Source organism: Littorina saxatilis, linkage group LG2 (assembly GCF_037325665.1).
Source record: "Littorina saxatilis isolate snail1 linkage group LG2, US_GU_Lsax_2.0, whole genome shotgun sequence".
Classification (NCBI taxonomy): Eukaryota; Metazoa; Mollusca; class Gastropoda; order Littorinimorpha; family Littorinidae; genus Littorina; species Littorina saxatilis.
Window position 1 is genome coordinate 72048178 of NC_090246.1, and position 72089 is coordinate 72120266.

Here is a 72089-nt window from a genome sequence, read left to right on the forward strand (position 1 = left end):
GCAGTCCATATTCACAACACCATGCTGAGGGCCCCAAAGGGTTTAAAATCGTGATCGTGATTGGCGTTTTTTGACTTTTCTGTGACCGTGATTGCCAAAATTTCCATTTCTGTGATCGTGATGGGACTTTGCCCGTGATCCGTGATGACACAAAAATCAAGTCTCGTGATCGTGATCGTCATTTGTTTTCGTGATCGTGATGGGCATTATTGCAAAGCATTTTATTTTCAACGTACATTTTTCACAGCTGTATCACTCTATGATCCTCTATTCGTCAAGGTGTTTGTGATCGTGAAATCAAAAATCAAGGTAACTGTGATCGTGAAAGCTAAAATTTCACTTCCCGTGATCGTGATGATACCCCCCCTTTGGGGCCCTCCATGCTAATCCTACTGGTAATCCCCACCAACCAGCATGCGGATCGCAAGTGCATGTCAGAGACTTGAAATCTCATCTACATACGCAAAGAAGCACCTGAAGAGGGTGTTAAATAACTGTCTCTTATACTGTTGAAGGGTTTAATTTGGCAATCTGTACGCGCGGTAAGTGTCTTCAGACTGTCTTCCAAGCACGGTTGAACAAATTTACAACAGTGTGTGTTTAAAAACAAAATAAAATTTTATTTTTTATTTTTAGTACATGTTTGCCAAACGTTGTTCCTCTCACTTACCTCACGTATCGATACTAAACAATAGAAAAAAGTTAGCACCCCACAAAACAGACAACAACAATAAAAATGTAAGAAATTAACATATTTATCTGTAGGAATCTGCCAATGATAAGCATAGCATTGTGATTGTCTGAAAGCCTTTTGGTTGTAAGTTCATCTCACATATATATATATATATATATGAACGGAAAAGCGAACTCTACGCATGTGAAACTTTCTCACAATATGTACAGCATACAATATTTCACAGTCTTTCTAATGTGCACGTCTTCACATATTCCACACTGAGAATCAAACACAGCTAACTTAATCGTCTTATTTCAGTGCAATTAAAATCGATCTAAGGCTTTGTTCTTCCAACAAGAAAAAATAGGTGTGTGTTTTTTCTCGACATTTCTCAGCAAAAACTTCAAAGAAGTTTGATTTTTCTTAGACGTCAAGAAATCAGGGACATGAGAAATGGAAGTTCATTTCCACACTGCGCCATCTAAGGTCCACCCGAATATCCATTAACGCTGAAACTCTTCAAAATGTATCTTTCGAAATAAAAACACGAATCTGTCACTTTGTCTCACACAGAGCGTGAAACACACACCGCCTGTCCAAGTAGTACCAACGCCACAGCGCTGAATTTGGTTTCAATAAGATTGTTTTCAAATTAAATACACGTATCATGAAACAATTCTAAACAAACAAACAAGATCCTATGATACGCGGCCCAAACAAATGCACTATTTTTCTAGCGCTAATTTGATAACTAGTGGGTCCGAATGTTGGAATGTTGGGTGACTTTGTATTGACGAGAACAACTTGAGACACTTTGCGATTATCTGCTCTCATTTCCGGCACACCATCAAAAGAAAGACGAGATAAACCGAACACTTCTCATTCTCTCTGTTGCATTACCTTGTATCTTGTGGCCAGTACCGTGTACGCACGTCATATTCGTCAGTTACCATGCACTATGCAGTATAAAGTGCACATTTTGAGCCAATGTCTCAGAAGGGGTATTCACTGAAGCCAGGGATAACAACAAGTAACTTTTTGATTAAGGACAACTAAAATTTACACTGAAGAACGTTCGAGAAGCACCTAAAACGTCCCAAAGAACAATGTCTGAATCCGAGTTCTGTTGTGCGTGTCCGTCGAGCTACAGACCCAAAGCAGCTAAGCTCGCTTCACCGTCCCAGCTAAGAATCGATTTCTTCTTCGAGGTTAGAGTCCCACAGAGTACTCATGTGTGCACGTGTGTGTGTGTGTGTGTGTGTGTGTGTGTGTGTGTGTCTGTCTGTCTGTCACAGTGTGTCTGTGTGTGTCTGTGTGTGTGTTTGTGTCTGTGTCAGACGGTCCTTTGATTCTGTCCTTCCGTCTATTCATATTATTCATGACACGGATAGTTAGTTACAATTCAGAGTTTCCATTGAACATTTTCACAATGCTAAAATTTACAATCGCGCTTGTAATAATTGCCCTTGCTTCCCCGACCCCAACTCGTTTAAAAAGTATCAACAGTAACCGGCATGTAAATTATACAATCTAATCCGGTAACAACAAAGCCGGATACATCTATCGGTACAACAGGTGAATCCGGGTATAACAATTTCGGATACGTCAAACTACCGTTCAGTGGAGCCAACTTTTCGTCGAAATTCTTCTATGCACATATTCACTTATTATTTGGATAACTATATAAAGTATATATCACTAGTTCAAACTACACAACCACACACACAACCACCCACATACATACACACACACACACACACACACGCACGCACGCACACACACACACACACACACACACACATAACACACAATTCAATCATAAGCCAAATGGAATGGAGATTAACCTAGGAAGGAAGTTATGTTAATAACAATGTCTAACTGATTCAACGCCGCACAATGATGTGCTTGGCAACCATAAAAAAACAAATCATTAAAAAAAAAAATCTTTTACGTTTACTTTTCTTTTTACATTTAGTCAAGTTTTGACTAAATGTTTTAACATAGAGGGGGAATCGAAACGAAGGTCGTGGTGTATGTGTGTACAGACTCTGTGTGTGTGTGTGTGTGTGTGTGTGTGTGTGTGTGTGTGTGTGTGTGTGTGTGTGTGTGTGTGTGTGTGTGTGTGTGTAGAGTGATTTAGAGTAAACTACTGGACCGATCTTTATGAAATTTTACATGAGAGTTCCTGGGCATGATATCCCCAGAAGTTTTCTTCATTTTTTCGATAAATGTCTTTGATGACGTCATATCCGGCTTTTTGTAAAAGTTGAGGCGGCACTGCATGTCACACCCTCATTTTTTAATAAAATTGATTGAAATTTTGGCCAAGCAATCTTTGACGAAGGCCGGACTTTGGTATTGCATTTCAGCTTAGAGGCTTAAAAATTAATTGATAATTTTGGTCATTAAAAATCTGAAAATTGTAAATAAAATTATTTTTTTATAAAACGATCCAAAAACAATTTCATCTTATTTGTCATTATTTGCTGATTCCAAAAACATATAAATATGTTTTATTTGGATTAAAAACAAGCTTTGAAAATTAAAAATATAAAAATTATGATTAAAATTAAATTTCCGAAATCGATTTAAAAACAACTTCATCTTATTCCTTGTCGGTTCCTAATTCCAAAAACATGTAGATATGATATGTTTGGATTAAAAACACGCTCAGAACAAGCGTCGGACATAACTACGAGTATAGGGTCTCGCGGAAAAAATGCAGTGCGTTCAGTTTCATTCTGTGAGTTCGACTGAGCTTGACTAAATATTGTATTTTCGCCTTACGCGACTTGTTTATTGCTGTTGAAAGTTTATTGAATTCATGACACAAATAACAATTTCCAATAAACCTTTCCTCAATTAAGCATACACACGCTGTCAAAATTATAAGAATGCAGTGAAGTTATGGTATTGTTAATAATTAAAAACTGGGCCGAAGGGGGGGGGGGGGATGGGGGGGATGGAGGGGGATGGAGGGGGGGGGGATTGATCAATTTTGGGATGAAGTTGAGATTCAAAACCGGTTAACAAGTTAAAAGCTCCGTCGCGATATAACCTTGAACGGTTGAAAACGACGTTAAACACCAAATAAAGAAAGAAAGTTAAAAGCTATTAAGCTGAAAATACAGTGCAGCGTGAGCTTTTTCAAGCATTTAAACATTAAACTTTAAAACAAATCCAATGACAAAACATTCTTGGGCAACATAAACAAAATCTCATCAAAATCCGCAGATCAGTTTTCTAATAATCACTATGACTATAATTACACAACCAACGCACACTCACATTAGAGAGATTGAGACAGAGAATTGTTACAATTCCGTGGCAGATCAAACTAGAGTCAGAACAGAATGATAGAACCGCAGTGCACATTACATGCCCTATTTCTAGCCTGATTCTTTGTACGTACTGAAAAGTTTGATTTTGGTGAGACATATGTTTTCAGATTACAGGGCTGTACCTAGTGTATGGAGTGGGGGAGGGGGCTGCAGCAGGAATTTATCATTTCTGTAGGGGGTATTTTGGGTCACACCTTGCGAGAAAAAAGTACATTTTCAGAGTGTGGGGAGGAAGGGTGGCTGGGGGTGGGTGGGTGGGGGGTGGGGGGGCAGGAACCTCCCCCATCAGGTTCAGCCCTACAGGTTGCTTTGACAATCTGACAACCTGCGTCTTAAATAGAGTGACACAGGTTGCTTAAAGGCACAGTAAGCCTCCCGTAAACCATCACAGATACACCCTTCCATTTGAACGCTCACCAAACGGGCACATCCTAGGTGCCCTCCGTAAAGAGCGAGCAATATTAAAAGAATTTATTTTTGCGTGGTTTATCTTACCCCTGAGCCATCGTGAACCCGTGTGATCCAGTTTCCCTTTTTCACAATGCAGTCGTCAGTTTGTAATTTGAATGCGGATCGCTGTGAGCTTATCTGCAATAGCACGTTATTATGTACCTCTGACTATGCACGAAACAAACGGATGAGGTTCACAAGAACTCTAGCGATGGCTTTTGACTGTGCAAAGAAACTGGCGATAGACATAAACCGTCGTCTGCTACGAGAACCACGACCTTGCGTGACCCTGCTTCCGGGCTTTTCTTTTTTCAAACTTTCAAAACTTCTAATTGTACTGATCTTGTCTTGATGAAAAAAGATTTCTTTTATGATTTAAGAATGTTTGCGTAACAAGCTGTCAATTTATTATTTAGATTTTAAATGTTAGGTCTTGCGCCAAAACGCACCACGGTCCGATTGTGATGGAGACAATCCGAAAAATTAATTCTTTGAAAATCGCTCGCTCTTTACGTAGGGCACCTAGGATGTTCCCGTTTGGTGAGCGTTTAAATGGAAGGGTGTTTGTACTGTGTGTAAAAGCCTGACAGTATATGTGATGGTTTACAGGAGGCTTACTGTGCCTTTAAGTCCTCTGCTTGCATTGAGGTCATGCATTCTTTATTTTTCATGAACAGCGTGGTATTGGTTGGACAAATGTTGTGTTGGTTACTTTAAAACATTTGTGGCTGGCTTCTTGGTCAGCTAATGTGCTAATGTCCTCTGCTTCCAGTGAGTTTACGTATTGTTTATTTCTAAATAGTGACTTGCAGGCAAAGTTTAGTAACAATACAGAATTTCTTTGGTATGTGCCAACCAGCCTGTCACTTATACTCTTCTGATTGGAAATACGCCCAAGCAGATCTATGAATGTATAGAACAGAAGATATGACCGTCAAAGCACTGCAGGCATACACCAACGTCTAACACTGCTAGTTCATATCGGTGGACAACTCATTTCTGACTGACCTAATGCTATTTACATATCTGAGACTGTGCAAATGCCACCAAGAACCTTGGGAATGGTGCCATTCAGATGTCATGGACAACATGTCTCCCTCAGTGGAGTACAGGAGGTGGTATTAAGGCCGTTTGATAAACAGCTATGGCGATTGTGTCTTCTGTGTTACATCGACCACGATCTCATCTGGGCACCAGGAAGGGTAGCCAGCACACGTGAAAGTAATTCAAATCTTGTTTGGATAAATTAAAATGACAGTACATCACTGTCTGATGGCCTGAGCCAGTCTGGTCCAGAAGTCACGGACGAGTGACGGTTCCGCCCGAGTGCCGGGGAAGGTGATGTACGTGGAGGACTGCAGGTTGTACATCACGTCACGCGGCAGTTGCTGTGACGGCACGTCCTCGTACAGCAGAAAGAGCAAGACATCACGTCCTGTGTGCGCCGCTTCCATCGTGGCCATCTGCATCTCGTAGTGACACCACTCGGACTGCACCAGCTCCCGGGACAGCACCACCAGCGTGCGGCGACTGCTCTGAACGGCGCTGACGATGTTGGACGGGATGGGACGACCGGGGATGAAGTCACGGTTGTGCACGTTCAGACGAAGACCCGCCCGCGTCTCCAGCTCCTCCAGCAGCTCACCGTGCACAAAGTCGTTGTCTTCCGACGAGTACGACACGAAGGCGTCGAACTCAAAGTCGTCGTTGTCGTTGTCGCAGGTCTGCAGGCGTCTGTAGGCCAGGCGGGAGGCGTAGTAGAGGTAGCGCAGCTTCCATCGATAGCGGTAGACGAGGGCTGAGAACACAGCCACCAGCAAGCAGAAGGCACAGGACACGGCTCCTACAAGGATGCCAAGTGTGTCGATGCATGACGACTCGAGCTGATCAATTACTTGGAAGATGTCTGTCATCGGGTGGTAGTTCCCGTCTGACATAAAACAGGTGTAGTGCTCGCTGCTAGGCAACACCACCTTACTCTGTTCAACCCATGTCAAGAAATCCATGTGTTCGCACGTGCAAGCCAGTGGGTTGAACGTCAGGTCCAGATGCACCTCGATGCGCTCGACTATGTTGTTTAAGTGGTTCATGATTTCAAGTGACAGGTACTTGATGTTGTTGAATGAGAGGTCCAGTGTTGACAAATTCGCCATATGCGTTATGTTGACGTTGAAGTTTACAATGTCGTTGTGAGAGAGATTCAGAAACCTCAGGTTGACAAGACCTCTGAAGATTTGCCTTGGCAAAACGTTAAGGTAGTTGCTGGATATGTCCAAATACTGAAGCTTGTCCAAAGGTTCAAAGAACAACCCTTTTTCGTCGTCGCCCACGACTCCTCGCATGTAATTTATAGCAAGGTTTAAGTTCTTTACAGACTTAAAATCATGAAAAAATCTTATACCAAATGCATATGCTAAATTGTTCTGAAGATTCAGGGTCTCTAACTGATTGAGTCCGCGCATGGGTCCGGTCCATGTAGTCAGAAGGTTGTCACGAAGTTCAAGGTCGACCAGAGAGTTGTTGGGGTCAAAAGTTATCTCCTCCAGTCGGTAGTACAGTTGATTCCAGCGAGACTTGAACGTTTTGAGGTTAGGTGGCAGTTTGAACGTCAGACCTTCACTTCTCGTGAGCTCCTGTTGCTCCCATGACTCTGTTTGTTCATATTCATCCTTATCGCCTTGAGTCGTACGAATGTGCGTATTGGGACTGGAATGGCGTCTCCAGCCCAACTGGCATTGAGTGTTTGCTCCTTCTGGGGTGTTGCATCCTTCAACATGGTCAACGGGATAACGTGCAGGTATGTGGAAAGCAAAGGCGTGACCGTCAACCTCCAATTCGGTCAGTCCCACAAGATTCTCCAAGTCCTTGAAATAAGATCCAAAGCCGAGACGGTTGCCGTAAAGAGAAACCCTGCTTAAGGTGTGGGGCATGTTGTTCAGGGCCCCCTGACAGAAGACCTCAAGGTGATTGTTTTTGGCAGAGATGAACTCTAGACTGGTGTTGGGAAAATAGCGAGTGTTCAACTTTGACACTTTAACGCATGTGCTGTACGGTTCTACGATAGAGTCGATGTACAGTTCCTTGAGAACAGAGCCCTGCAACCCGTAGACAGCCTCTCCTAGTTTGTCAAAGCCCATGCCAACATTGTAGGACAAGTCCAGAACACGAAGAGAGTCACCAAGAGGAGAGAAAGTACCAGCGTCTATTTTGCCAATGCTGCAGAGGGACAAATCGAGAGTCCGAAGAGAATTACCCAGATTTTGGAAGGTGTTGTTTGACAACATTATTATATAGCAAAATCCACCCCACTTTCCAGAGAGGTCTAGCTTCATCAAGCTTGTCAGATTTTGAAAGCCGGATCCGAAACTTTGATAAGGAAGCCCGTCCATGCATAGGACCTGAAGGTTGCGAAGTAAAGACAACGCTTTGTCGGGGTAGTGCAAAAGAGCTGTAAAGTTGGACGCATCTGATCCGTTGCAGTTGGCTTTGATCTGCAGTTCAGTCAGAGAATCTTTCAGGTCTTCAAACGTATCCTCGGGATAAGCTTCATCGCTCAGTGGAATGCTGTTGTAGCTGAGGTTCAACGTCCGCAGACCTTGCTTGAACAGTCCCCGACTTATGTTTTTCAGGTTGTTGTGTGATAGATCAAGATATGTAAGGTTGTCGAGGTACTGTATGGGCCACTTGCTTTCTCCCTCATAGGTTATATTGTTCCGGCTAAAATCAAGCCAGTGCAAGGTGCTATTCAGCGCTCGGAAGAGCAACGGCTCGACCTTCTCAAGTGAGTTGTTGGACAGGTCTAGACGTTGCAAAGACGTGAGGCTGTCAAACGGTCCCTTGGCAGAGTAGTCGCCATTAAGGGTCAGCTTGTTAGAACTTAGGTTCAGTTCACGCAGGCGACCCAGACCATCGAAGGCATCAACAGGGATGACATTGACAAATAGGATACTGTCGGACAGATCGAGCCATTCAAGCGAGGTAAAGCGTGCAAAAACATTAGGAGGACCCAAGTCAGAGATGGAGTTGTTGTGAAGAGACAGTCTGGTGAGGTTGTCAGGCAGTCCATCGGGAGCTGGGTATTTCAAGTCTCGATTAGAGCAGTCTGCCACTGTGGCGTTGCACACGCACGGTCCGCATGGCGTAAAGGGTCGTAGGGTGGAGATGGATGCAGTTTGCTTACTTTCTCGCAAAGCTACGGTCAGCACCAGGATTAGTAGAAGCTTCCATCGTCCCAGTCTGAAACAAACACCAATTATGTTTAAGTGGCTGTGAGCTATGAACCACAGCATCATCGATTTCTTTTGCATTATTATTTTTACCTGAACACAACTTTCATGCTACATGTTGAGCCAATGTTTGTGACAAAATAAAAGTAAGGTAAAGGGGGAGTAATCTGAACACCCTAAGTACCAGTCGCTGTAGCTGGCTCACGGAAGTCGGTAAGCAAAGACGGCTAGGTTATATCTCAAGATTGGTTTTAGACCTACACGTATGCAAGTGAAATAAAGGATCTTATGTGTTTTGTCAACACACGGACTTGCTTCCTGACATTTTAGAAAAGTTCAAATATGCCGAGTAGTCGGGTATATTGAACACGGCAAAGTTCAAATTAGCCGACTAGTCGGGTATATTGAACACGGCAAAGTTCAAATTTGCCGACTAGTCGGGTATATTTAACACGGCAAAGTTCAAATTAGCCCACTAGGCGGATATATTGAACACGGCAAACTTCAAATTAGCCGACTAGTCGGGTATATTGAACACGGCAAAAAGTTCAAATTAGCCGACTAGTCGGGTATATTGAACACGGCAAAGTTCAAATGAGCCGAACTCATTGGCAGAGGTATTCACCCAAGCCGACTCTCCTTTATTGCTGCCAGAGCTTTCTTTATGTCTTCTTCAGACCATTTTCCATGACTGAAAGACCAAAGCAATTTTCTATCATCAAGACTGTTTTACGTTTATATTGGATATACGCGAGGGGGTAATAGAGTATTGTTTCTGGCATATTTTGTTGTTTACAAGAGCAACATGTTAAGGTTTTCAATAAAGAAGGTATTTGGAGTATAAATTGAACAGTACCGGCTATATTAAATAAGGAGTCCAAATTACACCCAGTTGTTAAGTTCAAATTACCTGACTTCATAGTGATGTAAACTTTAATCCATAGTCCACAATATGCACGTTGAATTGTCACAAAAAAAAGTAAGGAGATGGTTTATGAATCTAAACAGATTATTACTATTTCATCAAATGTTTCATGTTTATTGTTGTACATCTATAAATGAAACAAGTCGCGTAAGGCGAAAATACAACATTTAGTCAAGTAGCTGTCGAACTCACAGAATGAAACTGAACGCAACGCAACGCAGCAAGACCGTATACTCGTAGCATCGTCACTCCACCGCCCGTGGCAAAGGCAGTGCCAGTGGAATTGACAAGAAGAGCGGGGTATTCGTTGCGCTGAGAAGGATAGCACGCTTTTCTGTACCTCTCTTCGTTTTAACTTTCTGAGCGTGTTTTTAATCCAAACATATCATATCTATATGTTTTTGGAATCAGGAACCGACAAGGAATAAGATGAAAGTGTTTTTAAATTGATTTCGACAAAAAAAATTGATAATAATTTTTATATATTTAATTTTCAGAGCTTGTTGTTAATCCAAATATAACATATTTATATGTTTTTGGAATCAGCAAATGATGGAGAATAAGATGAACGTAAATTTGGATCGTTTTATAAAAAAAATATTTTTTTTACAATTTTCAGATTTTTAATGACCAAAGTCATTAATTAATTTTTAAGCCACCAAGCTGAAATGCAATACCAAAGTCCGGGCTTCGTCGAAGATTACTTGACCAAAATTTCAACCAATTTGGTTGAACAATGAGGGCGTGACAGTGCCGCCTCAACTTTTACAAAAAGCCGGATATGACGTCATCAAAGGTATTTATCGAAAAAATGAAAAAAACATCTGAGGATATCATACCCAGGAACTCTCATGTCAAATTTCATAAAGATCGGTCCAGTAGTTTAGTCTGAATCGCTCTACACACACACACAGACAGACAGACACACACACACACACACACACACACACACACACACACACACACACACACACACACACACACACACACACATACACCACGACCCTCGTCTCGATTCCCCCCTCTATGTTAAAACATTTAGTCAAAACTTGACTAAATGTAATAAAAAGTTAGACATTCAGCTGAAATATTCTAAAAGTGCTCAACTGCCACGGGTTGTTTGTCGTTGCGCCAGATATAACATATATGTTTTGGGAATCAGAAAATGACAAAGAATAAGATGAAATTGTTTTTGGATCGTTTAAAAAAAAGGTTTTTAATGATAAGTTTTCGATTTTTAATGACCAAATTCATAAATTAATTTTTAAGCCACCAAGCTGAAATGCAATACCAAAGTCCGGCCTTCGTCGAAAATTGCTTTGCCAAAATTTCAATCAGATTTAAAAATGAGGGTGTGACAGTGCTGCCTCAAGTTTTAAAAAAAGCTGGATATGACGTCATCAAAGGTATTTATCGAAAAAAATAAAACAAACGTCCTGGGATATCATTCCCAGGAACTCTCATGTCAAATTTCATAAAGATCGGTCCAGTAGTTTACTTCTGAATCGCTCTACACACACACACACACACACAGAGACACACAGACACACAGACAGACACACACACGCACACACACACACACACACACACACACACACACACACACACACATACACCACGACCCTCGTCTCGATTCACCCTCTATGTTAAAACATTTAGTCAAAACTTGACTAAATGTAAAAACCTGACACACTGACTTAGAATTCGCAACTTTTCTTGATTTTCCTTTTTGTGATTTAAACAAAATAATGTTTTTGTAACTGATGGAATTGAAGGCCTTAAGGCCTGTCCAGACACTCCAGGCTGACCCTGTCCACATTTGACTTATGCTCAAAACGGTCCCGCTGGGCACGCCGCGGCGGGCTATGATCGCGTAGCGTTATTTGCAAAAGAATAGAACGTGTTCTAATTTCTCTGACACAGACATAGAACGACGGAAATTTGACCAATCAGAGCAAACCAGAGCGATGACGTCAGCCGCTCGCGGCGTGGCAGTCGGCAACTGAACCTTCCTGTCAGGTGACCTTGACGCTTGACCTTGACGCTTCCGCTCCACTGATACCGCGTTGTGAAAAAAGTCGTCGATGTGTGGCCACTCGGCAAAATTCCGCGCGACGCACAAAACGGCCTGCGGCGCATATACCGTAAAACGGCGTCCAAGTCTGGTCGGCCCTTTAATAACTGTGGTATAAGTAAAACCGTCAGTTTGATGACTACAACACTTCTGCAGGTATACGTTCATTTCGAAATTGCGATTAACAGTGGTATATAGTTTAGGTAGGCCAGCTCGTCCTGTTTATTTTTGTTGCATTTCAGGTGTTGGTCCACTGGTTATTCAACAGGACCGTAATGTCCCCCTGAACCGGGAGCCTTCACAATGGTTCTCTTTTTTTTTTTAAACAGTATTTTATTCGTAAACAGACACATGATAATATAACAACATCATTAAGAAGGAGCACAACAAGTTTAAAACTTATGATAAGTGCTCACATAAACATGCCTGAAATGTCATGGCGGATTATGATCAATGCGACACATTTTTTGAAAAAAGAGATGAGAAAAAAAGAAGAAAAAAAAAGAGAAAAAAAGGGGGGGAAAAAAAGGAGAAAAACAATAAGGAAAGGTTAGTTTGAATTATCGAACACAATCTGTGTCAATACCGAAAACGAAAACAAATACAAAACGAGAACGAAAGACACAACAAAATATCAAAAAATAGATGGGCCCCAAGTAATATATTTAAAAAAAAAAGCACCAAAAACATCGAACTAAGGTGTCCCAAAGCGGTTTGATTTCTCAATATAGCTTTGGACAACAACAAAAATAGCACTATTTTCAAATATGGAAATGTTTGAATCACCTGTCAGGATTGTGTCAATATTAACAAATTCTGGAGCTAATGTACCGATTGTTGCGGTTCTTGCATCATTAAACAGGGGACATGATAACAAATAGTGAAGAACAGTTTCAGCAAAATAACCACAAGAACATTCCGGGTTGTTTACCAGGTGGCGATTAAACATATCACTCATTCCAAGTCTTAACCTGCAATGCAAAACTTCAGTTTTGCGATTTGGGGAATAGTAATATGGTGGAATTGAAATATCAAAAGCTGTGAAATGTCGCTTGAACAGACCAACAGAATCACATTGTTGTATATTTTCAGGCAACTTATTCCAGAGACTAGTTGCAGAAGGAATAAAAGATAACTTGTACAAATCTGATTTACACTGGGGAGTCTTACGCTCTAGTGGGTGTCTGTGGTGGTAGGGATTTAGGTCAGAAACAAGAGGTGGCAATAAAACGTTGAGGTAATTTGGTACATTGCCGTGGACAATTTTATAATATAACATTAATTTGTGACGACGTCTTCGCTCTGTAAGTGGTATAAAGCCAGATTCTGTATACCATTTTTCGTGTGAAGTGCCTTTAACAGCACCAACACTAATTCGAATGGATTCGAGTTGCAGCTTCTCCAGCTCATCTGAAAGCTTCATTGTACAATTATCCCACACAACATCGCAATAATCAAAACAAGTCGCGTAAGGCGAAAATACAACATTTAGTCAAGTAGCTGTCGAACTCACAGAATGAAACTGAACGCAATGCAACGCAGAAAGACCGTATACTCGTAGCATCGTCAGTCCACCGCTCACGGCAAAGGCAGTGAAATTGACAAGAAGAGCGGGGTAGTACTTGCGCTGAGAAGGATAGCACGCTTTTCTGTACCTCTCTTCGTTTTAACTTTCTGAGCGTGTTTTTAATCCAAACATATCATATCTATATGTGCACATCCTAGATACTGGGTCACAACTATGGGACATGGACACCAGGAAAAAAAGTAGGACTGAATTGAGTGAAATACTCTTTTTTAAGTGCAAAAGACATGCCTGTATCTTTTTCTGTCAAAGAGAGGACCTTTCATATCGGGGTTTCTTTAGAAATGACAATTAGACACATGCAGTACGCTCTATGTCGTGGGTTACATGGTTTCCACTTTAGGCTTCAATATCCCACAGGAAAGAACTTTAGCTCAGTTATTGCATGTGGCATGTGGACAACATTGATAAATAAATATGCAAACATGAAAGTTTGAAATTACAAGTTTCCATAAGTTAACTAGATCGAAGTAGAAAGTGGAAACCGTAACCCACGCAATTTCCAGGTGCAAAAGTTTTTCTTGTAGGTCAAATGTAGCAACTAGCCTTTTGGGCACCCTTTTGGGTTTTAATACATGATAGAAAGATTTAAGTGAGCAAAAAGTTTTCGATCTGTGCTCACTGGGTTTATGTGTATAGAGATAATACTGTCGTGAGTTACATGGAAACCATAGTTTGTAATGTCTTTTATTTCCAAAGAAAAGAACTAAAACTTGATTATTGCAATTTGCATGTGGACAACATTGATAAATAAATATGCAAACATGAAAGTTTGAAATTACAAGTTTCCATAAGTTAACTAGATCGAAGTAGAAAGTGGAAACCGTAACCCACGCAATTTCCAGGCGCAAAAGTTTTTTTTGTAGGTCAAATGTAGCAACTAGCCTTTTGGGCACCCTTTTGGGTTTTAATACATGATAGAAAGATTTAAGTGAGCAAAAAGTTTTCGATCTGTGCTCACTGGGTTTATGTGTATAGAGATAATACTGTCGTGAGTTTCATGGAAACCATAGTTCGTAATGTCTTTTATTTCCAAAGAAAAGAACTAAAACTTGATTATTGCATGTGGACTACATAGATATATAACTATGCATGCATGAAAGTTTGAAATTTTCAAGTTTCCATAAGCGACAATCCTAAATGAGAGAATTAATCGATTGTCGATCGTGCGTTGCAGAAGAATCGAAAATTTCATAATGGCGCCGATCATGAGAACACATGTGCTGCTCAAACTTTGCACCAGATCAAGCTTTAATCAGCAAAATATCGCAAAATTCGTCGATGAATATATGCTACAATTGTCAAAAAAGATTTTACAGGTCTCAAACAGTGAAGATACAGCGTGGTCTGTCGTGAGTTACGTCTCAAAAACCGGAAACGAATACGATTGGGTGGATAAATTCTCATTGTCTATTCACATGACCGGGTCAAACGTCATGAATGGAACTTTCGACGGTGTTCCCGCGATCTCACAACGCGTGTGTGATAGGCAATGCGGGATTTGTCGTCTGCTGTGGCCATGCTTTCGTGGGTTACAGATGGAAACGAAACAAGGGTGGGGTACATTCAAGCGCGATTATAAGCTGAAATAAATTTGTTTCCTACCGTAGTGCTGTGTTTTGAAAACCTAAATGTTGTTGAAATAAATAAATAATGACTTTGAATAACTTTGAGGTTTCCTTTGTTCAGCAGATCGCATTTTTTGATGAAGTTGAAACCGGAAACGACGGTAACCCACGATTACGTGTTTTCTTTGCCGATCAAACTCCCAGAAGAAGAAAAATAGATGTAATTCTTGAGTGTGTATGTCGAGAATAATCCTTCAGCTGACCCATAAACATCACAATAAAATTCACAGAGCTTTATTCTCCATTGTGTACAGCTGCAACACAGACTGGTGTATTTTTGTCCCAGTTTTAGGTGCTGTTTTGGGGGCATTTTGGCTAAAAATTAAATCGTTTAAAACCCACAGCAATGTTTGGAAACCCAAACTTGGTTGTTACAGTAAGTCAAATCCATCCCCTTTGACATCAAAGCATCCCCTTTGTCATCCATTGCTCAGAGATATTGTGACAGTCATTCAAAGTTGACAACCCATAGTATTTCCCAGTATCTAGGACGTGCACATATGTTTTTGGAATCAGGAACCGACAAGGAATAAGATAAAACTGTTTTTAAATTGATTTCGAAAATTTAATTTTCATATTAAGTTTTATATATTTAATTTTCAGAGCTTGTTTTTAATCCAAATATAACATATTTTAATGTTTTTGGAATCAGCAAATGATGGAAAATAAGATGAATGTAAATTTGGATCGTTTTATAAAACAAATATTTTTTTTTACAATTTTCTGTTTTTTAATGACCAAAGTCATTAAGTAATTTTTAAGCCACCAAGCTGAAATGCAATACCGAAGTCCGAGCTTTGTCGAACATTACTTGACAAAAATGTCAACCAATTTGGTTGAAAAATGAGGGCGTGACAGTGCCGCCTCAACTTTCACGAAAAGCCGGATATGACGTCATCAAAGGTATTTATCAAAAAAATGAAAAAAATGTATGGGGATTTCATACCCAGGAACTCTCATGTCAAATTTCATAAAGATCGGTCCAGTAGTTTAGTCTGAATCGCTCTACACACACACACACACACACACACAGACAGACAGACACACACACACACACTCGCACATACACCACGACCCTCGTCTCGATTCCCCCTCTACGTTGAAACATTTAGTCAAAACTTGACTAAATGTAATGAGGTAAAATAAAGGATTTATACATTGGTTCTCTTGATATTTGTTTTTATTCCTACAGCTATTAAAAGGAATATTTTCTTTTTGAATGAGGACCAGTGTGTATTCGACTTATCGGCTTATCATGTGCGTGAGAGCAAACAGTAAGTTACCACAGCAAAAGTCAAAAGTTGAATGAAGCTGTCAAGGTCATGCAGGCAGTGTAAGGTTTTGTTTCAGGCCGCCTTTGCTGTACATAATTCTACACATGCTTCTCAGTCCTAACTTTTCAAACAGTGATAGTCATACATTGAGGACAGCTTTTAATCTCAGCCGAAGTATCACGAGAGTGCCCATGCGTCCCTCCGCATCACTGCTCACTCGCGCAATCTATTTTTGCTCCGAGTGGAAAGTCCAGAACGCGAGTTGACTGTTTTATCTGCTTACAAAGGTACTCGGTCCCTGTGGGGTTTGGCGTTTAGGGGGGTGGGGGTGGGGTGGGGGGGTTGGGGTTGGGGAGTCGATCGGAGAGATAACGTGCACAGTTTTTAGCAGAGGACACACATCCTTGTTTGCCAAAACCCCGACTGAAATTGAAGCTCCGCTGTACCCTGTTGGACTAGTGGTAGTTATATTCTGTTGCGAAAACCCTGTGTTGAAATCATCCAATGTATTGCTTTCTCGAAACATGACTGTTTATTTCTTGTATTTTTTAAAGGTTTATTTTCCAACTGAGGGAATCGTGCGCTTAAACTTTCGTTTTCATTTACATTTACACAGCGATCGGGTCACTTCTCTATCTGATAACGTAAATGCCCTTCAGTATGTGTGTGTGTGTGTGTGTGTGTGTGTGTGTGTGTGTGTGTGTGTGTGTGTGTGTGTGTGTGTGTGTGTGTGTGTGTGTGTGTGTCAGTGTCAGTGTGTGTGTGTGTGTGTGTGTGTGTGTGTGTGTGCGTGTGTATCTGTCGGTCTGTCGGTCTGTATGTCTGTGTATACAACTCTCCTGTGTTCACTTTCAAGTGAATAACTATCGTTCTGATATCATTTTAAAGTGAAGCTAAAGAAACCTGGTATCGGCACTGCTGTGCATCTCCTATGATCTCAATGGTATCAAGGCACGGGTCATAGCCCTTTGCCGCGACAAGGTTTGCCGATACCGGCACTTGTCTTGTCTAGACAGTGACGTCATTCATAGATGACGCCAATCATAAATGACGTTTGTCAAGGGAACTTATGCTTTCAAGTGTTGCTGCTTCCAGTGACAGGAAGGTATGTAGAGGTTACATGCCGAGTCTCAGTGATTATCAAAAATAATGGTCGAAGTTAGCGGATCATGAAAAATGCGAGCTTCAGCGAGCTTTTTCATGACCGCGAACTGAGACCATTATTTTTCATAATCACTGAGACGAGGTATGTAACCTCTTTATCCCTCCTTTCTTCAGTTATTCAAAGAAAAGAGGAGTTTTTGTGCGAAAGTTTGATCGAATCATATTCACCCAACCAGTCTACCTGCGCAGGCGATCGATTAATGCGCGGTTGTATAGTTCCGTGCAAATCATTCAATTTTGTTAACACTTCTTGTCAGTTTCCATGTTTTGAACTAAAATCAAGTACACAGTTATGTTGTCATTCTGCTGTGGCGGTAAAGGCAGATAGTGTGTGTTCTGTTCATGTTTTGGTATCGCTCAGGAAATGTTCTTTCTTCGAATGTGACTAGCAGACGAAGTTTTACACCCGTGTTCCAACGTTAAAAACTGTATGAAGTTTAGTTTTCTGGGGCAAAATAGTGTATGAAACCGCTGCATGTTCTTTACGTTGATTAAATGTTTGCAATTGATTGCGTGTGATCTGTTTATAAAATGAAATATTGTTGAAAACTGACCGTCGGATTGCAGTCTTGTCGGTGCAGCCGAAATCTGGAAGGGGAACTACTCGTGTCGCTAGACAAAGTATGAGAGTTACTTTTCCTTGGAATCTTGCGAGCGATAAACGATTGTGCACGGCAGATCTGAATTCAGAAAACAACCAAACTCATGGATTTTATATGGAGATTCATGTGTTCAAGTCTGTAGTTGCTGGTTTAAATACGGTATGGTTGTATTGTTTGCTCCAGAAATGTATATTTTGTACATTAGAGTGTTCTGAACTTTTGAGTCGCAAAAAGTAGATCCACAATGTGTACAGTCTCTACCCATGAGCTATCGAGGATTCAGGCCCGTTGTTGGGTAAGTGATTTTGGTTGTTGGGTAAGTTACCGAAAAATAACTAGCCCTACAAGTTTACAGAAAGAAAGAAGCAGAGGGAGGGATAAAGAGATTGATTATTGCATACAATCAATTTATCATTGTATACACAAATTACACAAACGTCATCTTGTGAGGGACCAAAAAATATTGAAACTCTCGGATGATTTTTTTGTGTGGTATCAACCTCGACCTACGGTCTCGGTTGATACCACAAAAAAATCATCCTCGAGTTTCAATATTTTTCGGTCCCTCACTCGATGACGTTGTGTAATCTCTATCAGTTTACTTCTGTCTGTGCAATGTGTCTTTGAGTGTGTCAATGTGTCTGTTAGGTAAACCATGCGTTAGACGTTACAAGTTGAAGAAAGCATTTTGCGAAGTTAACTTACTATCAAGGTCAAGCATCCACATAACAATAAAGTGTTCTCACCTTCCACTCTCCAATAATGCAGACACACATCTTCCAAAGAAGATGAAGAAGAAGAAGAAGAAGAAGTCCATTCTGAACGCTCGAAGAACTGCAGGAGTAAACTTTTAATGGATAAACCATGAACAGTTTCTATTCCAACATAATGGCAAATCACACTTCACCGGTGTGACTGTGTTTGTAGTATACACATAGCGTGTCTTAGAACTATTGGAAATCCGTTCGCACACAAGAAAAATCGAACGCGGAAGGAAATTCCAAAGATTAAACGATTGGAAGGACAGAGTTAGCAAAATTCATTGGTAATGTGGGAGAAGGTACTGGAAGGACTGAGGGGGGCGGGGTCGAGAGGGGTTACGTTGGGGAAATTGGTTGTGTGTGTGCAACCTAACTTCCTGGTGAGATGGGTTTACGCTCTTTGTTCGTAGCTACAAATTTCATCTGCCTCTGCCACCCCATGGTCTTATTACTGAAGGTGTTGATTGTGTGTGTGTGTGTGTGTGTGTGTGTGTGTGTGTGTGTGTGTGTGTGTGTGTGTGTGTGTGTGTGTGTGTGAGTGTGTGTGTGTATGTATGTATGTGTCTGTGTGTGTGCGTCAGCCTGTTATGTGTGTTTGTGTGTGTGCGTGATTGCGTGCGTGCGTGCGTGCGTGCGTGCGTGCGTGTGCGTATGTATGTGTGTGTGTTTGTGTGTTTGTGTGTGTGTGTGTGTGTGTGATCACACTTTTCTGATTTAATGACAAGCGTTACAGGTATGAGATGTCAATCTCCCGAATTACGGTACCCTTAAATTTGTTTTATTTTAACTGAGTTTTAACTTTTCAAAAATCAAAACACTTCAAAATAGACAAATATGAACAACATTGGTAATAAGTTGAAGTTTTATTTTTTTAATTCCAGAGTATTTTGATCGTAGAACCTACATGCGCATTATGTACAAGAGTAAAAATGCTGCATCGAGAAGAACATTTTTCATTTCATTGTATTTCTTTCTTTATTTTGTTATTTATTCTCTAGTCATTTAGTTAGATATCTGTTAATAAGTTATTTTATTTAATCAATCATTTTTGTTTTTAGAAAGCAAGCATATTCACAGCTTACAAAGTATTAAAAACAAGTCGCGTAAGGCGAAAATACAACATTTAGTCAAGTAGCTGTCGAACTCACAGAATGAAACTGAACGCAATGCAACGCAGCAAGACCGCATACTCGTAGCATCGTCAGTCACCCGCTCACGGCAAAGACAGTGAAATTGACAAGAAGAGCGGGGTAGCAGTTGCGCTCAGAAGGATAGCACGCTTTTCTGTACCTCTCTTTGTTTTAACTTTCTGAGCGTGTTTTTAATCCAAACATATCATATCTATATGTTTTTTGGAATCAGGAACCGACAAGGAATAAGATGAAAGTATTTTTAAATTGATTTCGAAAATTTAATTTTCATATTAATTTTTATATATTTAATTTTCAGAGCGTGTTTTTAATCCAAATATAACATATTTATATGTTTTTGGAATCAGCAAATGATGGAAAATAAGATGAATGTAAATTCGGATCGTTTTTAAAAAAAAATATTTTTTTTACAATTTTCAGATTTTTAATGACCAAAGTCATTAACTAATTTTTAAGCCACCAAGCTGAAATGCAATACCAAAGTCCGGGCTTCGTCGAACATTACTTGACCAAAAGTTCAACCAATTTGGTTGAAAAATGAGGGCGTGACAGTGCCGCCTCAACTTTCACGAAAAGCCGGATATGACGTCATCAAAGACATTTATCAAAAAAATGAAAAAAACGTATGGGGATATCATACCCAGGAACTCTCATGTCAAATTTCATAAAGATCGGTCCAGTAGTTTAGTCTGAATCGCTCTACACACACACACACAGACAGACACACACACACACACACACGCACATACACCACGACCCTCGTCTCGATTCCCCCCTCTACGTTAAAACATTTAGTCAAAACTTGACTAAATGTAAAAACCGACAACGTCAACAGATTTAGACTGCACATTTGTATCTGTGTGTCTGAATAGTTAATACATGTAGTGATGATTAATATTATAATACCTATAGATGTCAATTCAAGACAGTATAGTTGAGAACAAATTTAAACTATTAGCGTCTGTGTGTCTGAATTGTTATGAGTACAACTTACGAGAAATGTATGTATATGAAGCAAAGCAATTCAAATAATGCAAAGTGCCTTTTAATGAAGCGAAGGATCACCTTTCAAGCACATTCAAAGCAAATAAACTGAAGCTCATTTCAATTACAAGAATGAAGAACAAGTCGCGTAAGGCGAAAATACAATATTTAGTCAAGTAGCTGTCGAACTCACAGAATGAAACTGAACGCAACGCAACGCAGCAAGACCGTATACTCGTAGCATCGTCACTCCACCGCCCGTGGCCAAGGCAGTGCACGTGGAATTGACAAGAAGAGCGGGGTATTCGTTGCGCTAAGAAGGATAGCACGCTTTTCTGTACCTCTCTTCGTTTTAACTTTCTGAGCGTGTTTTTAATCCAAACATATCATATCTATATATTTTTGGAATCAGGAACCGACAAGGAATAAGATGAAAGTGTTTTTGAATTGATTTCGAAAAAAAAAATTTGATAATAATTTTTATATATTTAATTTTCAGAGCTTGTTTTTAATTTGAATATAACATATTTATATGTTTTTGGAATCAGCAAATGATGGAGAATAAGATAAACGTAAATTTGGATCGTTTTATAAATTTTTATTTTTTTTTACAATTTTCAGATTTTTAATGACCAAAGTCATTAATTAATTTTTAAGCCACCAAGCTGAAATGCAATACCGAACCCCGGGCTTTGTTGAAGATTACTTGACCAAAATTTCAACCAATTTGGTTGAAAAATGAGGGCGTGACAGTGCCGCCTCAACTTTCACGAAAAGCCGGATATGACGTCATCAAAGACATTTATCAAAAAAATGAAAAAAACGTTCGGGGATTTCATACCCAGGAACTCTCATGTCAAATTTCATAAAGATCGGTCCAGTAGTTTAGTCTGAATCTCTCTACACACACACACACACAGACAGACAGACACACGCACATACACCACGACCCTCGTTTCGATTCCCCCTCGATGTTAAAATATTTAGTCAAAACTTGACTAAATATAAAAATGAAATCGATAATGAAGTTTGAACAGGTAAGAGCATTTAGTTTAACCTTATTTTTATGGGATTTGATTTTTTTTATCAAGCACATTTTAATGATGTCCGAAAGGTATCAAGCACTGCAGCGCAGTACAACGTGCCGACGAACACGTGTTTGGTTGGTAGTCAAAGTTCATTGAACAGATATAGGCTAACACAAAGCATCTTTTCCACTTTCTTTTTATTGAGATTCATGTGTGCATATCTCAAATAATCAGTTTTGAATTGTCTTCAGTAACAATGTCACTGCCTGATGGCCTGAGCCAGTCTGGCCCAGAAGTCACGGACGAGTGACGGTTCCGCCCGAGTGCCGGGGAAGGTGATGTAGGTGGAGGACTGCAGGTTGTACATCACGTCACGCGGCAGTTGCTGTGACGGCACGTCCTCGTACAGCAGGAAGAGCAAGACATCACGTCCTGTGTGCGCCGCTTCCATCGTGGCCATCTGCATCTCGTAGTGACACCACTCGGACCGCACCAGCTCCCGGGACAGCACCACCAGCGTACGGCGACTGCTCTGAACGGCGCTGACGATGTTGGACGGGATGGGACGACCGGGGATGAAGTCACGGTTGTGCACGTTCAGACGAAGACCCGCCCGCGTCTCCAGCTCCTCCAGCAGCTCACCGTGCACAAAGTCGTTGTCTTCCGACGAGTACGACACGAAGGCGTCGAACTCAAAGTCGTCGTTGTCGTTGTCGCAGGTCTGCAGGCGTCTGTAGGCCAGGCGGGAGGCGTAGTAGAGGTAGCGCAGCTTCCAGCGATAGCGATAGACGAGGGCTGAGAGCACAGCCACCAGCAAGCAGAAGGCACAGGACACGGCTCCTACAAGAATGCCAAGTGTGTCGATGCATGACGATTCGAGCTGATCAATAACTTGGAAGATGTCTGTCATCGGGTGGTAGTTCCCGTCTGACATCAAACAGGTGTAGTGCTCGCTGCTAGGCAACACCACCTTACTCTGTTCAACCCATGTCAAGAAATCCATGTGTTCGCACGTGCAAGCTAGTGGGTTGAACGTCAGGTCCAGATGCACCTCGATGCGCTCGGCTATGTTGTTTAGGTGGTTCATGATCTCCAGTGACAGGTACTTGATGTTGTTGAATGAGAGATCCAGTGTGGACAAATTCGCCATGTGCGTTATGTTGACGTTGAAGGTTACAATGTCGTTGTGAGAGAGATTCAAAAACCTCAGATTGATTAGACCTCTGAAGATTTGCCTTGGCAAAAAGCTAAGGTAGTTGCTGGATAAGTTGAAATACTCAAGCCTGTCCAAAGGTCCACAGAACAACCCTTTTTCGTCGTCGCCCACGACCCCTCGCATGTAATTTTGAGCAAGGTTCAAGTTCTTCACAGACTTAAAATCATGAAAAAATCTTATACCAAATACATACCCTAAATTGTTCTCAAGATTCAGGTTCTCTAACTGATTAAGTCCGCGCATGGGTCCGGTCCATGTAGTCAGAAGGTTGGAACAAAGTTCAAGGTGGACCAAAGAGTTGTTGGGGTCAAAAGTGATCTCCTCCAGTCGGTAGTACAGTTGATTCCAGCGAGACTTGAACGTTTTGAGGTTAGGTGGCAGTTTGAACGTTAGTTCTTTACTTCTCATGAGCTCCTGAAGCTCCCACGATTCTGATTGTTCATGTTCATTCTTATGTCCTTGAGTCGTCCAAATGTGCGTATTGGGACTGGAATGGCGCCTCACGCCCAACTGGCATTGAGCGTTTACCCCTTCTTGGGTGTTGCATCCTTCAACATCGTCAACGGGATAACGGACAGGTATGTGGAAAGCAAAGGCGTGACCGTCAACCTCCAATTCGGTCAGTCCCACAAGATTCTCAAAGTCTTTGAAATAAGATCCAAAGCCAAGACGGTTGCCGTAAAGAGAAACTCTGCTTAGGGTGTGGGGCATGTTGTTCAGGGCTCCCTGACAGAAGACTTCAAGGCGATTGTTTTTGGCAGAGATGAACTCTAGGCTGGTGTTGGAAAAATAGCGAGTGTTCCTCTTTGAAACTTTGACGCACATGCTGAACGGTTCTACGATAGAGTCGATGTACAGTTCCTTGAGAACAGAGCCTTGCAACCCGTAGACAGCCTCTCCCAGTGTGTCAAAGCCCAGGCCAACATTGTAGGACAAGTCCAGAACACGAAGAGAGTCACCAAGAGGAGAGAAAGTACCAGCGTCTATATTGCTAATGTTGCAGAGGGACAAATCGAGAGTCCGAAGAGAATTTCCCAGATTTTGGAAGGTGTTGTTTGACAACATAATTATATAGCAAAATCCACCCCACTTTCCAGAGAGATCTAGCTTTATCAAGCTTGTAAGATTTTGAAAGCCGGATCCGAAACTTTGATAAGGAAGCCCGTCCATGCATAGGACCTGAAGGTTGTAAAATAATGATAACGCTTTGTCAGGGTAGTGCAAAAGAGCTGTTGAGTTGGACGCATCTGATCCGTTGCAGTTGGCTTTGATCTGCAGTTCAGTCAGAGAATCTTTCAGGTCTTCAAACGTGTCCTCAGGATAGGCTTCATCGCTCAGTGGAATGCTGTTGTAGCTGAGGTTCAACGTCTGCAGACCCTGTTTGAACAATCCACGACTCAGGTTCTTCAGGTTGTTGTGCGATAGATCCAGATATGTAAGGTTGTTGAGGTACTGTATGGGCCACTTGCTTTCTCCCTCATAGGTTATATTGTTCCCGCTGAGATCAAGCCAGTTCAAGGTGCTATTCAGCGCTCGGAAGAGCAACGGCCCGACCTTCTCGAGAGAGTTGTTGGACAGGTCTAGACGTTGCAAAGACGTGAGGCTGTCAAACGGTCCCTTGGCAGAGTAGTCGCCATCAAGGGTCAGCCAGTTATTACTCAGATTCAGCTTTCGCAGGCGATTAAGGCCACTAAAAGCATCAACAGGGATGATATTTTCAAAGAGGGTATTGTTGGACAGATCTAGCCATTCCAGCGAGGTAAAGCGTGCAAACACTCTCGGACTCAGGTTAAAGATAGAGTTGTTGTAAAGAGACAATCTGGTGAGGTTGTCAGGCAGTTCTTCAGGTGCTGGGTATCTCAATTCTCGATTTGAGCAGTCAGCCACTGTGCCATTACACACGCACGGTCCACAGGGCGTAAAAGGTCGTAGAAAGGAGATGGATGAAGCTTGCTTACTTTCTCGTAAAGCAACAGTCAGCACCAGGATAAGAAGAAGCTTCCATCGTCCTAGTCTGAAACAAACACCACTAATGGTAAAATTGCGGTGAGATGTGAACTACTGCAACGTCGATTTCTGTTAAGCTATTGTTTTTACTTGAACACAACTTTCCTTCTACATGTTCGGCCAATGTTGATGACAAGATGAAAGTACAGTTATATACTTAGCAGGCAACAACAGGAATAGTTCAATCAAACTACCGTTCCTTATGGTCTCTGCCTGCTAAGTAATGTGCAAGCTGTACAGGGTAGTTGTTGAAAGACACCCTTGGATTACACCAGAAGGACAGTCAAAGAAATCATTCATCATCCCCCCTCAAATAAAAACAAAAACACCCTGACACACTGACTTAAGATTCGTAACTTTTCTTGATTTTCCTTTCTGCTATTTAAAAAATAAATCATGTTTATAACTGATGGAATTTAAAGCCCTAGAAACTTTGGTATAAGGCCAAAAAAAAACAAGTCGCGTAAGGCGAAAATACAATATTTAGTCAAATAGCTGTCGAACTCACAGAATGAAACTGAACGCAACGCAACGCAGCAAGACCGTATACTCGTAGCATCGTCACTCCACCGCCCGTGGCAAAGGCAGTGCCCGTGGAATTGACAAGAAGAGCGGGGTATTCGTTGCGCTGAGAAGGATAGCACGCTTTTCTGTACCTCTCTTCGTTTTAACTTTCTGAGCGTGTTTTTAATCCAAACATATCATATCTATATGTTTTTGGAATCAGGAACCAACAAGGAATAAGATGAAAGTGTTTTTAAATTGATTTCGAAAAAAAAAATTTGGTAATAATTTTTATATATTTAATTTTCAGAGCTTGTTTTTAATCCGAATATAACATATTTATATGTTTTTGGAATCAGCAAATGATGGAGAATAAGATAAACGTAAATTTGGATCGTTTTATAAATTTTTATTTTTTTTTTACAATTTTCAGATTTTTAATGACCAAAGTCATTAATTAATTTTTAAGCCACCAAGCTGAAATGCAATACCGAAGTCCGGGCTTCGTCGAAGATTACTTGACCAAAATTTCAACCAATTTGGTTGAAAAATGAGGGCGTGACAGTGCCGCCTCAACTTTCACGAAAAGCCGGATATGACGTCATCAAAGACATTTATCAAAAAAATGAAAAAAAAGTTCGGGGATTTCATACCCAGGAACTCTCATGTCAAATTTCATAAAGATCGGTCCAGTAGTTTAGTCTGAATCGCTCTACACACACACACACACACACACACAGACACACAGACACACAGACACACAGACACACGCACATACACCACGACCCTCGTTTCGATTCCCCCTCGATGTTAAAATATTTAGTCAAAACTTGACTAAATATAAAAAGGTGTGGTTACGGTAACATAGCCAAAAAAATAGGGTAGGAAGGTAGGCAATCACTTTTTTTAAAAACTTTTTTTTCTAATGTGTACAAATTAAACCTACTTGACAGGGAAATAAGTGTGCGACTCGGGCGCTTTCGCTTTCATTGCGTTTTCTGCACTCGTTTTTTGTTTTTTTTGTTTTTTTGACAAATGTAATAAAAAGTTATAGGGTCGGCCCCTAAAAATAGGGTAGGTCGGGTTACCGTAACCACACCTATTTTTTTCAGGCCTAAGTAACACCGTCAGTTTGATGACTTCAACACTTCTGCAGGTATGCGTTCAGTTCGAAGTTACGATAACAGTGGAATATACTTTAGGTAGGCAAGCCCATCTTGTTTATTTTTGTTGCATTGCCGGTGTAGGTCCACTGGCTTTCAACAGGACCGTAATGTCTGGCTGAACAGGGAGCCTTGAAAGTGTTTTTTTAATATTTGTTTTAATTCCTACAGCTATTTAAAGGTAAACTTTACATGCAGACCAGCGTGTATCGGACTTATCGGCTTATCATTTGCGTTAGAGGTGGGGAGAAAATCGCTAATTATCAGTGAATGCGGGAGGTTTATTTTCTTTCTTTTTTACATTTAGTCAAGTTTTGACTAAATGTTTTAACGTAGAGAATCGAGACGAGGGTCGTGGTGTATGTGTGTGTGTCTGTCTGTCTGTGCGTGTGTGTGTGTGTAGAGCGATTCAGACTAAACTACTGGACCGATCTTTATGAAATTTGACATGAGAGTTCCTGGGAATGATATCCCCGGACGTGTTTTTCTTTTTTTCGATAAATACCTTTGATGACGTCATATCCGGCTTTTTGTAAAAGTTGAGGCGGCACTGTCACACCCTCATTTTTCAATCAAATTGATTGAAATGTTGGCAAAGCATACTTCGACGAAGGCCGGACTTTTGGTATTGCATTTCAGCTTGGTGGCTTAAAAATGAATTAATGACTTGGGTCATTAAAAATCTGAAAATTGTAAAAAAAATAATTTGTTTTTAAAACGATCCAAATTTACGTTCATCTTATTTGACATCATTTTCTGATTCCAAAAACATATAAATATGTTTTATTCGGATTAAAAACAACATAAAGACAAACAAAAGGCTATAACATTAATATTGTATTTAAATATCTGTACCAATTAATAACATTGTGCTCAACTAAAACACCCGGTGTCTGCATACACATCTGTCGCTGTTAAGATTTAAAACAGATATGTAAAAGAGTCATACACACAAAAAAGCCGTTCAATTCCGTTTAAAAATCACAAACTACCACATTGAAACTATGTGCCGTTAAGATGTAAAAGATTTATAAACACCAACACGTATTTAATCCCTCTAAAACAACAACAGGAGAACTTCCTCCTTATATAATCCAAACCAAAATCAGCAGCATCGGAATCACAACAACATTACTGTTTGTTTAAGAGCGAAATGGACAGTGGATTAAAACTTTAACTAGCCCTGACAGTTCTGTTTTTTGGCACACGGAACCGTCGACGCGATGGCAGTCGTTCATAGTACTGGGCCACTGCGCCTTGTCATTTGCAATCATTCCAGCCTTTCGCACCACTCTTCTTTTGTACAGCTCTGTCAAACTCATCTGTCTCTCACCCACAACCTTGCTGCAAATTATCACAACCCTGTACAGAACATTCCTGTTTTTGGTACTCAGAACACCAAACCAGCAGACAAAACCAAAAGTTACAACTGACTCAATAAAACTCCTGTAAAAAGTGCATACAATCATTGGGTTCACATCCAGGGATCTGAGTTTCTGTAGACAGATACAGGTCTATCTCTGGTCCATTTAGGAAACTACGCTAAACAAGATGGCGCCACCTTATTCAAAGTTAGCGTAGGCAAAGAAGGATTTGGGACGTCATCGAATAGTCATATTACAGAAGGAAATGTACAGCTGGTGAATGTAGCGCATTTTGGCTCGATTTTTATAGACGGACAGGCTTGAAGAAAATAATGATAACTAATTCCGGACCCGAAATCAGACCGGTCATTGTAACACGACATTTTTACTCCACGAAAAATTTACTCTGGAGTAAAAATTTCGTACGAAATTCTTACTCCGAGTACATCTTTCGTACGAGAAAAGAACTCCCCAAGGTCCCCCAAGGCACGAAAAAATTACTCCCTCCACGAAATTTGTACTCCCCATTTTTACATTTAGTCGAGGGGGAATCGAGACGAGGGTCGAGGTGTATGTGTGTGTGTGAGTATGTATGTGTGTGTGTGTGTGTGTGTGTGTGTGTGTGTGTGTGTGTGTGTGTGTGTGTGTGTCTGTGTCTGTGCGTGTGTGTGTGTGTAGAGCGATTCAGACTAAACTACTGGACCGATCTTTATGAAATTTGACATGAGAGTTCCTGGGAATGATATCCCCAGACTTTTTTTCATTTTTTTAATAAATACCTTTGATGACCCCATATCCGGCTTTTTGTAAAAGTTGAGGCGGCACTGTCACACCCTCATTTTTCAATCAAATTGATTGAAATTTTGGCAAAGCATTCTTCGACGAAGGCCGGACTTTGGTATTGCATTTCAGCTTGGTAGCTTAAAAACTAATGAATGAGTTTGGTCATTAAAAATCAAAAACTTGTAATTAAAATTACTTTTTTATAAAACGATCTAAAAACAATTTCATCTTATTCTTCGTCATATTCTGATTCCAATAACATATACATATGTTATATTTGGATTACAAACAAGCTCTGAAAATTAAACATATAAAAATTATGATTTAAAATTAATTTTCCGAAATCGATTTAAAAACAATTTCATCTTATTCCTTGTCGGTCCCTGATCCCCAAAAATATAGATATGATATGTTTGGATTAAAAAAAAACTCAGTAAGCTAAAAAGAATAGACATACAGAAAAGCGTGTTATCCTGCTCAGCGCGACCACTACCGCACTATTCTGCATGGCTTGTCGATTTCACTGCCTTTGCCACGAGCGGTGGACTGACGACACTACGAGTATGTGTCTTGGTGAAAAAAGCAGTGCGTTCAGTTTCATTCTGTGAGTTCGACAGCTTGACTAAATGTTGTTATTTGCACAAACGAATGTCCACCCCTTCCACCACCAAGACTAACAGGGGACAAGGGAGTAGAAATGTCGTACACCTGGCATGGGAAGTTAAATTGCTCGTGTTAGGGTGAAGTAATTTATTCGGTTATTATATTCGTCAGGGGAGTAACATTTTTGTACGAAATGTTTACTCGGAACTCACCTGTCGTGGGGAGTAATTTTCTCGTGTAATGGGGGAGTGCTTTTTTCGTAAAGGGAGTAACATTTTCGTGCGAAATTTTTACTCTGGAGTAAAAATCTCCTGGGAGTAATTTTCTCGTGTAACACCGGAATGGTCGTAATTACGCAGAATTTAGTGTTTTCTGTTGTTTGTAACCGGATGACACCATCGCTCATGGGTAGACAACTCCAGCAACTTCACCAGAGTGAAGCCCCTTATTTTGTATTGTTAGTTGCATGTTCGTTGGTACGACGTGAAGCAGGCAGCTTACAACATCTGTGATAAAAGATTAATTCTTGCGACAGGCTAGGTTTTTAGGTACGCGTACTTATCACTGAAGTGCAGGATGGAGTTTGCTCTCTTACGTCTGCTTTCGCTGATCACGTTAGTTGTTCAATCGGGTATGTAACCAATGACAACAAAAAGGGCTTCACTTTGGTGCAGGATACACGGGAGTTGCCTGCTTCATGAACGATAGCGACTTCCGGTTATAAACATCAGAAAACAATACATTTTGCGTCATTACGACCATTGCGGTCTGATTTCGGGTCCGGAATTAGTTATTATCATTCTCTCCAATCCTCTCCATCTATAAAATCGAGCCAAAATGCGCAACGTTCACCAGCTGTACATTTCCTTTTGTGATATGCTACTCTCACACTGTGCCGAATTGCCCTTGCGAATAGAGTAACATTTTCCAATAATTCGCAATGATCGGGACATGGTCGCAAGACATTCGTAAATACTCTTAACCATTCGTCTATTTTTTCGAACATAGCAACATGTTCCTAATATTTGCACGGAAGTCATATTCTTAAATTTTTCGCAACGTACTCATTAATATTCGCAACACATTCGTAATCATCGCAATGTATTCGTAACGCTCGCAAGGCATTCGCAACCATTCGTTATGCCGGTCTTTAACTGTGCCGAATATCCTTGCGATATTGAACATGTTGTTTGCGGCAACAACAAAAAGAGACGAATGGACAGAAAAAAATATTGACTATTAGATGCCTTACGAATCCTTGCGAATGTCGTACGAATGGTTGCGAGTGCTTGCGAATGACTACCGATCATTGCGAATGCATACGAATGCACATACACATTTCTTGCGAATTTATTGCAAATGTCGTGCGAATGGTTGCGAGTGCTTGCGAATGTGTACCGAGCATTGCGAATGCCTTGCGAGCGCTATACGTATACCTTTACGATGATTACGAATGGCTTGCGAATACTTACTAGTACGTTGCGAACAAGTGAAGAATATGCCTTCCTTGCGAATATTAGGAGCATGTTGTTCTTATTCGCAACAAGAGACGAATGATGGCGAATGGTTAAAAACATTGACGAATGTCTTGCGACCGTGTGACTTGGAATAAAGGCCGTGAAAGGTGAATGCTCGCCCTAATAGGCTTGAGGTTTGCTGGCCGATGTGAATGCGTGATATATTGTGTAAAAAATTCCATCTCACACGGCAGAAATTAATATGCAAAGCGCATTGAGCATATATATGATTATGCGCTATATCAAATGTCCATTATTATGTCCCGATCATTACGAATTATTGGCGAATTCTATTCGCAAGGGCAATTCGGCACAGTGTAAGAGCAGTATTACGAACAATGCGAATTACATAATAGCTTTATTCGTGAAATGTGTGCAAGCTCTCGCAACACTTGCAAGGCCACTCGCAACGTTCGTAATACATCCGCATGTGTATGCATTCGCAATGATCGGTAGAAATTCGCAAGCATTCGCAACCATTCCTAAGACATTCACAAGGATTCGTAAGGCTTCGAATTGTCAATATTTTTTCCTGTCCATTCGTCTCTTTTTTTGCTGAATACAAAATGTTCATTTTCGCAAGGATACTCGGCACAGTGTAAGACAGGCATAATATGACTATTCGATGACGTCCAAATCCTTCGTTGCCTAAGCTAACTTGAAGCCATCTTGTTAGCGTAGGTGACCTAAATGTCTCTGGTCGTGCCTATTCATAGATTCAAACTACAAACTGCGACCTCAATCTGTGTTCAGATCGTCAAGCAATGCGTGGAATCTTTTATTCTAAAGCCTTATGGCTCGTTTCGACAAGCATTAACGGATGATTATTTCACAGCTGCAATGCCAACAGAGAACAAAGACGTTTTGGGTAGGCTACTCACGCGGCCTTGACAAGGCTGACCACGGACCAGCCATGTGTACGACGGAATCCACCGAACCAAAAACAAATGACGTCACAGTCTGTCTCGTTTTTCCTGTAACTTTGTCATGACGTCTTTTTAGATTAGCATTTTAGACTCATAGGTCAAATAGCAGTAAAGCGGAACAAGCCATTCAAACGTGGCGTGTTGAAACAGCTAAAACACTCTTTTGAGATGCCGTTACAATGTTAACAAAAAAGTGAAAAGAAGAACCAATATTCAATACACCAGTTAACAGTTTCGGCACTTACATGGTACAAAGAAGGAAAACTCACGTGATACCCAAAGCGATTCTGGTTGGACGAGAAATTTCGACGAGCAACCGCTGCATCGTCTGCTCAACGTGATGGAAGCAATTGAACGGGACGGTGTGTTTTCCTCTACGTTATAACAAAAACCTCACGTTACATCCAAATTAGCGATGGCGTCAACATGCTGTGTTATTGGTTGCAGTAATGGGAGTAACCGACTTAAAAAATGGTGGTCGGAAGATTGCAAAATTCATTACGTGCCTCGACGGTCGTTAGTGTGTGGTTGCGAACCACAAGTTCAGGTGGGCATTTGTTATCGCCTGTGTGTCGTGTTTTGACAAACTTTTAGTACGACTGATGTGAGCCGAATTTATTGGGGAAAGTTCAATGAATGCAAAAAGGTATGCCAAATAGTAGTGTGTCATGTTTCCTTTGCGTTGGGTTGTGGTGAAATACACAGCGGTTATCTGTTTGCGAGTTGCCTGGAACACGGTTTTTTAATAACATCTCTCGATCTTCACATATTTTGTCATGTGAATAAGAACAGAACAAGTTCGTCAAACATATTTCTTATTTTATCTGCATTGAATGAATTTACGACGTCCTTCTTGTCAATTGATTATTCATAAAGACTACTTGTACTGAAGAAAATGTTTCCCCCTTTCAACGGGTGGAGTAGTGCGCCGGAGTAGTGTCCCTTGCGTAGAAACGTGGGCGAATAACACGATCTGCGCATGCGGTGAAATCAACCGGAAAAGGAAAAAGACATAAACATGCCAAAAAACGATATGCGCATCACCCGGAAAAGGAAATGGGTCGAATCTGCTCGCGATAAAAGAAGTGCGCATGTGCGAGATCTAAAATGGCCGCGGAACTGGTGTATGGCGAAATGACAGCAGATTGAACATTTATTCCGGTTAATGAAGGTACGATTGAAGCTTCAAAACACTCCGTGTCAAACACCAAGGCTAGATTTGTAGCAGACGACAAACAAAGTATGTAATACCTCTCTTGTGATGACGATTATGTCGTTGTGAAGACATTTTAAAACAAAAATTAGCTTTGATGCTACACCGCATATAATTATACGTTACACCGATTCATCCATGGAATCGCGTGGTATTTCGTCTAGACACGATGAATGAATGTGATGTCTTTCCCGGAACTGGGCAAAACTAGCCTTCAACGTACTGATTCTATTTTGGTGCATCAGACATTCTGAGAAGTATATGCAAATTTGTTCAATAAAAACGTGATTAAGCCACTTGTATATGTTGTAAACTTTGCAAAAACCAAGCTCATAATTTTAAAATCACGTTTTACTTTTATTTAATGCTGTACACATTAACAACATTGCGGCGCTATTTCGTGCGTAGTGCTAAAATGTGTGGCTTGCCAAGACTGACACAAAATATAGTTCCACAACTTCTAGGCTTGCGTTGATTATTTTGTCCATGATGCATCTCCCATGCTTTGTTTCCAGGGCCGGAATGTATGTAGCGAGGATAGAGACTTTATCCCGGGATAAACCCTATCCTCGAGCTAATGTAGCCCACTGTACAAATATCCCAATGCATGAGTCGGGGTTAGCTCTATCTTCGTGCTAAAGTCCGGGTCAAACAATCCCCTCGTTTTGAAGCTGATAAGTCTCTTATCCCGGGGTTAGTTGAAAACAACATGGCGGCGGTCGCACTTGAAGTGCAAAGAAACCATGTTTTTACCAGGGACCTAATATAGGTCTATGTTTTTACATACAGGAATAACCTGTTTAATGTGTTTGATGTTTATGAACTGTAAATAAAATGTCGGTTTTGCCGCGGAAATTTGTGTGATCACTGACGGTGTTCAAAACGAATTTGAACTTCAAGTCGAAATGGCGATCCACCCACCCCCTCCCTTTCCCTCCAACTTACTTCACTTGAATCCCAGAACAAAAGTCCTTGTTGCGCCGCATTTCGCCTCACCTAATGTGAATTTGCACAAGAAAACAACAACGCGAAGAAAACAATGGCACGAGAACAAGGCCGGAACCAAGTTCGAAGAAACATTTCGTCACGCTTTTCATGACGTCACGATCTACATGGGTCATTTAGAACAGAGCGACGTCACCTTTCGAACGCGGATTCCTGAATTTAGAACCGTCTTGACATTCTATCATGCGCAGAGATGCGGAAATCCCCATGCCAAAAATAGATCGAGGGGAAAGCTCGGGTTAGTTATCTTTTCTGTAGTCTCGACACATGCATTGCGCTAAAGTATCGATGATATCCTGGGGATAGATAGTCCGGGTTAAGCTTTTATTCCGGGTTAATATAGACCTCGCTACATAAATTCCGGCCTGGAGGATAGATAGTCCGGGTTAAGCTTTTATCACGGGTTAAGATAGACCTTGATACATACATTCCGGCCCAGATCCCATGACAGATTCTCCTTACTTTGGTCATGCCATAATAAACGTTACACCTCCGATTCATCCATGGTATCGGGTGGTATTTTGTCTTGTCCGGGTGAATAAAATTAATGACGTCCCTCTCGGCAGAGCCTCGAATGACGTCATCATATCCATTGACCCAGTCTCGACAAAATACCAAGCGATAACATGGATGGACGGAGGTGTAACTTATACATAGGGTTACATTGGACTGATACGGACAATCTCCTGAGAGTGATACATTGAAAGTAACATTGGAAGAAAGCGATGGATAGTGCGGGCTAGTTCAACAGGCGCACCACAATTATCATGTTACAGGGGCGGACGAGGGGGGGTTTCTGGGGTTTCCGGAAACCCCCCACCCCCCAGCCACACACAACAAAAAAATGGGTTTTTTTTGGGGTATTAATCAGTGACAAAATCTGCTGCCTGAAACTGGTAATGATCACCCTCAGAATGCACCAGACTGCACGATTTTGCATCCTTTTTTTCCAAATTTTCCGGGGGGGCATGCCCCCGGACCCACCTAGCAAGCTAGGCGCTTTGCGCCGTCAGCTCGGCGCTTCGCGCCTTCACACCCATATCTTCACAATATACTTTTGGAACCCCACCCCCCCCCCCCTAAAATGAACTGATCCGCCCCTGATGTTATACAACATCTCTCTCTCTCTCTCTCTCTCTCTCTCTCTCTCTCTCTCTCTCTCTCTCTCTCTCTCTCTCTCTCTCTCTCTCTATTGTTTTCTGTTCTTGTTGACCCTATATTAGGGCGAGGGCTGGATGTAAAAAAGCAATATTCTTGATTATCTATTACCCTCGATAATAAATGTCTTGTCTTGTCTTGTCTTGTCTTGTCTTGTCTCTCTCTCTCTCTCTCTCTCTCTCTCTCTCTCTCTCTCTCTTTCTCTCTCTCTCTCTCTCTATTCTGCTTGTTGGTTCATGAATTATTTTTTAATTACACTTGTTTGTGTCTGAATTGCGATTTGCTTGTAGTGAAGTGTCCAATTATGCATTTCGTAAAATATTCGTTTGATGAGTTTGTTCTTTGCTTGCTTTTGTTAAAAATATTAGGGAGAAGTTAGGAACGGTCCTGCATTTGAAGTAGCTCTAATCAGGACGTCAAGCATGGTTTGGCTTCTCTACAACAGAGTGGTCTTCTTTAACTGTAAAAAGGCAGTTACGTTAACAGTTCACACGTCTGCACTCGCTGCCTTCGATACGCTGTCTTTATCTCAACTTATTTATCTACGGCTTTGCACTTTGTTGTCCGGTTTTGCATTTCGCGGCGTTCTTTGTATAACTGGGGTATGCTTGTTTTCAAACACACCGAAGATTCGCAAAGCTGAGAATTGATACAGATACAGGGGCGGATCAGTTGCTTTGTAAGGGGGGGGGCACTTTGAATCGAAAGTGAAATGTGATGGGCGCGAAGCGCCTGAATTTGCTAGGGGGGTCCGGGGGCATGCCCCCCCGGAAAAAAATTTTGCCCAGAGAAGCAAAATGGTGCCATCTGGTGCCATTTGAACTTAGAAATGGTCATAAAATCAGCATAGAAAAATCTTTTTTTTTCTTCTTCTTTTTTTTTTTTTTTCGGGGGGGGGGCACGTGCCCCCTGTGCCCCCCCCCTCGTCCGCCCCTGAGATATGTTGAATCCGTTCAGGTGCCTGCTCAATGAAGTGAATAGCTTACACAGTTTTGAGCACTTAACATTCACAGAAATAACATATCTTATTTACACATGTCAAGATTTGAAGCTGCGCGGTTTTCAGGGTAGACAACATTTGCTCTGTTCTAATCGGAAGATCTGTGAAGTATGTATATGCCACAAAGAATGTATTGCTTTGTGAAGAAAGTAAGAAGGAGGTTGTTTTCCGACAGGCGCGAATATGGGATTATTTACAAGGCGAGACGGAAACTTTCTTCCAGATGAAACAAAAATAAACCAAAAAAAGCTGTAGTCTATTTATGACTATCCGGGGCTCGGTGTTTGAAAAGATTAGGCTGAGAAGTTTGTACAGAATGCTGCCCTGAGAGAGCAAACAGGAAGTTACCACAGCAAAAGTCAAAAGTTGAATGAAGCTGTCAAGGATTATGCAGGCATTGTAAGGTTTTGTTTCAGGCCGCCTTTGCTGTACAGAGTTCTGTACATGCTTCTCAGTCCTAACTTTTCAAACACTGAGCCCCGGATAGTCATACATTGAGGAAAGCTTTTAATCTCAGCCGAAGTATCACGAGAGTGCCTATGCGTCACTCCGATTACTGCTCACTCGCGCAATCTATTTTTGCTCCGAGTGGAAAGTCCAGAACGCGAGTTGAATGTTTTTTTCTTCTGCTAACAAAGGCTCTGTCCCTGTGGGGTTGGGGTTGGTGGGAGAGATAACGTGCGCAGTTTTTTATGACGGCTTACTAGCGCCAAAACTAAAAATTAGTAATTAACCCTTGAAAGTTACTAATTTTCACGAGAAAATTACAATTCTGACGGGAAAATTACTAATTTTCACGTGTTAATTACTAATTTTCTAGTGTTAATAACTAATTTTCAAGTGTTAATGTCTAATTTTCAGTTTTGGCTCGCTTCCTGACGGCTTACCAGTGCCAAAACTAAAAATTAGTAATTTTCACGCGTTAATTACTAATTTTCTTGTACCTCGTGACTGTGGGGGCTCAATGCGCATGCGCGACTGTTTCACCTGCCAGAGCAAAACATCCTTCGATTCGAAACTTTTCTGGTCCATAGTTCTTTAATTAGATGTAAATTAACACTAAGAGCTGAGCGCATGTGTAGATAACCGTGACATACAACTGTCTGTCCGAAAACTTGTTGAATAACGAATTCTATCGAAAGATATTTGTGAAAGTGTGTGAGTCTCGATGAAGAGATCCGTCTGCTAGTCGTCGGACCTTTTGCACATGTCCGACCGGCCGCCATTTTTCCTCTCTCGGTTCGAACATTTTCGGATCGATTGTCCTTCCCTAATACACTTTTAAGCAAATGTATGAGTGTGGTAGTGGAAACAAATATGAAGTACAGCTGTCTGCCTGACAACTTGTCGAATAAGGAATTATATTGAAAGATATCTGTGAAAGTGTGAGACCACAGCCGATCAAAAGTCCGTCTGCTACGAACAGCTTCGTTTCGAAAGTTTTCAGGGTCGATTATTCTTTTCTAAGATACCCAAAACAACGTTTAGGATAGCGCTATTGCAGAAAACAGTGAAATGCATCTTCCCGTCGAATTACTTGCTCGATAAGGCCTTCTATTAAAAGATATTTTAGAAATAGTGTGAGAGTGATGTTTGCCGGGCGTTGAAGCCTCTCAATGCGGACTCTTAAAATCCGACTACTGTGACCGAAAACGAGGCAAAAATGAAAATTAGTAATTAACACTGTTAATTACTAATTTTCACGTGAAAACGATAACCCTAGGTTTTGGCACAAGTAAGCCGTCATAGTTTTTTTTGCAGAGGACACACATCCTTGTTTGCCTGAACCCCGACTAAAATTGAAGCTCCGCTGTACCCTGTTGGACTAGTGGTAGTTATATTCTGTTGCAAAAACCTTGTGTTGAAATCATAATGTATTTATTTATTTTTTATTTACGAGGATTTATATCGCGCACGTATCTCACCACACAAGGCGACTCAAGGCGCATGTTACCTATTAATGCCGTGTGAGATGGAATTTTTTACACAATATATCACGCATTCACATCGGCCAGTAGATCGACTGCCTTTAGGCGCTGCATCCACCTTTCACGGCCTATTATTCCAGGTCACACTGTTTATTTCTTGTATTCTTTTTAAGGTTTATTTTCCTACTGAGGGAGTCGTGCGCTTAAACTGTCATTTTCATTTACATTTACACAGCGATCGGAGACCTTGGAAGGAAACTTTTATACTGACAGATATTATTTCTTCGTCTCACTTCACTATCTGATAACAAAAGTGCGCTTCAGTATGAGTCAGTGTGTGTGTTTGTGTGTGTGTGTGTGTGTGTGTCTGTCTGTCTGTCTGTCTGTCTGTCTGTCTGTCAGTCTGTCTGTCTGTCTACTTCTGTCTGTGCAATGTGTCATTGAGTTTGTCAATGTGTCTGTGAAGTTAATGAGGCGTTAGACGTTTCAAGTTGACCAAAGCATTTTGCGAAGTTAACTTACTATCAAAGTCAAACATCCACATAAAAAGAAAGCGTTCTCACCTTCCACTCTTCAACATTTTAGACACACATGTTCCAAAGAAGGAGAAGAAGAAGAAGTCCATTCTGAACGCCCAAACAACTGCAGGAGTAAACCACTCGCTAAAAAAGCCATTAACCACCTGCTGGCAAGGCGCAGTGATACAACCTCAACTAGTCTCGGTTAGCTTTGAGGGTCATTTTACAAGAAGGAAATATGAAGGCCAACGAAATACCGAGACCATACGGTATGCGAAGTGATGACGTCGAATTGGTTCTGTTCTGTTCACACACTACTTTCAGTCCACCTACCTGCAAGGGTCAAGCCCCAAGAAATATGTCTCTGTATTCCTATCGTATCACTCTGCTCCTGTTTTGTTTTCTTTCACACACATTTTCCCTTCTTTTTTGACGGGTTTTGGACAGCAAACTCTAAAACAAATTCTTTTCATCACAAAAGCGATCTTTGGAATTGACTGACGTAGTCCGGAAGAATTCATGCATCAACTTACGTCACGTATTCGACGTCATCACTTCGCATACCTTATGGTCTCGGTATTTCGTTGGCCTTCATATTTCCTACTTGTAAAATGACCCTCAAAGCTAACCGAGACTAGTTGAGGCTGTATCAATGCGCCTCGACAGCAGGTTGTTAATGGCTTTTTTAGCGAGTGACTATCGACAATTAATGACCGGTAATTTTTAATGAGTTGGGGCATTCTGACCAATCACAGGATCTGTTTCATTAAAACGCAAACTTGATTGAATTACAATAAACATTAACATGCTTCCATTTGAAACTTCGAGGTCTTCATCGTGGATTGACGCCCTCCCAAAGTCTAATTGTATGTGAAAGAAAACAAAACAGGAGCATAGTGATAAGATATGAATACAGAGACATATTTCTTAGGACTTGACCATTGCAGGTAGTGAAGATAGAGAATACTACATGGCTTTCTGTGTCGTACCAGATTTACAGGAGGTTTTTTTTTAAATATTGAACTGCGAGCGAAAGCGAGCTGTTCACTATTTGAAAAAGCAACGAGTGTGAATCTGGTACGACACAGCAAGCCATGTAGTATTCTGTTTATCCTACATACTGTACTTACGTGTATTTTACTGAACATGTCTTGCAGTCGAGGCAGCTAAATTGAAGACGCTTGTTTTGGAACCTCGATCTCTTCTAAAGCCTCGTGCAATCTATTACGTCAAAGCAAAGACACGTCACTCTGAAAGTGTGGCGTGACGTGTTAGTTCTAAAGATTCATCGAGGGTAATTAGCGAGCGCAATTTTTGTTTCTATAATGACGTTTGTCTCGGTGACTTTGGCATCATAAGCAGTGGAAAAACAGGTCCCTGCCAGACTTGCTTGACATGACCTCATTTACATGATATACACACGTGTGATTTGAACGATTATTATCTCACGGGTGTCTCTCTCACGAATGTAGGATAAAAGTCGCTTCGCTCCGTCGGGCTTCAATTACCTTTGGTCGGGCGTCAATACACGATGACGACCTCGAAGTTTCAAATGGAAGCATGTTAATGTGTAATTATCGGCATGAACGTTACTCAAGTCGATTACACTATAGCGTTCGTGGGATACCTCCAGCTTCGCTGGGATAACATTGGTGACAATTTGAAGGAACGTTTACCTTTTTGATTCAGTGCTGAGTATTTTGATCGTACAAATATTATGAACAAGAGGGAGAAAAGCTCCATCAAAGAGAACCTTTTTCATTTCATTAGACTGGTTAAGTGTACGGTGTGAGTGTTAGTGGTTAACGGTACTTTTTTTATGTGATGACGTCAGCGTTTTGTGCGCAGTTCAAAGGTTAGGGGTCAAAGTTTACGTTTGCTCCCTTTGATCTGCTAACGAGCGGTGGTTAAATCGACAGAAATAACGAGCCCTGAATGTTATGTGAAAACTCAGCGAACGCATGTTTATTCATACATTTCTTTATAACCAGTATGTTACTGAACAACTTAATGCTACAAATGTCAGTTTCATGTGTGATTTATTCCAGGTTTGATGCACTAAATTCTCAGCCAAAGAAATGAATCGGAATGAGTGAATCTGCAGACAGAGAAAGATGCACGCAAACACTTCTCTTCCAGCGAATTCACTTTCTAAAGATTCTGTACACGTCGAACGTTCTGCATGCGCCTATTCAACAATTGAGTGGTTAAAATGTATCACAGAAACAACATTGCAATAATCGTTTCTTTTGTTCTTGTTTTCGGCTGTGTCGTCTGCTCCGTGTATGACTTTTCTTCTTTTTCCAACTGAAGAGTCCAGACATGGGACGCTACTCTTTCGAATTATTGCAACAGTTGTCTTCCCTCCCATCACGTTAACGAAAGTGAAACTAAACGCACGGGCCAAGACGCCGTTGTCGGTTTCGTTATGGTAAGGGAAATGCGTAATGATACATAGATTTTCCTTAAGTAAACCACTCCTACTACCACTAAAACTGTACACTTAATCTCTCTAATAATCTGTTATTAAGTTATATCAACTTATCAATCGTTTTAGTTTTTAGAAAGCACACATATTCAGAGTAGTATAAAAAAAAACCGTCTACAGATTTAGACTTCCACTGTTTATTTGTGTGTCTTAATTGTTAATACACGTAGTGATGATTAATGGTATATGTCAATTCAAGATAGTAAAGAAAGAAACAAAATACAATTAGAGTCCATGTGTCTGAATTGTTATAAATAAAAATTATGAGAAATTTATTTCTATGATGCAAAACAATTCAAATAATGCAAAGTGCCTTGTAATGAAGCATCACCTTACTCGCACATTCAAAGCAAACTATTGAAGCTCATTTCAATAACAGGAATAAAGAAAAATGAACATGAACATAAATTTGAAAAGACAAGAACATTTAGTTTAACCCAATTTGTCCGATCTTCTTGCAAATCATCACCTTACACGCACATTCTAAGCAAAAAAAGAATGAAGCAAACTGAAAATGAAGTTTGAACAGGTAAGAGCATTTTAGTTAAACCCCATTTTCATCGCATTTTTTTTTTCATCAAGCATATTTTGAGCATGTCCGTTAGGTAACACGCGCGGCAGCGCAGTACAACGCGCTGATCAACATTTGTTTGGTTGGTAGTCAAAGTTTGTTGAAAAGCAGCTATAGGCTAACACCACATCTTTTCCAACTGGTATTCATTGAGAATTATGTGTCCATTTCTCAAATAGTCAGTTTTAAATTGTCTTCAACAACAGTGTCACAGTCTGATGGCCTGAGCTAGTCTGGCCCAGAAGTCACGGACGAGTGACGGTTCCGCCCGAGTGCCGGGGAAGGTGATGTAGGTGGAGGACTGCAGGTTGTACAGCACGTCACGCGGCAGTTGCTGTGACGGCACGTCCTCGTACAGCAGGAAGAGCAAGACGTCACGTCCTGTGTGCGCCGCTTCCATCGTGGCCATCTGCATCTCGTAGTGACACCACTCGGACTGCACCAGCTCCCGGGACAGCACCACCAGCGTGCGGCGACTGCTCTGAACGGCGCTGACGATGTTGGACGGGATGGGACGACCGGGGATGAAGTCACGGTTGTGCACGTTCAGACGAAGACCCGCCCACGTCTCCAGCTCCTCCAGCAGCTCACCGTGCACAAAGTCGTTGTCTTCCGACGAGTACGACACAAAGGCGTCGAACTCAAAGTCGTCGTTGTCGTTGTCGCAGGTCTGCAGGCGTCTGTAGGCCAGGCGGGAGGCGTAGTAGAGGTAGCGCAGCTTCCAGCGATAGCGGTAGACGAGGGCTGAGAGCATAGCTACCAGCAAGCAGAAGGCACAAGAGGCAGCTCCTACAAATATACCGAATTTGTCCATGCATGATGACTCAAGCTGACCAATCACCTTGAAGATGTCGGTCTTCCGTTCGTAATTACCACTTGACATCAGACAAATATAACGCTCACTGCTGGGAAGCACAACCTCACTCTGTTGAACCCACCTCAAGAAATCCATTTGTTCACACGTACAGGCCAACGGGTTCATCGTCAGGTCCAGATGCACTTCGATACGCTCTGCTATCGTGTCCAGGTGGCTCATTATCTCATATGACAGGTACTTGATTTTGTTGGATGAGAGGTCTATCATGGACAGATTAGCCATGTGCGTGATGTTGACGCCGAAAAATGCAATAAAATTTCGACTGAGATTCAGAAACCTTAGACTGACGAGACCTTTAAAGACTTGCCTTGGCAAAGTGTACAAGTAGTTTCTGGATATGTCTAAATATTCCAGCTTATCCAAAGGCCCGAAAAGTAACCCTTCCTCGTCATCAGAAAGGACGACGTTCAGATAATTTTTAGAGAGATACAATTTCTTGACTGACCTGAAATCCTTGAAAAAACTTGTTTTAAACCTAAATGCTAAGTTGTTCTGAAGAGTAAGGGATTCTAACTTATCAAGTCCGCTCACGGGTCCGGTCCATGTTGTCAGAAGATTGCTCCGAAAATTCAGGCTGACAAGAGAGTTGTTGGGGTCAAATCTGATCCCCTCAAGTCGGTAGAACAGTTCATTCCAGCGAGACTTGAACGTCATTAGGTTAGGAGGAAGTCGGAAGGTAAGACCTTCTGTTTTCATAAACTCCTGTAGATTCCACGATTCTGTTTGTTCATTCATGTCTGTGTGCTCCTGATCAACCCATATATGATCTCCATAGGGTCTCCAACCCAAGCGGCATTGAGACATCTCTCCGTCAGATGCTTCGCATTCTCCAGTATCCTCGGCAGGGTAACGAACAGGTGGGTGGAAAGCAAACGCGTGACCGTCAACTTCCAGGTCTGTCAGTCCCACAAGGTTTACAAAGTCCTTGAAATAAGGTCCAAAGACCAGACGGTTGCCGTAAAGATCAACTCTGCTGAGGGTGTTGGGCATGTTGTTCAGGGCTCCCTGACAGAAGACCTCAAGGCGATTGTTTCTGGCAGAGATGAACTCAATACTCGTTTCAGGAAAGTAGCGAGTGTTCCACTCTGACACTTTGACACAGAGACTGAATGGTTCTACGATAGAGTTGATGTACAGTTCCTTGAGAACAGAGCCCTGCAACCCGTAGACCGCGTCTCCCAGTGTGTCAAAGCCCAGGCCAACATTGTAGGACAAGTCCAGAACACGAAGAGATACACCAAGAGGAGAGAAAGTGCCAGTGTCTATTGTGCTAATGCTGCACAGTGACAGGTTGAGGGTTCGAAGAGAATTTGCGAAGTTTTTAAAAGTTTCGTTTGACAGAGATCTCATGTAACAAAACCCTCCACCCTTTCCAGAGAGATCTAGCGTCCTGAGACTTGTCAGGTTCAGAAAGCCAGCTCCAAAGCTCTGGTGAAGGAGTCCGTCTATCTGTAGAACCTGAAGGTTATAAAGCCTGGATAAGGCTATGTCGGGATAGTGTACAGTAGCTGTTGTGTTGGACGAGTTACAGTTGGCTTTGACGTGCAGCTCAATGAGGGTATCCTTTAGGTCTTCAAACGTGTCCTCAGGATAGGCTTCATCGCTCGGTGGAATGCTGTTGTAGCTGAGGTTCAACGTCTGCAGTCCTTGCTTGAACAGTCCCCGGCTTAGGTTCTTCAGATTATTGTGCGATAAATCGAGATATGTAAGGTTGTCGAGGTACTGTATGAGCCACTTGCTTTCTCCCTCATAGATGATATTGTTCCGGCTGAGATCAAGCCAGTGCAAGGTGCTACGCAGCGCTCGGAAGAGCAACGGCTCGACCTTCTCAAGTAAGTTGTTGGACAGGTCTAGACGTTGCAAAGACGTGAGGCTGTCAAACGGTCCTTTGGCAGAGTAGTCGCCATTAAGGGTCAGCCAGTTACTACTTAGATTCAGTTCACGAAGGCGGCCCAGACCATTGAAGGCATCGACAGGGATGACATTTTCAAAGAGGATGTTGTCGGACAGATCGAGCCATTCAAGCGAAGTAAAGCGTGCAAACACTCTCGGACCCAAGTCAAAGATGGAGTTGTTGCGAAGAGACAATCTGATGAGGTCGTCAGGCAGTCCCTTGGGAGCTGGGTATCCCAATCCTCGATTAGAGCAGTCAGCCACTGTGCCGTTACACACGCACGGTCCACATGGCGTAAAGGGTCGTAATATGGAGATGGATGAAGTTTGTTGACTTCCTCTTAAGGCCATAGTCAGCACGAAGGCAAGCAGAAGCTTCCATCGTCCGAATCTGAAACAAAACCCATGAATGTTGTAAAATGACTGTTAGATGTGAACTAAAACAACATCAACGTTTTCTGTAGCAAAATGAATAGCAGTACCAACAGCAGTAATGATATGATTGTAGTTTTAGTCGCATGGCACTTTAACACGCTAGAAGAATCTGTACTGCAAAGAAAACCCGTAGTCCCATTGGCCCAAAAGGTGTTTTTTTTTTAGCTCTTAGGAATGTATTCCCTAAACTATTTTTTCTGACGTCGTTATGAGAACTTCGGAAAGATTGTTTGGACCTAGCAGACTGGCAATTGCATGGGCAGATCATGTTAGCGGTCCGATTTTGTAGCTTCTGTTGTCTCTACATTGCGTTTGTAAATATTGACTCCGCTGTCGCCTTGAAACGTGACACTGGTCAATTAGACTTCCGTTGTTTCTGTAGATCCTCAAACCCTGAAAGTGTGTTGAGTTTCAAAGTTAAAGCTTCAAAGACGTTAGAAATGACAATTCTTCATTAGTTGATCAAACCTTGACTCCGCTGTGACCTTCGAATTGAACAACAGTCTACCAGCGTCTCATCGTGTCTGTAGGTCACCAGATCCCCAATCTGTGTGGAGTTTCAAAGCTCTAGCTTTATCAATTCCTAAAATCATAGACATGAGTCAACTGGACTTTCATAGTTTCTGGGCGTCAACGAAGCCTACAAGTGTGTGAAGTTTGAAATGTATTATACATTAGAGAAAATATCAAGGTCAAGTGTTTTGCTTAAGGATTGCTTGGGTTAGTCAAAAACAGAGATGAAAATTCACAACAATGCACAATCGATGGGTTTTAAAGGCACAGTGCAGCTCACAGCCTTCGTTTTGTGTTTTTGTTGCAACTGAGTGCATTTACAGTTCAAAAATCCTCCTATGGTAGTAAAACAAACCCAAAACTACCCAACGACGACATATGTGAAGCTCGACAGTTTCTTGTTCACGCGAGTGCATAAATTAACCTAGTTATTACATGGTGTTTGGTCGGAGTTCGATTCAACTGAGTGATTCCGGCCTCCATTTTGTTTTCCACAAACTCATGATGACGTCTGATATAGTTTGCTAGTGACGTGTCTTTTTGTGCATGATGTGGTGATCTACCTGATCTAAATTTAGATCCAAAAATAGGCCAAGACCAGCCGGGTCCGAGTACGAAATTAATTCGTAAAAAAATCGCAGTTCTTGACTCTTTGGGTGCAAGTCAATGAAACTTGGTAGTTCTTCTAACGGATAGCTGCCTGAGGTATGACTAAAAGCCCCAGGGGCTCCGTGCACCTGGATTTGACAAGTTCAGTACCTTTAAAGGCACAGTGCAGCTCACAGCCTTCGTTTTGCGTTTTTGTTGCAACTGAGTGCATTTACAGTTCAAAAATCCTCCTATGGTAGTAAAACAAACCCAAAACTACCCAACGACGACATATGTGAAGCTCGACAGTTTCTTGTTCACGCGAGTGCATAAATTAACCTAGTTATTACGTGGTGTTTGGTCGGAGTTCGATTCAACTGAGTGATTCCGGCCTCCATTTTGTTTTCCACAAACTCATGATGACGTCTGATATAGTTTGCTAGTGACGTGTCTTTTTGTGCATGATGTGGTGATCTACCTGATCTAAATTTAGATCCAAAAATAGGCCAAGACCAGCCGGGTCCGAGTACGAAATTAATTCGTAAAAAAATCGCAGTTCTTGACTCTTTGGGTGCAAGTCAATGAAACTTGGTAGTTCTTCTAACGGATAGCTGCCTGAGGTATGACTAAAAGCCCCAGGGGCTCCGTGCACCTGGATTTGACAAGTTCAGTACCTTTAAATATATGAGTACGGTTCATAAACGTTCATACATTTTGGCAGCAGAATTATTTTCACGAGTCAGTATGTGCTGCCGTTAGTTAAACAAAAAGCGGTCGTACAAGCCGTACAATGACCCTGTGAACGGCCGTACACTGCATACCCGGCATCCAGGACATACAAAATCCACATGTTTGCGCTTTTTGTCACCAGCACAAATTGATACACTTACTTGTGTTATTCTATTAGAATCCACCACATTTCATGCTCATATTGTCTTCGTGTCTTCAATCCTCTTGTAAACGCAAGAAAGTTCGAAAACACCCTGAATTCCATAATATTTACAAATACAATGCTGTAACGAAAAGAAAACGGAATCTACGAAATTAACCTGCTAACATGATAATCTCTATACAATCGTTAGTCTGCAGTGCCTAAAAGACCTTACCTGAGTTAAATTATTACGATGCAAGATTAAAAAGTTTGGGAGATACATCTACATTCTTGCGTAGTTTGAGATATATTATACCTAATGCGCTCCAAAACTTCCGGATGTTTGAAACTGCATGACGCTGTGTTACACTACTGCGTTTTTCATGTACAGCTTTCCCCGGCCTGAGACAAGCAGTGGTTAACAAAGACTCGTCTGCAAGCTGGTTGTAGTGCAAGACTGGCCAAATTTGGTTTTATCAACATTCTACATGTTTGTTGAGGTATTCTACTGCTTTGCATGTTCAAAGAAAGTCTGATGCAAGACTATACTATACAGAATATCATGTTAATGATCACGTTGCTCTATATATCTTTTTCTTTTGTGTGATAATTGTTTATTGTTGAACGCTTATCTTTTATGTCTTTTTTTTCTGAGGGCCGGTTGTAAGAAAAGTCCTTTGAAGTGTTATTTTTATAAAATAAAGATCAGTCTAGTGCTGCAAATGTGTGTGTTCGCGCGCTCATGTGTGTGTGTGTGTGTGTGTGTGTGTGTGTGTGTGTGTGTGTGTGTGTGTGTGTGTGTGTGTACGAGCCTCACTGTCTGCCTCTATGTCTGTAGCAAATAGCATTGACTTTTCCGCAAAACATGTTTCTTACCTTCCCCTGTACAACAATCCTGGCACCGATTCTTCGACAGACGCCATTCTGTGCTTTCAACAAAGCTGCTTCAATTTCGTCGGCACAAAGTCACTCGTCCGTATTAATCAGTGTTCAGACCAAGTTCTAGCTCCAAAACGTTAAATACTCTGGCAATCACTGCCGATGCGAAATGAATGTGAAATTTGTGATTGCAAACCAGGAAGAAACTCGAATATACAAATATTGCTGTGCACGAGGTCTCGTGAAAACAACAGGAAGGATCCTATTATAACGACTGTAATGACGAACAATGGGACGATAGACAAAGCCAGAAAGGGAGGGCGTAAGTGGGGGATGAGTGGAAGGGTGTGCGTGAGTGTGTATGTGTGCGCGCGCGTGTGTGTGTGTGTGTGTGTGCGCGCGTGTGTGTGTGTGTGTGTGTGTGGGGGGGGAGGTGAACAGAGTTCAGGGATTAACGTTCCCATCCGGAAATATGGATTATGAAAATGGTTGCCTGATATCTTGTTGGTATTTCAATCGAAAAGTCACTTGCATAATTTCAATTAGTATTTGAGTATCATCTTCACTTAGATGAAGAGTACGTGTTGCGACGTTCAACAACTGTGTTCAGTTTTGCATTTCCTTACTTGTACTACATAATGTAGCGTCTCTAATATCAACGTTCCCATCCGGAAGTATCGATATGAAAGTGGTTGGCGGATATATTTTTGTTTTCTTTTCAAACGGAAAGTCACTTGCATAACCTCAGTTAGTATATGATTATCATCTTCACTTCGATGAAGAGTGTTGCAACTTTTAACAAAAATGTTCAATTTTGCATTTCCCTACATGTACTACATGATGTAGTGAATCTAATTTCTGTCCAAAATGACTAAGTTGCTCTAATTTTCCGAGGACTTTGTTCCCTTGGCTCGCCCACAAAGGCGCTAACCCTTGACCCTTGCCCTTATTTTTGAATTTCTATGTTCTAAACATTCCATCTCTGGGAGTTGAGCCAGTTTGGCGGGGAATGGATCCCAGTGTGCCCAGCAAACGTTCAGGTCAAAATAGGCTCGCCTTACTCCCTTTTTGTTCGAAGCTTCTTCTTCTTCTTCTTCTTCTTCTTCTTCTGGGTTCCCAGCAATTATAGGCACTCACAACATTTTCATGTTGCTACAAAAGTTTGTAAAGCAGAAGGGCATCTCAAAGGAGGGAACGGTTTTGTTTTTACGTAGACTGTGGGAATCGAAACGAGGGTTGTGGTGTATGTGTGTGCGTGTGTGCGTTCGTGTGTGTAGAGCGATTCAGACAAAACTACTGGATCGATCGTTGTTTATTTGTTTTTGTTGGGTTGTCTTTGCGTTTGGGGGCTCTCACATCAGTCAACCAAGCAAAAATGCAACAAATTACACACAACGCGCTGCATATCAGTTTATTTCACCCTTCACGGTGCATACACGTAACGGGGAGCTGCATTAAACATTCAATGTCATAACGAAGTGCGTGCGACAGATTCTGTTTCCATACAAGTAATGTTTGAAAATGCAAACCGTAATTCAGTGTTCAACGGTAGAACACGACTCTGAAACCATGTTGCCGCGGATAAAGGGTGATTGCATATGTATAACAGAGTTGTACGTGGGAGAAATCCGAACAGAAATGAATAGGAAATCCACGAGAACATTACTAGCGTGCAAACACCATCGATTGGTACACTTGCCTGATAAAGTAGAAATAGTTATTTCATTTATCTCAAAATGGCGGTTGCTAGTAATAAGAGCTCAACTGGGTCTTGTTTTTCTAACATCTTTTACCCAGCGTGACCAAACAGTTTATACCAAAGCCTAGATTGTGATCCGTGTTACATTGGCTAGATGAGGTTTTCCTCCACGCGAATGATCTTCCATATTTTCTCAATTTCGGCTGCCCCTTGAACTTGTCATAGGTCAGAGTCACCCAAGCCAAGGTTGTTTTGGGTGAAGTTTGTTGGCCACACTCGTCGCGTGGCACGTCTTAAAATCAAAGAATCACAAATGATTAATCTGCTTGTAATTAGAAGTGGGATTTATGAGGGTGTGGTGAATATAATTGTTAATGTCATTCCTTGTTGCAAGTCTATCAACTTCTGACATTAATTCCAGAAGATCTCATGCAATGGGCAAGGAAAAAAATACACACGTTGTTTCGAGGTCAAAGTGTGATAAGGCATACATGTGCTACATGATTTAAGAATAAAGAAAGAACTCAATCAACTAGTACTGAACTACAGTAGAATACAATAACCGTGTGATGTTCACCGACAGTTGCCTTCTTTGGCCTGTAGACTGTCTTTTAAATCACTATAGATCCGTCCAAACCTTCACATGCACGACAATGCGATACAATTCAATACAAATTTACTGCTGAATGTGGTCCATGCAGACTCGTTATACACACCCTTACACTGGTGCAATTCTGTAACACATGTTACATAGCCACTGGTGAATTAACAGAGAGAAAAATAAAGAACAAGTCGCGTAAGGCGAAAATACAACATTTAGTCAAGCTCAGTCGAACACACAGAATGAAACTGAACGTATTGCATTTTTTCCGCAAGACCGTACACTCGTAGCATCGTCAATCCACCGCTCGTGGCAAAGGCAGTGAAATTAACAATCCAGAAAAGCGCGGTAGCGGTTGCGCTGAGAAGGATAGCACGCTTTTCTGTACCTCTATTCTTTTTAACTTTCTGAACGTGTTTTTAATCCAAACATCTCATATCTATATGTTTTTGGAATCAGGAACGGACAAGGAATAAGATGAACTTGTTTTTAAATCGATTTCGGAAATTTAATTTTAATCATAATTTTTATATTTTTATATTTTCAGAGCTTGTTTTTAATTTGAATATAACATATTTATATGTTTTTGGAATCATAAAATGATGAAGAATAAGATAAACGTAATGTTGGATTGGTTTAAAAAAACATAATTTTAATTACAATTTTCAGATTTTTAATGACCAAAGTCATTAATTAATTTGTAAGCCTTTAAGCTGAAATGCAATCCCAAAGTCCGGCCTTCGTCGAAAATTGCTTGGCCAAAATTTCAATCAATTTTATTGAAAAATGAGAGTGTGACAGTGCCGTCTCAACTTTTACAAAATGCCGGATATGACGTCATCAAAGACATTTTTCAAAAAAATGAAAAAATGTCTGGGGATATCACACCCAGGAACTCTCATGAAAAATTTCATAAAGATCGGTCCAGTAGTTTACTTTGAATCGCTCTACACACACACACACACACACACACACACACACACACAAAAAAGTAGAGAAACGTTTAAAAAAGACGTGACTAATATAATTGATGTAGATTATATTAATTATAAACCAAGTGAAATATTTATGGACAAAGATGTTCAAATATGTCTCGGAAGGTTTGTCGCAGAATGCTTTAGAATTCATAGCAATGTGTCAATAACCTTTTTGGTTTGAGGACAATAAACATTTGTTCTTGTTCTTGTTCTTGTTCTTGTTCACACACACACACACACACACACACACACACACACACACACACATACACCACGACCCTTGTCTCGATTCCCCCTCTATGTTAAAACATTTAGTCAAATCTCTAAAAACGGTCATATAGGTTTTCGCATCCATGGGAGGTAATCGGAACCGACCAAACAGACTGAGCCAGTCTGTAGCGCGACATATGTCGTGACAACCAGGTGACAGTATACGTAAAGTAGCGCGACATATGTCGCGACAACCAGCCTAAGGAACAGGACAATGATAATAATATAAAACAAATCATAATTAAAATAAATAAAAACACACACATCACGTATAAATCACAGCTTAGTACTCGTACACATTCACTCCACACATCTTATCTATCACTCACAGACATCCAAACGGATAATACGGAGTTTTTAGATCTGATCCTGAGCTTATTCTAAGTGTTTTCGAGAGAGAGAAGACAAAAAAACGCATGCTGAAGAACGAAACATAAACTTCTCTCTATGCTGTACACGCCATTCTCAGACAAACGTTTTTGAAAAACGTTTTATCAAAACATAGTGAGCTTAATTTCTTCCTCATTTCCAGAAATTCATCGTCAAACGTACAGAGTACGTGGGGTTTCACATTATTTCAATTGATTACATAGGGTGAGAAAGATTAAAATTAAGAAAAGACCTTCCTTCCGTAATAACTCTGTTGCACATACATTATTCGGGATCAGTTGTTATACACGAAGACAACGTTATTTTGTAAATACCGTCTCTTTGCAACATTAATCAAATAGCCTGTATGTCACATTATGATTTACGTAGATTGATACCTTATATATTTCCTGCTTAAAAATATGTGTGCTTGGTGTATTGAGTCCAACTCCCCACCCCTCTTATGAACCAATTTCGCACCAAAAAATGCAGTGGGCGTTCACAAGGTATTATCCCATGACCTGCCTCTTTGTCTCTGTTAGCTGAAGAGGTGATTATTCTGGATAATTCATCACAACCATACTATGGATAACCCATCACAACCGAGTTTCGATCTCAACTGTCATTGGTCATTGTCTTTGATTTCAGAGTACAATTGAATAATTTATAGAGGTCATCTGCATATTCAGAGTTTACAGATGGACTACTTTTTTCAACATACGACTGAAATATTATGTGGTGTCAAAGTCAATATCACGTATAGGTACAGGCCTACATGCGTCAATATTGAGAAAATAAAGAATACTTCAAACGATACGCACATTCTGCATGAATTTAAAGAGCGGAGTCGAGATATTTCGCTGGCCGAAGCGACTGCATGGTCAAAGGCTTGTTCAACGAGTATCGCGAGTGGGATCAAGGGACGATACTTCCTAATTTTTACACAGACAGCCATCTACACAGAACCGTGAGAGAGAGAGAGAGAGAGAGAGAGAGAGAGAGAGAGAGAGAGAGAGAGAGAGAGAGAGAGACAGAGAGACAGAGAGACAGAGAGAGAGAGAGAGAGAGAGAGAGAGAGAGAGAGAGAGAGAGAGAGAGAGAGAGAGAGAGAGAGAGCAATCAAAACACAACCCAGTCACCTGGTAGTTCGAAAACTCAATCAGAAACTGACATCGATTGTCGAAGGCATGCCTGCGGTGCATAACTCTGGAAAAGTTGTCGTAGCTGGGAACTCGTTGAGATCCATTCCAACGCCAAAAAAATAATAATCAGAAGAGTCACCATGAAGTCAAATCAAACGTTAGATTTTCTCATTTGGTTATTTGCTTTGGCTTTAAGTGTATTGCTTCGATTGATAGCTGAATCTGCTTGCAACCGTGCTGTTCAAGACTGTTCGAACTGTCGCCTGCTAGACGGGCTTGTGTGAATCCGAGTCGAGTCAACTGCGGGGTTCAGCGACAAATGAGGGAGTGGCATCAAATTGAAAAGAAGAAGACGAAAAGAAGTTGGAGATACAGTTAAGATATATGGGGAAGAGAAGGGGATGTGAGGTGTTAGATGTATCCAACCTTAGGTGTTCAAACTCAAGACCGGGACAAAGTAGAAACCGATGTACCGCGACCGACTCAGTGCCGACATACAACTTCCAAGCTTTATTGCTTAATGTCTACAACAGGCGAAGTATTGAAGCTTTGGCTCACCTAAACCCGACGACTGAATAATTATGTAAGTGATCCACCTGTGAAAACCGAAACAGAACAGCTCGATGACACTTGACAGCCAACATTTCTATCCGCGACTGACAAACAGTAACACTGCATGCGAACTGACTTGGGTCAACGATCAAACCAGCACGGCCCGAACTGAATTTGTTGCGCTGCCATTATTGTGCGCAATTCTGGTAAAAATATAAACCCGGTATGCCGAATTGAGTATAACGAAAGCCGATGTCAAATATACACAGGGTTATTTTAAAATGACTTTCAAAATGTAAAAGCAGATAGCAGACCTTTTTATAAGCAATATGAATGACTGAATGTCCACATACAAGTCGAATGACGCCGTCCATTATGGTCATTATGCTGACAAATGGGAACTAGCTTTGCGCATGAATTCATTGACATGAATTTCGACTGCGGAGGCTTTTGGCAAGCTGAAAACAGGCACGGGCAGGTTTTAGTGGAAAAAGTAAGTGGTTTTAATGAAAACGTCGGAGTAATGGGATAAATAGCTTACACACCTCGTCCTGATTATCTTGCATATTTTCCCTCGGGTCGATTTTCAGGTATAACCTCGCCAAAGGCTCGGTAATACCTGAAAATCGACCCTCGGGAAAATATGCAAGATAATGAGAACTCGGAGTGTGTAACCTATATCTATACCACGTGCAGGATCAGTTCCTCGTTAGAAATATCATTACTGGGTCACTTGTTTGGGAATGTAAATAAAATGTGCAAACATATCTACCCTCCGTTGTTTTTGTTTGCCTTTGATACTCCGGTGAGTTGTGCAAGGACACAAAGTGTCCCGTCTGCGGTAACTACCGCTCTTCTGTGTGTGTGTGTGTGTGTGTGTGTGTGTGTGTCTGTGTCTGTGGCTATATGTGTGTGTGGCTGTGTGGCTGTGTGTGTGTCTTTGTGTGTGTGTGTGTGTGTGTGCGCGTGTGTGTGTGTCTGTCTGTGTGTCTGTCTGTGTGTCTGTATGTCTGTCTGTCTGTCTGTCTGTCTGTCTGTTTGTCTGTCTCTCTCTGTTTCTGTGTGACTGAGTGTGTATGTCTGTATACTTACTGTATGTGCTGTGTCTACATATTCTTCTCCCAAAACATTCATCCCGACGCTTTTTCTCTGTTTCATTTTCACCTCCCACGATGAGACAGAGACAGAGACAGAGAGAGACACACAGAGAGACAGAGACAGAGAGAAATTGACGTTTACATTCTTGGCTAGCCTCGAATGACCAAGACTTGTCCTGCTGAACCAGAGACCGTAGGCTCTTCCAGCTGAACTTAGCAATGACGCCACGAACAGCATATGACGCAGTGACAGACAGCAACAGTAGGGAGAAGTTATTATCATTGTATCAGATCCCGATTAATTAGCTTAGGAAAGCAGTTAAGGACAGATTTCAGATAAGGCGCCAAAATCCGTAAGGTAACAAGCACTGCAGCGCGCCAACGAACACTTGTTTGGTTGGTAGTCAAAGTTCGTTGAACAGTTATAGGGTTACACCACATCTTTTCCAACTGGTAATTATTGAGAATCATTTGAGCATATCTCAAATAGTCAGTGTTGACTTCTCTTCAACGACAGTGTCACTGTCTGATGGCCTGAGCCAGTCTGGCCCAGAAGTCACGGACGAGTGACGGTTCCGCCCGAGTGCCGGGGAAGGTGATGTAGGTGGAGGACTGCAGGTTGTACAGCACGTCACGCGGCAGTTGCTGTGACGGCACGTCCTCGTACAGCAGGAAGAGCAAGACGTCACGTCCTGTGTGCGCCGCTTCCATCGTGGCCATCTGCATCTCGTAGTGACACCACTCGGACTGCACCAGCTCCCGGGACAGCACCACCAGCGTGCGGCGACTGCTCTGAACGGCGCTGACGATGTTGGACGGGATGGGACGACCGGGGATGAAGTCACGGTTATGCACGTTCAGACGAAGACCCGCCCGCGTCTCCAGCTCCTCCAGCAGCTCACCGTGCACAAAGTCGTTGTCTTCCGACGAGTACGACACGAAGGCGTCGAACTCAAAGTCGTCATTGTCGTCGTCGCAGCTTTGCATGCGTCTGTAGGCCAGGCGGGAGGCGAAGTAAAGGTAGCGCAGCTTCCAGCGATAGCGGTAGACGAGGGCTGAGAGCATAGCTACCAGCAAGCAGAAGGCACAGGAGGCAGCTCCTACAAATATACCGAATTTGTCCATGCATGATGACTCAAGCTGACCAATCACCTTGAAGATGTCCGTCATCCGTTCGTAATTACCGCTTGACATCAGACAACTATAACGCCCGCTGCTGGGAAGCACAACCTCACTCTGTTGAACCCACCTCAAGAAATCGATTTGTTCACATCTACAGGCCAACGGGTTTATCGTCAGGTCCAGATGCACTTCGATACGCTCTGCTATCGTGTCCAGGTGGCTCATTATCTCATATGACAGGTACTTGATTTTGTTGGATGAGAGGTCTAGCATGGACAGATTAGCCATGTGCGTGATGTTGACGCCGAACTTTGCAATAGAATTTCGACTGAGATTCAGAAACCTTAGACTGACGAGGCCTTTAAAGACTTGCCTTGGCAAAATGTACAAATAGTTTCTGGATATGTCTAAATATTCAAGCTTATCCAAAGGTTCGAAAAGTAACCCTTCCTCATCATCAGAAAGGACGGCGTTCAGGTAATTTTTAGAGAGATACAATTTCTTGACTGACCTGAAATGCTTGAAGAAACTTGTTTTAAAGCTAACTGCTAAGTTGTTCTGAAGAGTAAGGGATTCTAATTTATCAAGTCCGCTCACGGGTCCGGTCCATGTGGTCAGAAGATTGCTCTGAAGATTCAGGCTGACAAGAGAGTTGTTGGGGTCAAATCTGATCCCCTCAAGTCGGTAGAACAGCTGATTCCAGCGAGACGTGAACGTCCTTAGGTTAGGTGGAAGTCGGAAGGTAAGATCTTCTGTTTTCATAAACTCCTGTAGATTCCACGATTCTGTTTGTTCATTCATGTCTGTGTGCTCCTGATCAACCCATATATGATCTCCATTGGGTCTCCAACCCAAGTGGCATTCAGACATCTCTCCGTCAGAGGATTCGCATTCTCCAGTATCCTCGGCAGGGTAACGAACAGGTGGGTGGAAAGCAAACGCGTGCCCGTCAACTTCCAGGTCTGTCAGTCCCACAAGATTCTCAAAGTCTTTGAAATAAGGCCCAAAGACCAGACGGTTGCCGTGAAGAACAACTCTGCTGAGGGTGTGGGGCATGTTGTTCAGGGCTCCCCGACAGAAGACCTCAAGGCGATTGTTTCTGGCAGAGATGAACTCAATGCTAGTATTAAGAAAGTAGCGAGTGTTCCACTCTGAAACCTTGACACAGAGACTGAATGGCTGTACGATAGAGTCGATGTACAGTTCCTTGAGAACAGAGCCCTGCAACCCGTAGACCGCGTCTCCCAGTGTGTCAAAGCCCAGGCCAACATTGTAGGACAAGTCCAGAACACGAAGAGAGTCACCAAGAGGAAGGAAAGTGCCAGCGTCTATTGTGGTAATGCTGCAGAGGGACAGGTTGAGGGTTCGAAGAGAATTTGCAAAGTTTTTAAAAGTTTCGTTTGACAGAGATCTCATGAAACAAAACCCTCCACCCTTTCCAGAGAGATCTAGCGTCCTGAGACTTGTCAGGTTCAGAAAGCCAGCTCCAAAGCTCTGGTGAAGGAGTCCGTCTATCTGTAGAACCTGAAGGTTATAAAGCCTGGAAAAGGCTATGTCGGGATAGTGTACAGTAGCCGGTGTGTTGGACAAGTTACAGTTGGCTTTGACGTGCAGCTCAATGAGGGTATCCTTTAGGTCTTCAAACGTGTCCTCTGGATAGGCTTCATCGCTCAGTGGAATGCTGTTGTAGCTGAGGTTCAACGTCTGCAGTCCTTGCTTGAACAGTCCCCGGCTTAGGTTCTTCATGTTGTTGTGCGATAGATCAAGATATGTAAGGTTGTCGAGGTACTGTATGGGCCACTTGCTTTCTCCCTCGTAGTTGATGTTGTTCTTGCTGAGATCAAGCCAGTGCAAGGCTCTATTCAGCGCTCGGAAGAGCAACGGCCCGACCTTCTCAAGTAAGTTGTTGGACAGGTCTAGACGTTGCAAAGACGTGAGGCTGTCAAACGGTCCCTTGGCAGAGTAGTCGCCATTAAGGGTCAGCCAGTTACTATTTAGATTCAGTTCACGCAGGTGACCCAGACCATTGAAGGCATTGACAGGGATGACATTTTCGAAGAGGATGTTGGCAGACAGATCGAGCCATTCAAGCGAGGTAAAGCGTGCAAACACTCTCGGTGCCAAGTCAGAGATGGAGTTGTTGCGAAGAGACAGTCTGATGAGGTCGTCAGGCAGTCCCTCGGGAGCTGGGTATCCCAATCCTCGATTAGAGCAGTCAGCCACTGTGCCGTTACACACGCACGGTCCACATGGCGTAAAGGGTCGTAGGGTGGAGATGGATGAAGTTTGTTGACTTCCTCTTAAGACCAGAGTCAGCGCCAAGATGAGTAGAAGCGTCCATCGTCCCAGTCTGAAACAAAAGTCATGATAGTTGTAACATGGCTGTTAGATGTAAACTACAACAACATCAACGTTGTCTGTAGCAAAAGGAATCGCAGTACCAACAACAGTAATGGTATTTTAATTGTTGCAGTCGCAGACATCATACACACGCTAGGGGAAGCTGTGCGGTAAAGAAGAACGGCAGTTCCATGGGCCTGGAAGTTGTTTAGCGAAAAGGAATCTTTTCGTTAACTAATTTATCTTTCGTCGTAATTATGAATGAAAAGGAAGATTGCTTGGGCCTAGCAGAATTACTTTTGCATGGGGCCTATTGTATTCGCGGTTCCATTTTCGTAGCTTCTGTGGTCTCTTCGTTGTATTTGTAAATAATGACTGTCACTTTGAAAAGTGACACTGCTCAACCAGACTACTGTTGTGTCATCAAGCCCTGAATGTTTGCTCAGTTTCAAAGTTTAAGCTTCAAAGACGTTAAACATGTTAATTTTCCATTTGTCTACCACAGTTGACCTAAACTTGTTGCCTAAACTTGACCCTGCTCTGACCTTAAATTTGGACATGAGTCAAATAGATGTTCATTGTGACCGGACGTCAACGAAGCCTACAAGTGTGTGAAGTTTCTGTAACTCTAGACTACATCACATTTTATGCTCGGACGGTGTTTGTGTCTTCAATCCTTTTTGCACATGCCAGAATAATCGAAAAGACCTTGAACTCCAAAATATTTGCAAATAAATCTCTGTTACGAAAAGAAAACAGAAGCTACAAAATTAACATGCTAACATTATAATCCCTATGCAATTGTACGTCTGCAGAGCCCAAACAACCTTCCCTGAGTTACATTATTAAGACTAGCCACATTTGTTATCATCGAATGCCCCATGGTCGTGATAAGGACGTAGCGCTGTGTGGGCCCTAAATCTTGTCCCGTTTTTTTCCTTGGTTTTTTTTAACGCTTATCTTTTATCTTGTGAGAAAATGGTATTGAGCCTTAAACCTGTTATCCTTTTTCAACTGCTAAAAATATTGTCGTGTGTGTGTGTGTGTGTGTGTGTGTGTGTGTGTGTGCTTATGCGTGTGTATGTGTGAGTGTGTGTGTGTGTGTGTGTGTGTGTGTGTGTGTGTGTGTGTGTGTGTGTGTGTGTGTGTGTGTGTGTGTGTGTGTGTGTAAGAACCTCTCTGTCTGTCTGCGTGTCTCTCTGTATGTCTGTCTTTCGTAGTCAATTATACCTGGTGTACATCAAAGCATTGTTCATATATATCAAACAACTTAAACACATAGCATTGACTTTTCTGCAAAACATATGTTTCTTACCTTCCCATGTACAACAATTCTGGCACCAATTCTTTGATGGACGCCATTCTGTGCTTTCAAAAAAGCAGCTTCAATTCCTTCGGCACAAAGTCAATCATCAGTTTTCAGACCAAATTCTAGCTCCAAAACGTTAAATGCTCTGGCAATAACTGCCGATGCGAAATGCGTGTGAAATGTGTGATTGTGTGTGAAACAAATGAGTTCTTTGAAGCAAATGCGAGGGTTATAAAAAAGAGCTTCAAACCAGGAAGGAACTCAGATATACAAATATTGCTGTGCACGAGGTCTTGTGAAAACAACAGGAAGAAATCCTATTATTACGACTGCAATGACGAACAAAGGGACGATAGACAAAGACAGATGAAGGAAGGGCGTAAGTGGGGGTTGAGTGGAAGGGTGTGCGTGAGTGTGTATGTGTGCGCGCGTGAGTGTGTATGTGTGCGCATGTGTTTGTGGGTGTGTGCGTGGTGGGGGGGGGGGGGGTGAACAGAGTTCAGGGATTAACGTTCCCATCCGGAATTATGTATTATGAAAATGGTTGCCTGATATCATGTTGGTATTTCAATCGAAAAGTCACTTGCATAATTTCAGTTGGTATTTGAGTATCATCTTCACTTAGATGAAGAGTACGTGTTGCGACGTTTAACAACTGTGTTCAGTTTTGCATTTCCTTACTTGTACTACATTATGTAATGTCTCTAATTTCTGTCCAAAATGACAAAGTTGCTCTTATTTTCCGAGGACTTCGTTCTCTTGACTCAACTACAGTGACGCTAACCCTTGACCCTTGCCCTTTCTTCCGAGTTTCTATGTTCTAAACATTCATCCCTGGGAGTTGAGCCAGTTTGGCGGGGAATGAATCACAGTGTGCCCCGTAAACGTTCAGGTTAAAATAGGCTCGCCCTTCTCCCTGTTTGTTCGAAGCAGCTATAGGCACTCACAACATTTTGTTCATGTTGCCACAAAAGTGTGTAAGGCAGAATGGCATCTCCATGGAGGGAACTGGATATTTTTTTTTTTTTTTTGTATTTTGTGTTGTTTGTTTTTTTGCGTTTGGGGGCTCTCATAATTTTGTGACCCTCCACCACGAAATGAGTCGCATGTCACCTCACGCGGTTCTGCGCTAGGCATAATATAAGTCCGGGGGGTGTCTTGTAGGAGTGTGAGGGTCACCATAGTCGCAGGCTTATAACTAGAAAAGTTTTCGCTCTTTTCTAAAACGGTTTTCACCACTGGATAGAGAATAAAAAAACTCTGTAAGAAAATGTAAAAATATGAAAATCATGAAAAGGTGACATGCGACTCATTCCGTGGTGGAGGGTCTCATATCAGTCAGCCAAACTAATGTCCGGGAAGAGACTACTTCCAATTCAGTAGGGGGGCGACTATCCTCAACCCGGCCGGTCCCCAGGTGGCGGATAGGGGAACGGCCCCCAGATATGGGGGCCAGCTGCGAATATAGAATAACTGAGCAGTCCCGGACCAACTAGCGATGTCTCTACCAGGACAGGGTGGGTTGGCAGATGGCACTGACTACGCTATAAATGCCCTTCGTGTCCGATGACGGTTACACCATGCGAGTAAGAGCCGCATTAAAAGCTCTAGCCCCAGGGTGGGACCCCCGGTAAGAAATCCCCCATGTGTTCCCAGGGTTAGGTTTTTGAGCCAGGAACTAAGGGCGGGGGTAACCCTGAAAGAAACCTAAGGGCTGAAGTCGGAGGATCTTGGCCAACAGGCGCACCTTAACCAACCACAGATCCACGCAAATCGCAAAAATCAGCGAACGACAAGAAGAAGTCAGCCAAGCAAAAATGCAGCAAATTACATACAACGCGCTGCATATCAGTTTATTCACGTTTGATGGCGCTTGCAGGTAACTGATTAAACATTATAAACGTCATAACGGACTACGACAGATTCTGCTTTCATTCAAGGGTTGTATGCAGATGCAATTCAAAATTATTTTTTAACGGTAGCTAGAACACGACTCGGAAACCATGTAGCCGCGGATAAAGGATGATTGCATATATACAACTGTGTTGTACGTGTGAGGAATGCGCACAGAAATGGATAGGAAATCCACGAGAACGCACACACACACACACACGCACGGACGCACACACACACTCACACACACATATATACACACGCGCGCACACACACACACACACATACACACACACACATCCGCAGAGGTGCGCACACTGATATACAAATAGAACATCCTTGAGAAGATAGCTGATTTAAAAAACATGAGTCTTGAAATCTCTGTCGATGTGGGGTTTTGTTTTCAATTAAGAAGATAATACGGAGTTTTAGATCTGATCCTGAGCTTATTCTGAGTGTTTTGGCGAGAACGAAAAACAAACTTCTCTCTGTGCTGCACACGCCATTCCCAGACAAAAGTTTTTGAAAAACGTTTTATCAAAACATAGTTAGCTTAATTCCTTCTTCATTTCCAGAAAATCATCGTCAAACGTGCAGAGTAGGGTTTTACATTATTTAAATTGATTACATAGGGGGAGAAAGATAAAAAAAAAATTATATAAAAAGAATACCTTCCTTCCGTAATAATACTGTTGCACATACATTATTCGGGGTCAATTGTTAATCACGAATACAAAGATTTGTTTTGTAAATAACGTCTCTTTGCAACATTAATCAAATAGCCTTTATGACACATTGTAATTTACGTAGATTGACACCTTATATATTTCCTGCTTCCTTGGTGGTGTATTTAGTCCAACTCTCCACCCCTCTTATGAGCCAATTTCGTCCCAATAACATGGAGTGGGCGTTTAATAGGTACAATACCACGTGCAGGATCACTTCCTCGTTAGAAATATCAATACTGGGTCACTTGTCTGGAAATGTCAATGGCATATATGCACAAGTATCTACCCTCTATTTCTCTTTCTCTCTAACACACGCGATCGCGAGTGTGCGAGTGCCCAGCAAGATTGAAAGCTAAGAACTAAACATGAAAGACATATATGTATTAGAGTTTCACAACAAAAACTCATAACTCAAATGAAAACTGCTTCACAAATCTGCGACACAAACAAGCACAAAATGAACTCCAATGTTTATAGTCAGGTCATTTGTACTGATTCAGAAATCAACATCCCGAGTGAATTCATCAACAAATTCCAACTCTGCCCGCAATGCACCAAGGCTGTTGAATGTTGGTATGTGTCCAAGAGGAGAGAGTGTCTTAAGAGGGCCCCAAAGGGTTTAAAATCGTGATTGGCGTTTTTTGACCTTTCTGTGACCGTGATTGCCGAAATTTCCATTTCTGTGATCGTGATGGGACTTTGCCCGTGATCCGTGATGACAAAAAAATCAAGTCTCGTGATCGTGATCGTCATTTGTTTTCGTGATCGTGATGGGCATTACTGCAAACCATTTTATTTTCAACGTACATTTTTCACAGCTGTATCACTTTATGATCCTCTATTCGTCAAGGTGTTTGTGATCGTGAAAACAAAAATCAAGGTAACTGTGATCGTGAAAGCTAAAATTTCCCTTCCCGTGATCGTGATGATACCCCCCCCCCCCCCCCCCCCCCCCCCTCTTAACTTATCCCATGATAAACCCTGGGCAGATATGAGATAGCGCATTAAGGAGATTCTCTTTGATGTTGAAACTTTACCTCAAAGCACGTTTCCTAAACTCATGTACATACTACTTCAAATCTGTATATGTGAAAACACGTGTATATTAGTTTCCGTCGCTTTTGTTTGCCTGTCATACTCCGCTGAAACCACCGCTTAAAAGGTTTCTTTTGAGGGACAAGACAAAATAAATGTTAAGTATACATTTTCAATTGCTGCAGGAAGACGCCCTTAAGCACCAGAAATTGTCCTTTGCGTTGTGCAAAGACAAGATTGTTTTGTTGGATACAAAGTGTCTGCGTTTACCACTCTTCCAGGCAGGAACAAGGGAGCAAACTGTGTTAACATGGCAGAAACACGAGTTATCGCTGTTCGGTCGCTGTGAGTGTGTGTGTGTGTGTGTGTGTGTGTGTGTGTGTGTGTGTGTGTGTGTGTGTGTGTGTATATATATATGTGTGTGTGTGTGTATATATATACTATGTGTTTGTGTGTGTGTGTGTGTGTGTGTGTGTGTGTGTGTGTGTGTGTGTCAGTGTGTGTGTGATTATGAGTATGTGTGTGTGTGTGTGTGTATGTGTGTGTGTGTGTGTGTGTGTGTGTGTGTGTGTGTGTGTGTGTGTGTGTGTCTGTCTCTCTGTTTGTCTGTGGGAGAGTGTCACGATCGGGTGACAGAGACCAAGTAAGTGTCACTCGGTGGAGTGCCTGTTCTTGGTCGATTATGATAGAAAGCGCCTGTACGTGATATTGGGCTACAGCAGAGTTTGCTGACAGTGCTCAACGAGCACGGATGTTTTGTAGCGCACGAGTTTCACAGTGGGTTTTTTTTGCTGTCATAGGGCTGACGGTTTTTCGCTGACAGCGCGCACGGGATTTTCACGGATTGAGTTTCTCGTGTCTTTTTTCTGCTTGGGAGGCAGAATTGTGTATAGCTGGACTGGTTTTTGTGACAAGGTCAGTCACGTGTTATTGGCTAGGTTGTCTGACAGAGACACAAGGACGGGGCACTTGACACCCAGCGGCAGAAGGGGAAGGATCTAATACACAGTTTCTAGAGTATGATGGTTTTTCACCGAATATTGTATTCGGCACTCTAGGGGGACTTCCACTAGTTATTACTTTCTCACTGCACCTGTTTTGCTGAGGACAAGTCGTCAACATTCCTTCGTCGGCGATGGCTTTCGCATAAGGATTCGACAAGGGGTTCTGGAGGTTTTTTGTCACTGTTGACGAACAGAGGCTGTTCCAGGGAGGAAGCGGATTTTGCTTCCATTGAGAGTACAATCATAGGCTTTTGAGGTAATAAATCATTATTTAACGCTGTTGATGAGTCTGTGTTTGTGGAATGAAATACTCTCTGTTGTTCTTTCCAGGTTAGCGCATAATTTACTCTCTGTGACGCTAAAATACTAATCTGTATATGGTTTTTGCAGATAGGGAGAGAAGGACGAAAAATGGCTGTTTTGTTGTTGTAAAAAGTCCGTTTTGTGCAGGCCCACGTGCTCGATGAGATATTTAAAGATGACATGTTTAAAGGTGGTGGGTGAGGGGTAGCTGACATGTTTAGTGCACCGATGCTTTCTGTTTGCAGCCTTCGTTTCGTTTTCCTGCAACTGCTGCACGGCTGCCTTTGGCGGGACACTGCTAGCTGCAGACGTTGGAGCTGGGACCTGAGGAAGCTACGCTAACGTATAACCGGCTAACCAGCAGACCGGCTAACCAGCGGACCGGCTAACCAGCGAACCGGCTAACCAGCAACCCGGCTAACCAGCATACCGGCTAACCAGCATACAGAAAGAAAGCTAAGTGCACCGTGTCTTACGCACCCCGTTGACCACCGTTGTCTTTTCTTATCTGTGATTTCATTGGAGTAGTGACAACGTGGGGTGTGAGACCCCTGCATGAACTAGAGCTTTTTGAACAGAACATTCTCATTTGACTGTATTTACACGGGATCAGCGTGTTACTATAATTTTCTATATACTACTGGCATTTTGTCAGTGATCACGGGTTTTTTTACGTGTTGAGAACGTAAAAGGAACATATTTTGAGTGAAGGCTCGAGGGAGGTGGCGAGTTTATACATAAACAGGCGTCTGAAACTTATACTTTTGTTGACTCTATTTAATTGTATGACTGCGAGAGTGGATCGTGGTGTGGTTAGTTAATTAGTAGTAATTAACCGGTTCATAATCACCTTAAGTGATATATTGAAACGTGACACATGGGGGCCAAGCCGGGATTTACTCAGTTAATTTCCAACTGATAAAGACCCACCAATTAAGGATAACTAAGAGCAGATAATCTCGTCAGTGCTCGACTTATTTTCTGCTTGGTGCTACCCTTTTTTGTATAGTTTTGATCATATACCACACCTTAAGCGATTCACATCTTTCAGGAAATGTAAATTGTAATTTGTAAGCTATTGTATGCGCTAACTGTGATTACTTCCCTTTCCTTTGTTTGTGAATCTTTGTTGTTATACGTTCAGAGTTTTCCGTTGCAGAGAGCTGAGCGGGGTTAGCGGATTCGTTACTCGTTTTACTCAGTTTTCTCTACATTGTTGTTTCGCATTCTGAAACAGGTTACATTTCTACCGTCTTGTTTTACTTGGATTTTTCTCCATATTTTGACTTTGTTGGAATTTTGGGGGGGAAGGGTCCGAGGACTTCTGTCCTAACCAAGGCTGTGGGAGACACTCTGTTTCACCGCAAAAAGCAGCCGATAAAGTAGGCCACGGCTGTGGGAAACACTTTGTTTCACCGCAAAAAGCAGCCATAAAGTAGGCTACGCGTTTTTGTTCTACACCGTTTGGATTTTTCTTCTGCATTTTCCGGTTGCTGGATTTTTGTATCCATTTCATCACCGCGTGTTCTAGCTATAGCTGCGTTAGACTTACTTTGGTAATAAAGCTTTGCTAAAACTAACCATGGCTACAGGGGGATCTCCTACGAGGAGAATAACTTTCGAGACTCCTGGGAGCGAGCAACCGACTGAGCGAGACGCACGCGTTAGAGCCCGAAGCGTTCTAAAACGCTTAGAAGTGGAACGGAAGGAAGAATTTGAGCGACTGACAAGAAAAGAAGAACGTGACCGACAGGACAAGAAAGACGAACTTGACAGACAAGAAAGGGAACGACAGGCTGAACGAGACAGACAGGAAAGGAAAGACGAACGTGACAGACAAGAACGGAAAGAGAAAGACGAACGTGACCGACAGGATAAGAAAGACGAGCTTGAGAGACAGGAACGACAGGCCGAACTTGACAGACAAGAACGGAAAGAGAAAGAGCAGGCGGATCGCGATCTCCAGCTAGAACTAGCTAGGCTACAGGCCGAGAAGGGTACGCTTACTCAGGCTAGCGCGCCGACATTTGTTGCCGACCGTACGAGACTGCCGACGTTCGACGATGACAAGGACGAGCTCGACGACTTTTTACGCCGGTTTGAGCGCATTGCATCTGACCAGAAGTGGGAAGAGGCCACGTGGGCTAGCCGCCTTAGCACCTGCTTAAAAGGACGCGCATTGCAGCTCTACAACGCTTTGGAGGACGACGAGGCGAGAGACTATCAGGCACTAAAGAAGGCGTTACTCCAGCGCTTCAACCTGACTGCGGAAGCCTACAGACGACGTCTGCGTAACAGCAAGAGACTGAGCGGCGAGCTGAGCCATCAGTTTGTGGAACGCCTAAATCTCTACCTGCGGCGCTGGGTGGAGATGGCCGAGAAGAACTGGACAGTCGACGACCTTGCCGACCTCATTGTCATGGAACAACTGATGTCCAGCCTGTGACCTGAGGTGGTGACCTTCGTGCAGGAGCACCAGCCAAAGACTACTCAGGAGGCAGCCGACTGGATCAGAGTACATGAGGACGCCCAGGCGATCTCCGGCAAATCTTCAGGCTCACGGCCGGGAAAATCGGGAAATTCAGGTTCTTCAGGACCCAAGGACGGGAAGGACGATCAGGGACACAAGGGATCAAGTTCCAGAGCTGACATCCAGTGTTTTTACTGCAACAAGCGGGGCCACGTGAAGAAGGACTGCCACAAGAGACAGGCTGACCAGAAGGGCGTACACTTTGTTGGCAGTGAGGAGCTAAGGGACGTCACGAGCTCATGCACAATTCCACAACTCTGCGTTCCGTGCTCCAGGAAACATTTCCAGCCCCACTGCAACGTCTACGTTAACGGAGTGAAGGGCGAAGGTCTGCGGGACACAGGGGCAGACATGATAGTGGTTCGGGCGAGTCTAGTTCCAGCTATGGCCTACACAGGAGACAGCATAAGAGTGAGAATGGCCGAGGCATCTCACGCTTACGACTTGAACACGGCAGTGATCAAGGTCGTAACACCGTTGTTCACGGGGACCATTGTGGCCGTCGTCATGGACGATCCTCCATGCGACCTGCTCATTGGAAACCGGGTTCAGTTTGTGGACGGCGTCACCAGGGAGGTTCCCGTTTATCGGTCTCCCGACGTCATTTCAGTGCTCACGCGGGCACAGGCGGAGCGAGAGGACAAACCTCTCAAACCCCTACCTGCTGCACGAGCTGCCCTGGGGAACGTGACCCCCGCGCTTCTCGCGAAGGCTCAGGCATCTGATCCGACATTAGCGACTCCTCGGGAGCACGCGAAGTCGGGGAAGGTGAAGCTGAGCGGGAAGCATGGGAGGTCAAAGTTCCTCAGGGACAAGAAGTTGCTCTACCGGGAGTTCAGCAACCAAGAAGGTACATTCAAACAGGTTGTCGTGCCTCGCGAGTTTCGCGAGGGTGTCATGGCAACGGCACACGACTCGATTCTGGGAGGTCATCTTGGCACCAAGAAGACCACGGATCGTGTCTGGCGCCACTTTTACTGGCCAGGCATCTGCACGGATGTCCGACGTTTCTGTGCATCCTGCGATAAGTGCCAGAAGGTGGTTGCCAAAGGAAGGGTGAGGAAGGTCCCCTTGGAGAAGATGCCGCTCATCGACGAACCCTTTCGTCGGGTGGCAGTGGACATCATCGGGCCCATCTTGCCTGCGTCTGAGGACGGAAACAGATACATTTTGACCATGGTGGACTACGCTACTCGATACCCAGAGGCGATCCCTCTGAAATCGATTGAAGCCACGCGAGTAGCTGAGGCTCTGGTTACTATGTGGTCCCGGCTGGGAATTCCATCAGAGGTACTCACCGACAGAGGCACGCAGTTCACGGGAGGAGTGATGGCGGAGGCAGCACGACTGCTATCACTGGAGCAGCACTTCACCACTCCTTACCATGCTCAGTGCAACGGACTGGTGGAAAGGTTCAATGGCACCTTGAAGACCATGCTGAGGAAACTAGCTCAGGAGAAACCACGCACGTGGGACAGGTACATCCCAGCATTGCTTTTTGCATACCGCGAGGTTCCTCAGGAGAGCTTGGGCTTTTCCCCATTTGAGTTGTTGTACGGCAGACAGGTACGCGGTCCCATGGCTATCCTGCGTCAGGCTTGGACGGACGAAGAAGCTGACGAGGAGGTGCAGACGACAGCGACCTACATCGTAGAACTCAGGAACAGGATTGAAGAGACCTGCAAACTGGCTCAAGAGAACCTGGGAAGAGCAGCACAGCGTTACGCGCGAGGATTCGACCGCAAGGCACGGCCGCGCAGCTTCAAGATTGGAGAACGGGTGTTGCTACTTCTACCTGTCAAACACAACAAGCTACAACTGCAGTGGCAAGGACCTTTTGAGGTGACAGCAAAAGTGGGCCAGAACGACTACAGGATCGTCATGAACGGGAAAGCACGCCTGTACCACGCCAACCTGCTGCGCGCCTACATAGAGAGGACTGCCTACGGGGAAAAGGACAAAGTGACAGAAGCAGTTGCTGTCGTGATGGACGAGACAACGGAAGAACAGGGAGGAGGACGTGTACCAGTTTGTCCGTTGGAGGCTAGTGAGGATCACACGGACGTGCACATCTCACCTGATCTTGGGGACGACCAGCAGGCGGACCTGCAAGAGATCCTGAAGGATGCAGCACGGGTCCTTACAGACATACCACTTCAGACGCATCTAGAGGAGTTTACCTTCGACTTGCTGGAGAAACAGCCAGTGAGGACGAAGCAGTATCCCATGCCTCATGCCCAGAAGGAGGTGGTCAGGAAGGAAATCGCCGACATGACGAAGTTGGGCGTCATCGAGCCAGCGAACTCTCCCTACAGTTCACCAATTGTGCTTGTGAAGAAGAAGGATGGACGCGTCAGGTTCTGTGTCGACTACCGGAAGCTGAACAAGATTACGGCGTTTGACGCGGAACCCATGCCTGATGTGGACTACCTCTTCAGTCACTTGGCCAAGGCCAAGTATTTTTCAAAATTAGACCTCACCAAGGGATACTGGCAAATTCCAGTTGCCGAGGAAGATCGCCCAAAGACTGCATTTACCACTCCATTCGGCCAGTTCCAGTGGACAGTCATGCCTTTTGGTCTACAGAATGCAGGTGCCGTCTTCACTCGCATGATGAGGAAACTTTTGGAACCATTGAAGCGCGAGGACATCAGCAGTTTCATCGACGATGTGCTGATCGCGACAGAGACATGGACTGAACATCTCGACGCCCTGCGCGACGTGTTCGGAAGGTTGAAGGACGGAAATCTGGGAGCTAAACCGTCCAAGTGCTACTTGGGATTTCGGGAATTGTCTTTCCTGGGTCATGTTGTCGGCGAGGGATTGCTCGTTCCAGAGGACGACAAGATCCAGAAGATTCGGGAGGCGGAGCCACCGCGCACGAAGAAAGAAGTCAGGTCTTTCCTGGGCCTAGCCAGCTTCTACAGACGCTTCATCCCGCACTTTGCCGAAATCGCACTACCACTGACCAACCTTACCAAGAAACTACAACCGACCGTTGTAGTGTGGACTGAGGAATGCAGCTCCGCATTCAACACCCTGAAGAGGCGACTCACCAGTCAGCCTATTCTCCGACTACCAGACCTGAACAAGGACTTCGTGCTGAGGACAGACGCTTCAGGGAAGGGACTTGGGGCAGTGTTGCTTCAGGAGACAGAGGGGTTTTTGCACCCTGTTTGCTTCGCCAGCCGTAAGCTGACCTCGGCCGAGGCAGCGTATGCAACGGTTGAACGCGAGTGTCTCGCCATTGTCTGGGGCATCCAGAAGTTCGAAGCGTACCTGTACGGACGACCTTTCTGTCTGGAGACGGACCATCAACCTCTGCAATATCTTCAGGTTGCAAGGTTGGCAAACGCCAGACTTATGCGCTGGGCGTTGATTCTCCAACCGTACCAATTCACGGTACGCGTCATTCCGGGCGCCAACAATGTTGGAGCTGACTTTCTCTCTCGGGCTGTAGAGGAGAACATGACTGTGAGCGAAACCGAGGTTTCGTCTTGAAGAGGGGAGGTGTGTCACGATCGGGTGACAGAGACCAAGTAAGTGTCACTCGGTGGAGTGCCTGTTCTTGGTCGATTATGATAGAAAGCGCCTGTACGTGATATTGGGCTACAGCAGAGTTTGCTGACAGTGCTCAACGAGCACGGATGTTTTGTAGCGCACGAGTTTCACAGTGGGTTTTTTTTGCTGTCATAGGGCTGACGGTTTTTCGCTGACAGCGCGCACGGGATTTTCACGGATTGAGTTTCTCGTGTCTTTTTTCTGCTTGGGAGGCAGAATTGTGTATAGCTGGACTGGTTTTTGTGACAAGGTCAGTCACGTGTTATTGGCTAGGTTGTCTGACAGAGACACAAGGACGGGGCACTTGACACCCAGCGGCAGAAGGGGAAGGATCTAATACACAGTTTCTAGAGTATGATGGTTTTTCACCGAATATTGTATTCGGCACTCTAGGGGGACTTCCACTAGTTATTACTTTCTCACTGCACCTGTTTTGCTGAGGACAAGTCGTCAACATTCCTTCGTCGGCGATGGCTTTCGCATAAGGATTCGACAAGGGGTTCTGGAGGTTTTTTGTCACTGTTGACGAACAGAGGCTGTTCCAGGGAGGAAGCGGATTTTGCTTCCATTGAGAGTACAATCATAGGCTTTTGAGGTAATAAATCATTATTTAACGCTGTTGATGAGTCTGTGTTTGTGGAATGAAATACTCTCTGTTGTTCTTTCCAGGTTAGCGCATAATTTACTCTCTGTGACGCTAAAATACTAATCTGTATATGGTTTTTGCAGATAGGGAGAGAAGGACGAAAAATGGCTGTTTTGTTGTTGTAAAAAGTCCGTTTTGTGCAGGCCCACGTGCTCGATGAGATATTTAAAGATGACATGTTTAAAGGTGGTGGGTGAGGGGTAGCTGACATGTTTAGTGCACCGATGCTTTCTGTTTGCAGCCTTCGTTTCGTTTTCCTGCAACTGCTGCACGGCTGCCTTTGGCGGGACACTGCTAGCTGCAGACGTTGGAGCTGGGACCTGAGGAAGCTACGCTAACGTATAACCGGCTAACCAGCAGACCGGCTAACCAGCGGACCGGCTAACCAGCGAACCGGCTAACCAGCAACCCGGCTAACCAGCATACCGGCTAACCAGCATACAGAAAGAAAGCTAAGTGCACCGTGTCTTACGCACCCCGTTGACCACCGTTGTCTTTTCTTATCTGTGATTTCATTGGAGTAGTGACAACGTGGGGTGTGAGACCCCTGCATGAACTAGAGCTTTTTGAACAGAACATTCTCATTTGACTGTATTTACACGGGATCAGCGTGTTACTATAATTTTCTATATACTACTGGCATTTTGTCAGTGATCACGGGTTTTTTTACGTGTTGAGAACGTAAAAGGAACATATTTTGAGTGAAGGCTCGAGGGAGGTGGCGAGTTTATACATAAACAGGCGTCTGAAACTTATACTTTTGTTGACTCTATTTAATTGTATGACTGCGAGAGTGGATCGTGGTGTGGTTAGTTAATTAGTAGTAATTAACCGGTTCATAATCACCTTAAGTGATATATTGAAACGTGACAGAGAGAAAGAGAGAGATAATTTTCCTGCTAGTGTCCCGTTAACATCTGTCGCAAAACCGCGTACACGGCCGCGAGAACCGTACAACACAGAACCGTACACCACAGAACCGTACACCACAGAACCGTACAACACAGAACCGTACACCACAT

At 42.8% G+C, this 72089-nt stretch overlaps 3 protein-coding genes across 3 annotated transcripts; all 3 read right to left on the bottom strand.

Annotated features, from left to right (window-relative positions):
- Positions 1 to 5045: 5045 nt before the first annotated feature.
- LOC138953991 (uncharacterized) lies at positions 5046 to 38930 on the bottom strand. Its single transcript, XM_070326018.1, has 3 exons — positions 38820 to 38930; positions 22133 to 25099; positions 5046 to 8703 (listed from the first exon to the last, which is right to left on the bottom strand). The coding sequence occupies exons 1-3, from the start codon at positions 38879 to 38881 to the stop codon at positions 5730 to 5732; spliced, it is 6003 nt and encodes a 2000-aa protein (XP_070182119.1). The 5' UTR covers positions 38882 to 38930; the 3' UTR covers positions 5046 to 5729.
- Positions 38931 to 41517: 2587 nt separating this feature from the next.
- LOC138959662 (toll-like receptor 4) lies at positions 41518 to 48066 on the bottom strand. The gene is made up of 2 exons (XM_070331239.1): positions 47887 to 48066; positions 41518 to 44994 (listed from the first exon to the last, which is right to left on the bottom strand). Exons 1-2 carry the CDS (start codon positions 47931 to 47933, stop codon positions 42042 to 42044), a joined length of 3000 nt encoding a protein of 999 aa, XP_070187340.1. The 5' UTR covers positions 47934 to 48066; the 3' UTR covers positions 41518 to 42041.
- A 6424-nt stretch (positions 48067 to 54490) lies between these two features.
- LOC138954008 (toll-like receptor 4) lies at positions 54491 to 59420 on the bottom strand. The gene is made up of 2 exons (XM_070326019.1): positions 59374 to 59420; positions 54491 to 58068 (listed from the first exon to the last, which is right to left on the bottom strand). The coding sequence occupies exons 1-2, from the start codon at positions 59418 to 59420 to the stop codon at positions 55116 to 55118; spliced, it is 3000 nt and encodes a 999-aa protein (XP_070182120.1). The 3' UTR covers positions 54491 to 55115.
- Between the last annotated feature and the right edge of the window lie 12669 nt (positions 59421 to 72089).

Coding starts and splice junctions, on each gene's coding strand:
- LOC138953991 (XM_070326018.1), bottom strand. CDS start 38,881: ATGGACTTCTTCTTCTTCTCCTTCTTTGGAACATGTGTGTCTAAAATG. Junction 25,100..38,819: donor AAAATGTTGAAGAGTGGAAG/GTGAGAACGCTT, acceptor TGTTTGTTTCAG/ACTAGGACGATGGAAGCTTC. Junction 8,704..22,132: donor CTGGCTCAGGCCATCAGGCA/GTGACATTGTTA, acceptor TGTTTGTTTCAG/ACTGGGACGATGGAAGCTTC.
- LOC138959662 (XM_070331239.1), bottom strand. CDS start 47,933: ATGGCGTCTGTCGAAGAATCGGTGCCAGGATTGTTGTACAGGGGAAG. Junction 44,995..47,886: donor GGATTGTTGTACAGGGGAAG/GTAAGAAACATG, acceptor GTTTTGTTTCAG/ATTCGGACGATGGAAGCTTC.
- LOC138954008 (XM_070326019.1), bottom strand. CDS start 59,420: ATGGCGTCCATCAAAGAATTGGTGCCAGAATTGTTGTACATGGGAAG. Junction 58,069..59,373: donor GAATTGTTGTACATGGGAAG/GTAAGAAACATA, acceptor CTTTTGTTTCAG/ACTGGGACGATGGACGCTTC.